The sequence below is a fragment of the Momordica charantia genome (assembly GCF_013281855.1).
Source record: "Momordica charantia cultivar OHB3-1 chromosome 11 unlocalized genomic scaffold, Mcharantia_2.0 BLBB01000011.1, whole genome shotgun sequence".
Classification (NCBI taxonomy): Eukaryota; Viridiplantae; Streptophyta; class Magnoliopsida; order Cucurbitales; family Cucurbitaceae; genus Momordica; species Momordica charantia.
In genome coordinates, this window is record NW_028275159.1 from 8700324 (window position 1) to 8772412 (window position 72089).

The 72089-nt window shown below is 33.3% G+C and overlaps 6 protein-coding genes and 1 pseudogene across 10 annotated transcripts in view; 3 read left to right on the top strand and 4 right to left on the bottom strand.

The window, feature by feature from the left end:
• Positions 1–5471: 5471 nt before the first annotated feature.
• LOC148208076 (acyl-CoA--sterol O-acyltransferase 1 pseudogene) lies at positions 5472–6510 on the bottom strand (annotated as a pseudogene).
• Positions 6511–10960: 4450 nt separating this feature from the next.
• EDM2 (ENHANCED DOWNY MILDEW 2) lies at positions 10961–29877 on the bottom strand. 3 transcript variants are annotated; one of them, XM_022283736.2, is made up of 19 exons: positions 29594–29877; positions 28962–29392; positions 28787–28883; positions 27057–27110; positions 26836–26981; positions 23662–23752; positions 23477–23575; positions 21119–21366; positions 20940–21029; positions 20301–20855; positions 20047–20197; positions 19866–19967; positions 18888–18980; positions 16854–16895; positions 14881–14991; positions 13863–13934; positions 12842–12960; positions 12677–12740; positions 10961–12601 (listed from the first exon to the last, which is right to left on the bottom strand). In XM_022283736.2, the coding sequence occupies exons 2-19, from the start codon at positions 29369–29371 to the stop codon at positions 11219–11221; spliced, it is 3927 nt and encodes a 1308-aa protein (XP_022139428.1). In that variant the 5' UTR covers positions 29372–29392; positions 29594–29877; the 3' UTR covers positions 10961–11218. The 3 variants fall into 3 exon arrangements, with proteins under 3 accessions (XP_022139428.1, XP_022139427.1, XP_087975752.1); XM_022283735.2 differs by having other exon boundaries at positions 28962–29398; XM_088119626.1 differs by having other exon boundaries at positions 28962–29451.
• A 2174-nt stretch (positions 29878–32051) lies between these two features.
• LOC111010586 (SWIB complex BAF60b domain-containing protein) lies at positions 32052–36374 on the top strand. Its single transcript, XM_022284056.2, has 6 exons — positions 32052–32608; positions 33700–33811; positions 33899–34070; positions 34147–34340; positions 34981–35125; positions 35981–36374. The coding sequence occupies exons 1-5, from the start codon at positions 32196–32198 to the stop codon at positions 35104–35106; spliced, it is 1017 nt and encodes a 338-aa protein (XP_022139748.1). The 5' UTR covers positions 32052–32195; the 3' UTR covers positions 35107–35125; positions 35981–36374.
• Positions 36375–38043: 1669 nt separating this feature from the next.
• LOC148208077 (putative lipid-transfer protein DIR1) lies at positions 38044–39464 on the top strand. Its single transcript, XM_088119432.1, has 2 exons — positions 38044–38502; positions 39220–39464. Exon 1 carries the CDS (start codon positions 38187–38189, stop codon positions 38490–38492), a length of 306 nt encoding a protein of 101 aa, XP_087975558.1. The 5' UTR covers positions 38044–38186; the 3' UTR covers positions 38493–38502; positions 39220–39464.
• Positions 39465–40306: 842 nt separating this feature from the next.
• On the bottom strand, positions 40307–48327 carry NHX3 (Na+/H+ (sodium hydrogen) exchanger 3). The gene is made up of 14 exons (XM_022283830.2): positions 48075–48327; positions 47328–47446; positions 47147–47244; positions 46997–47056; positions 46842–46888; positions 46525–46719; positions 45006–45052; positions 44836–44902; positions 43811–43911; positions 43614–43715; positions 41427–41577; positions 41269–41331; positions 41080–41163; positions 40307–40931 (listed from the first exon to the last, which is right to left on the bottom strand). The coding sequence occupies exons 1-14, from the start codon at positions 48228–48230 to the stop codon at positions 40620–40622; spliced, it is 1602 nt and encodes a 533-aa protein (XP_022139522.1). The 5' UTR covers positions 48231–48327; the 3' UTR covers positions 40307–40619.
• Positions 48328–54573: 6246 nt separating this feature from the next.
• On the bottom strand, positions 54574–57295 carry LOC111010439 (uncharacterized). 3 transcript variants are annotated; one of them, XM_022283872.2, is made up of 3 exons: positions 57136–57295; positions 56953–57061; positions 54574–56169 (listed from the first exon to the last, which is right to left on the bottom strand). In XM_022283872.2, exon 3 carries the CDS (start codon positions 56014–56016, stop codon positions 54868–54870), a length of 1149 nt encoding a protein of 382 aa, XP_022139564.1. In that variant the 5' UTR covers positions 56017–56169; positions 56953–57061; positions 57136–57295; the 3' UTR covers positions 54574–54867. The 3 variants fall into 3 exon arrangements, with proteins under 3 accessions (XP_022139564.1, XP_022139566.1, XP_022139565.1); XM_022283874.2 differs by having other exon boundaries at positions 56953–57038; positions 57136–57294; XM_022283873.2 differs by lacking the exon at positions 56953–57061 and having other exon boundaries at positions 57136–57294.
• Positions 57296–69684: 12389 nt separating this feature from the next.
• Positions 69685–72089, top strand: part of SVL1 (SHV3-like 1) — a 7358-nt gene continuing 4953 nt past the window's right edge. Inside the window, exons 1-4 of the mRNA XM_022283725.2 lie at positions 69685–69978; positions 70332–70628; positions 71313–71428; positions 71585–72086. Coding sequence (XP_022139417.1) covers positions 69837–69978; positions 70332–70628; positions 71313–71428; positions 71585–72086 — 1057 coding nt within the window. The 5' untranslated portion in view covers positions 69685–69836. The remainder of the gene's footprint in view (positions 69979–70331; positions 70629–71312; positions 71429–71584; positions 72087–72089) is intronic.

Genomic DNA, 72089 nt, shown 5'->3' on the forward strand with positions numbered 1-72089 from the left:
ATAGCAATTGCCCAAGGATATGAGGGATTTTTTTTTTAATAATTTTTCTTTTTAAAGAACATAAATAATGTAGTTTAAAAAATATTTACAAAAATAAAGTAGGAAAATTACAGCCATCAAGATAAAACGCATCAAATGACTATGATTTAGAATAAAATCAGGATCATTGGTCGCGATTTAAATGACTGCGACTTCCATATAATGTGGCTTCAGTTGTGGGTCAAAGGGGAATCCTGCATCGCATGCATGCGATTTCCCTCCCCATTTCCTAATGTATTTTCAATATTCGTTATTTTTTATTTTTTACTTTTTACTTTTAAGAATTTTTAGTAATGTATTGTTCCAAAGTTACATAATAGTGGTAAAGTTAATTTGGGTTGGTATGCATTTATATTTTTAATGATTATTCTATTTTTATTGTTCTAGAAATTTTAAGTCTTTCTTTTTTTTTTTTTCATTTTGTGTTTCTATTACATATATTGATATTTTTTCTATAAATTAAACCCATATATTTTTACTTATATTTTTCTTTATTTTTTAAAATATATTTTTATTGTTGTTTTAGACCTGGATCTATATTTTTTACTTCCATACTGAAAATAGTCAAAATACTAATAAAATAAATAATATTTTTATTGTAAAATAATAAAAAAACCGACATAGATATAAATATATAAAAAAATATATTTTAAGAATCACATACATTATGCGCATTACATATATATGATTTTTTTTCTATAAATAAACTATTTTTTTCTATAAAATATATTTTTGTTGTTATTAGATGTGTATGTATGCATGTGAATTTTTATTTTAATTATATATTTAAAATGGCTAAAATACCAATAAAATAATATTTAATTTGTAAAACATAAATAAAAATTGCATACGTTAGTACGTAATTTTTGACTTTGACCAATACCTAATCTATTTTTTTCAATAGTTTGGATGCCTAACTTAATTTTGTAATTTTTTTATTTAACCTACATTTATTTTGTTATTACTTTTAAACCTATATTATATTTGTAATTTGTATTATTCTTAAAATTATCCCGAATATGAGTTGTTACGAGTAATATAATAGTGAGGATTCATATCACATGGATGGTGAGTTTTATAATAGTTTATCAAATAAATTAAATTATTAAAACATGTCAATAAAAGGAGCAATCAAATAATTAAAATAAACCAAGTAAAAATTTAGGAATTTAATTTCAACTAAGTAGTTTCTTTTATGATATATATAGAAATTATAATGTGCAAAATTAGTGGCAATATTTACAAATTTGTTACGCCGCAAAATAATTAAAAGTTATTTCTATTGGGTCATATTTCACAAATGTTTATTCTTGTAAATATTTGCTAATAGATTTCGAGGGTTGAAGAATTTTTTTTTTCCCAAATTACTCACAATATCATCTTATTAGTTATTACATTTATTATATATATTTTTAAATATATTATTTCTTAATGATTTAACATGCTAGTTGACATATATTTCGGAGATGGTAGAAATGAATTAATAGTCAATTATCCTCCTCATTATTTGAGATGTTAACTACCAAATAGTAAAAAAAAAAAAAAAAATTCTTATGATTTGTTATTGGAACAGAACCTCCCGCTCTAATACCATGTTAAGATGAATGAACCACCATTCAACTCAAAAGCTTAAGCTAATGAGTTGAGTAAATTTAATTCATTTATATCTGGATTCTAACACAAACAAAGAAATTGAAATCTAAAGTTACTCATATACAACTGATATGATTATATGATTTACTATTGATTGTCTATAACTGCTTTACTTTTAATATAGCTACGATATCTACTGATATAATAACTTATGATATGATTATATGATTTACCATTGATTGCTCTATTGATATAACTTATGATGTGAGATTTATCACTAATATAATACCGATATATGATTTACTACTGATATATACGTGATATATTTCTGATTTATCAGTGATATACTTCTGATATAACTATGATATATGTGTATTGATGTATATTTCGATATTCGATATTATTGTATGATGTAACATTGATTTACTAATTTCAAATATATTACCTCTAATGTGAAAGGCTCTAATATTCGAATAATTAGAGAGTTGACAAGAAATATTCAGTTTCTCTCTAATTTATTCCTATTTCCCGACTAATTTATTCATGGAAAAAATATATATTTAATTCGTCCAGAAATTCTTCAAGGAAATTAATTCAAATTTTATCTTCACCACAGCTTGCAGAGGAATCCTCTTCCCCTTCGGTATCCACCAACCAACAAACTCAAAATCTTCGACAGTTTTGCTTGTGAATATTCAAAAGAATGTCAAAAGAATTTTATTAATAACGTTCTTAATTAATTTTAACCTTATATAATGGGTTACTTGTGAAGAGATAGGGAAAAATAGTTTCACCCATAATTTTTCACAGCAAATATTCTGAATTTCGTTTTTCAATTGCATTCCTTTCTTTGTGGCAGTGCACGTCTGAGTAGGAAATTATATGTTAATTTTGGGGAGTAATAAACTAGCAAACAATTTAGCATCGTGATCATATCGAAATTGTTTTATAAAATTTCTCCTCCAATTCTTATAAATTTGAAAAGAAAGTCTATCAGAGATCTAGACAATTGATTAACGAGCGAATGACTGGAAATTAATTACATACAGATTTCAGTTAATTAGGAAGTTACCAACCATATGAATCTCTCTCTTATACTCCATTTGCTCCGATTCAGGCTGAGGATTCAACTTCGACATTCCAGATAAACCAAAAAGGAAAATCATAAGGAAAATGCCTAAAAATTGGGTGCAACATTATTGCGAGAGATTCGGGAAAAAGATGGTAAAATAGGAATTCGAAAATAACCATTCTAATATTTTACCATATTTGAAATTTTGAAGAGATAATGATATTTTTTGAAATATATAAATTAATTTTGCTATCCAATACAATTATTTATAAGGATAAAATTAAAGTGTGAATAAATAAAGTATGGTATTCTATAGTACTTAAATTTTTTCTGAGAAATAGGTTGCTAACCTATAAACACTTAAGTATTACTCTTTTGTTCGGGTATTCCTTCGAGACTGTCCTAAAATGATAAGGTATTAGTTTGGACACAATTTTAGATGTCAGTGCTCTACTCAGTTGTATGTTTTTAGTCTTCTTTTTTGTTTACAACGTTTTAAATTTTAAATTTGACATTGCCTGAATCGACAAAAGTTTGAAGTAATTTTCCTCTTTTAATTAGATGATGTAATTTATTCTCTAAAATTTTGTCAACTAATTAAATATCAAATCATAAACCATATAAGCTGTGACATTTAACATCTACCAACCAAATCGTATAATTAAAATTTTTTACAATATAACAGATTAAATTGAAAATTTTAAAATAATCAAATTTTAAAATTTAGAAATTAATACTTGTCTTTCTAATAAGGATCAAACAGGAATCTTTTAACAAAATCTTGATCTTATTATTTTTTAATACAACAAATGGAGGTGAGAATTCAAACTTATGACTTATTTGCGAGAAGGTGTCAATTACCACCAAGTTAAGTTCATATTGTTAAATCTTAATCTTATGATCAAGTTGATATCGACGAATTAATATATTAAAAAAAATCATGAAAGTTGTTTATGCAAAGGTTTGCACAACGATGCTTTACGAACCAAGCTTGAACCCGATCCCCGGTTCGACCTGAACTCAAGAGTGGACCTGCACAAGAGGGTAAACACTCCGACGCTCAAGTCAGTATAGGTCGGACTCCGTATTTAGCTCGAGGTGAGATTCGATACCTGAGCGTGAAATGAGACCCTCTATTTATAGGTGGTGGATCCGACAATACTCACGACCGGCGGTTATATGTTTTTTTCCTCATGTCGCATCTGTCGAGTTCCGAGCAGATCGAACCCCAACCAGGTCGAACTTCGGCATGTATACTTAGCTTTTTTCCAATGGGCGGACCCGACCTCCTCGGCGGGTTCGAGGTGGACCTGGGACATTTTAATCCTTGAACACCAATAAGCGTCCTCCACGTGTCCAAGGCATTTTCGCCTCCAAAGAAAAGTTAATACAAGCATTAGCCAAGTTTGACGTGCGTGGGATGAAAGGTGTTTATCTTACCTCACAAACACTTTATCTTAATAGCGTTCAAAGATATGATTTGATTTTCTCATCACATCACGTGGTCTCTTCTCTTGAGTTGTGACTGGGACATCACCTCCCAAAACCGTCGAAAAATTAGCCAATACCAAAATCGACTGAATCGAAGTCGATTAGTGGTTTGAGAGATGCATCGGTCGCAGATTGGATTTGCCAGTTGATTTGTCAATTCTCCTAAATCTAAAAAAGTTGATTCATCAACTAGTTATATTGAAGTATATACATCTATATTATTAATGTTCATGGAATTCATCTCAAGATAAATTGACAATAAAAAGAGTAGCGCACTTATTGTATGATGTCTTTAGTCATGGATACATAAATGATATATGGTTTTCCATTCGATCTCAACTTTTCTCTTTTAGTTATTTTTTTACTTAATCTCTCCTTCTCTCTTGTCTACTCTTATGTAATAATTTTTTCTTCTTTAAACTCTCCCACCCTTTTCTATTTTCATATCTTTTTCCCTATTTTCCTCTTCTCTGTTGGCATGTTCAACCTCCAATCTCTATAAAAAATCGATTGAAAACTGGTGAATGATCGGTTGGTTTGTACAAAATTAAAAAGAAAAATTCTGAAAAACTGAAACTGAATGATCGGTCGTTGTTATCAATTTTAGCAACCGATGGACCCTAATTCCAACTACACAATTTTTTTTTAAACCAAAAAAATTGGCAAAGTTTTTTTCTTCTTTTATTATTAATTTTTTTAGTAGAGATTCCATAAAATCATGTTCGGATGATCTTTAGTTTTCAATCATGGTTGAAGTTCAGTGTCTGAGATAAAGTAATTCGACAATAAGAAATTGAAAAGCACTTCATATATCAAATTGGCATATTTGACTCTTTGCATTATTTATAGATTTAAGTTAGAAACGAGGTGAGAAATGTGGCAGAGGATTACAAACTTTTGGTTGGGAATATTGCTCAATTGTCACTGAACTAGGCTCGCTTTGGTTAGTTGTCGACTTCCTTAATGATATAGATAAACAGTATCTCGCTTAGACAACAATTTTAGTCAGTTTAAGTATCTTTTTGACTTGTTTGATTGTCTAAACAACAATAATATTGTAGTTGTCAGAAGATTGTCAAGATATGCATTATGTTTAAATTAAGGTATTTTGTCACAAAATTAGACATGCATTATGTTTAAATGAAGGTATTTCGAAAATGAAGTTATAATTTTCTCTCTGACCTTGAAAGGTCAAGATGAAAAGATGAAGATGAGTAGTTTCATACAAAAGCTATAAACTTTAAAACTAGCTAACACCATAATTGTACTCAAAAGAGAAAAAAAAAAACTAAAAACATAATTAATCATAACTAAAAACATAATCAAATATTTTTTAAAAGCTAAAAAAGTAATATATATATATATATATATATACACACATGACCTCGTGCATCAACCCGGAGACAGAGAAGGTCGCGACGATGGCCAGAAGATGGGCCCACAACGGCCCAAAAAAGTAGGAAGTTATAGAGCGGGTGGGATCGTATACGGCCGGGCGTAGAATACTTGGTACTATGAGATTCCATCGACGGCTCCAGAAGTCGTGAAGCGAGGTGGAGAGATAAGGCTCGTTGAACTGCGGCTCGATCGGAGCTCCGAAGATGGCCCTCGCCGGAAGATAACACAGAGCGAGGACGATCTCGACGCCGAGGTACAAATGGAGGCAGTACAGAACGAGAACGATCGTCGGATCCATCCGATTCCGGTACTCGTAGAGACGAATCACAGTCGCTAGAAGCAAGATTTTGGAAGCGAAAACGAGCGGCGAGTCTCCGATTCTGCGATTGCGGCGAGGTTTGTTAGGTTTTTGGTTTTGGATCTTGATCGGGAGGCAGAGAGCGGCGGCGAAGTGGAGGAAACTCGGGAGCGCCGAGGCGGAGGAGGAAGCGAGAGGACCGCGATGGAAGGCGAAGAGGAGGAGCTTGAAATTGGCGAGCCAGGCGAGGAGGAAACCGGTGGAACCGCAGAGATGGAAGGAGCGGAGATTGAGCGGGAGGAGGAGGAAGACGGCGAGAACGGGGAGGAGAGCAGCAAGCCTTAGGATTCCGTTACGGATTTTGGAAGCTACAAAGTAAGAGTAAGAAATGAAAGCAATGGCGATGGTCCATACCTTGGTGAAGCTGATGAGTTCGCCGTCCATTTTGGTTGCCGGCGGCGGAGTCCACGGCGGAGGTAGGTGGTGGTTCGTCTCTGCAAATTTAACTGTGGAAATGGGACGTGTGGAGACTGGAGAGGGACCGAGGAAGATTGTAGATCAAATTGAAATCATATTAATATATATATATAGTTTTCAAAATGGCAAGGAGTGTTTATTTTATGGAATTTTTATTTAAAAACATAATAATGTCAAACATAATGATAAGATAATGTAGCCTAAAAATATAGAGGTTAACCGTCTAAATGGTATATAGTATAGGAATATAGGTAAACGTCTTATTCTCGGACACTATGAATACGGTCCACTTTGTAGTTAGTACAAACAATGTGATTGTAATTTGTTCATATGAAGACATGCGAGTGGAGGCGTCCCGTACAAAGAGTTTGCATAAGACCGGACCATGAGATAGTTACTTTTACTTTATAACACCGTTTACTTTTTGAAACTGACTGTCTCGACTTTGATGGCCTAGGTAACTCAATCTTAATCTTCAGCTAACTATGAACTTCTGTTTACTCGGGATTATCCTTAGATCTGCATGGGTGAGAGCAGCTCAACAGCGCTGGCTCAATAAACCTCCCATTTCATAGATAAGAACCGGTAGATAGTTAGGGACATAGGGTACAATAAGGAATTCACTTCTACCTAATTTTGGGATAGTAGAGAGGTTGTTCTCTTAAGCGCTCAATCTAAGTCTTGAACAATTGGCGCCACCTTCATCAAAAGGTTTGAGAGGATTTTTTGATTTAATAGTTGGACTACAAATCATTGTGCATTAGAGGATCAGTGGGACTTAAGGCATAGGAGGTAATTACAGGGGTAAAGCGGTATTTTGACCCAGCTGTAATTACGAACAACCTGTGAAGGATCGACTTACCGATCATGGTTATATCAAATGGACATAATATATCTACAGTGAGGAGAGTGCAGCTACGAGCTTTAGTGGAGTGACCCGATAGTTAACGAATGTTGGTTAACTAGGTTAAAGAGTTTAACCGATTACTCTCGGATGGTTGGAGCTCATGATTTGTAGGTCCATAAGGTCCCCTAACTAGCTCATATAGGAATAAACATGGAATAATTTGAAGGAATAATTCAAATGGTACGAATTAGGTTAATCATATGAGATATGATTAAGTAATTGATATATGATATCAAATTGAGAAATTTGATCAAAATATTTAAATAGAATTTAAATATTAAAATTATTAATGCGGATTCATAATCTGAGGCATGAATTTCGTCAAACAGTCGGATTTCAGAAAAAGTCAAATAGTTGACTTTGACCAGAGAAAGTCAAAGGTTGACTAAGAAGATTAAAATAATGTTTTTAATCAAGTTGGTGGAATGTGTGTTGTAAGCTTTTGGTAAACTTAAACATGCATTTTGACACTTAGCCATGTCATACATGAGTGAAATATGTATCATAAGCTTTTGGTGAACTTTGACATGCAAGAGTTGCATGTAATTTGCCTATTTAAAAGGTCTTTGTTCAAACATTGAAATCTTTTGGAACCTTTGGCCATTTGAGGTTTTTCAAAAAGCTTACCTAACTCATTTTAGCTTCATATTTCTCTCAATTTTTCCTTCTCTAAAAAGAATCCCACCACTCTATTCCAAGCCTTGAGAATAGGAAGATCTCTCGGTGGTCCTGATTAGAGCTATTTGAAAAAATTTGAAAAGCTACATATTTTTCTCTACTTTTCTCTAAGCATTATAATGTATGATCATGCATATTTAATCCTAGGTTGTATTATGCATCTAGATTGTTATTTCGATCTTTGCTCACTTCCGCTGCGCATGTATTTATATTTTCCATCAGAATAAATCTTGCAAAACAAACGTGGCTCTTTAGATATTCTCAGACATCCTTATATATTTTCCTACGAAACAAACGTGGTCATCTGAAGATGTCAGACATCTGAATTTCCAAAAAAACAAACGGCCCCTAATAACTATTAAGTCAACTCACGATGATTTAGTTTGAATATTATAATAACCTAATTTGATAATATTAAGCCAACTCAGGATGATTTAGTTTGAATATTATAATTACCTAATTTGATAAGTGAGAAATTTTAATCTATGTAATTTGTTCAATGTTGTTTCATCTTCGTTTCATATTAATGATACACGTGTTAAGTGCTCTAATTTTTAATTATATTTTAAGAAATGTTTAAACAACTTTTGATTATATATGTATTCTAAATCTAGTGAAAATTTTGAAAAGTCATTACAGACTCACTTTTTTTAGTACAACTTATGGGATGTGGATCGAATTCATAACCTCTTGATTGAAAATATATGTCAATTACTGTTTATGCTTGCTTTTATCATTACAAATTCACTCTTTCTCATTCTAAAAAACTTTATGTAATCTAAGTTAGGTCATATATATATATATATGAGAACTTGAACTTCAAACCTTAACCGGTTAAGTCACTCCTCCTAAGAAGTTAATAGTAATATGAAAAAAAAAATAATGACCATATATTAAGAGGAGTGAATGATAATTAAAAAGAAAAAAAAAAGTGGCCAAACAGGGAAGGATGGAACAAACTAGGGAAGGAACAAAATTATGGATAGGGGAATATTAAAATTATTATTATTTTGCAAAGGAGAATAGGGGAATATTTGCACACTTTTCGATGAATTTCATGAGTCGGATCTTATAACGTTTTAAATGTCAATGTCGATATGAAAGAAAATGCCGATATCTCAATTTTATAAAAATATTGATAAAATATTGGTATTCATAGATATTTTTATAAAAGTTAGAAAAATGAAAATTCATAAAAAATATTTAAATTAATAAAAATAAACATTTTCCTATTTCTAAATTAGTTAAAAATAGTTAATATTAATATTATGTATATATTAATGACATTTTGTTGATATTTTTTTTATTTTGTCGATTTTCTTGTAATATGATGGAAAATCGATTTACTCCTCATATCGATGTCGAACCCATGAAAACATGAATATGTCGACATGTCGACTGATATTTAAAAGTATGCTTACAATTGTTATATAATTTTGTTCATTCCAAGTTACAGTACCAAAATAATAATAACATTAAAATTAGAAGGTTAAAATATTATTTTGACGATCTCCTTTCAACTTTGCTTCATGTACTTTTAAAATATTCATTTTGATTTCTGTAGTTTCAACTTTGATTAATTTTAGACCTTATATCTTTTAAATATTTGTTTTGGTCCCTATATTTTTAAAACGTAACATTTTGGTCCCTTAATTTTATTTTCAATCTCATTTTTTCTATCACAATTTCAGCACGACACTACATTCAATATATTTATTTAAATATAGCCATGACTTTATATTAAATGGTTTCCGTGATGTGTAAAATTTGTGTTAGAAGTTTGAAAATATGGATGAAAATGGTCACTTTTTTAAAAAAAAAATACTAAAATGAATATTTTAAAAATATAGAAACTCAAATAAACCAAAGTTGAAAGTATAGATACAAAAATGAATAAATATTTTGAAAGTGCAGATTCCTAAATGAACCAAAGTTAGAAGAATAAGAACCAAAATAATATTTTAACCAAATTCAAACGATGTATTTCTACAAACCACAAACTAAATTTTCTTTTTCATTTCTCTACATAATTCAAATAAATACAATACAAATTTAGATTCCTAGTTTAATAATAGTGAGGATTCATATCACACGGAATCATGTATGGTGAGTTTTATAATAGTTTATCAAATAAATTAAATTATTAAAATATGTCAATAAAAGAAGCAATCAAATAATTAAAATAAACCAAGTAAAAATTTAGGAATTCAATTTCAACTAACTAGTTTCTTTTATGATATATATATATAGAAATTATAATGTCCAAAATTAGGGGAAATATTGACAAATTTGTTACGCGGTAAAATAATTAAAAATTATTTCTACTGGGTCATATTTCACAAATGTTAATTCTTATAAATATTTACGAATATAGATTTCGAGGTTTGAAGGATTTTTTTTCCCAAATTACTCACAATAAGTATCATTTTATTAGTTATTACATTTATTATATATATTTTTAAATATATTATTTTCTTAATGATTTAATAGCCATTTGCTAAAGAATGAGCATATAGCTCAATTGTAATGTATCTCCGGATGTTGTAAAAAATGAATTAGTAGTCCTTTAATGTAAATATTTACCCCTTTTTTTTAAGCAAGATATCTACCTTTATTATCAAATGATTCACCAAATTTAGAAAGTGTTCAATGCAATTATCCTCATTATTTGACAGGTTAATTACCAAAATACTCAAAAAAAAAATAAATAAAAATTCTTGTGATTTGTGTTTCAAGCGAGTCACGTCATGGATATGATTCCTTAATATTATCGTTTTAATATTAATAATCTATGTAATTTTGATGTTTATGTACCTATAAAATTTCTATAAATTGTTGTCACTTTAAATGATTAGATTTCCTAAAATTTACTATAAATTGTTCTGAAATAGTTGAGTAACGTTATTGTACGAATTCCCAACTCATATATATTTTAATACAGAGTTAAAAATCAGGGATAAATAGCATATTCAGCCTAAGAATTTTGAAATAGAAGATTGGGGTCAGATTTCAAAAGAAACAATCTGTTAGTTTCAGCGATCGTTATTAAAGTTACAATATAGTTATACAGACCAGAGCCAACAATAAGGCTATTTTTCAAACTAAACTGTTCTTAAGGATATTATTCAAAATAGCCAAACAAATAAACTGCCATTTACACGATCGTTCAGTAGTGTATACCCATCCAGTAATGTAGTTTGTTAGCCAAAAAATGCAAAATGCAGTAAGCGTTAAGGCGAACGTTAATAGATTCCGAGTATCGTACCTACTCGTTAAGCCAACCAGCTGAATTATGGTTTGAATACGGGTATTGAGGACCGGAAGCAAACCCCTGTGGCGCACCCCTATAACCGGAGGGTAGGTGTGCTCTCGGATCGATAGCGCTGCTGCCATTCAGCTGATGCGCAGCTCCCATTCCACCCAATCTAGTGTGGTTCAACTCATCGAGTCGAGGTGCATATCGTTGCGTTGCTGAAGTGTTACTCCAGTAGGATGATTCGGGGGGTGCACCCAGATGCCCATAAGTAGCTGGGAACGACCCAATCCTGCTATACCCAGGATCAAGTCCTGCTTGATAATTGCTTCTCAAATTATCAGTACCTGAGTGCCCGTAACGATGAATATGCGATCGTATTTCTGAGTCCCCCATGTACCCTTCAGGCCTGCTAGTGTAGGGTTTATAGTTAAGGCCATCGACATGTCCTCGCATTTGATTGATGATACGTTCTTCAAAGTGTCTAGAACCAATATCAGAAATAGGACTTACATTGTTTGACCATCCACTGGTCCCAATTCGATTGGGCTCTTCAGCATTGAGGTTGTACTTCCGGGCAATGTCATCGGTCGAGCTGCTTCGTGCTGCATCATAAGCAGCTACCAAGTTGGTATTCCTGCTGAGCATCGTCAATCCCATCTGCTGATGACCGATCACTCCCACCTCAGTAAATGGAGGCATCTCAACAGACTTGGACAAGAAACCATCCAAAGAATATTTATGATCACTAACATTTGGAGAAGCATGAGGCCCCTGGTAGATCTCATTTAGAGAAGGCTTTTTAACATCACGTGTGCTCTCTTCTGATGACTCACCCTCTCCTCTTCTAGCTTTTCCTTCAAAACGTTTCCTCTTACTCGGAGCCTCAGGAGACAGATTAGTACGATGCTCTCGACTGTCATGGCTCTCTCTATCGCTATCCCTCTTTGTCGTCTTCGAGGACCCACTTTTATGAACTTCAGAGACAACCGATCCATTCCTTGAACCTTCTGGTTCATCTGCTAGCAATGTATCACTGACATGAATATGATCGTCCGATGTTTTAGACCTTTGGCCCTTTTCCGACTCCAGTTGCTTAGGCCTCAACACTTCAGAACCTTTTCCCTTTCCTGAATCCTCTTGTTGCCAATGCCTTGACAAATCAGAACTCTTACCCTTTTTAGACTCCTCTGGTTGCCTCGCCCTTGAAGTATCAAAAGTCTTCCCTTCTTCCGATTCCAGTTTCCTCGGCCAGAGATGACCATGCTCTTGCGCGATGGCTTTATGTTTGTCAGCCCAGTCACGACGACTCCACAAATATAGCAAGGGTGGCCTGACATTCCACTGATCCATCTGCTTATCTTTCACATCAACGGATCCAGGAAGATAAAACGACTGAAAAGGAAGGAACGGATCAGAGTCGATCTCATGAATAAGTTTAAGAAACTACAACAGGATCTTTCCATATACCTTTCCTGACAAAAATGTATTATCCTCCCAGACCAGGTCATAAGGAGTCTTTTTTTTATCTAATCTGAAAGTAGACAAAAGAGGATGAATCAATAACAAATTCACCACGTGCTTTCTTAAAAAATATGCCACAAAATGGTGGGGGAGAGAGCTAACCACCATTACCTCTCAGTTTCAGGAGGAACAATAAGAATAAGGAGCTTTGGATTAAACTCGAGAGCCTTGTCAATGAATCTGTTGGCCAAGGAAGCTTTAACTCCAAATGGAGGATTCAGCCCCATGATCTACATAAGGAAGGCAGTCGGATACATTTTATAGTAAGCCACAGAGATCCAAACATGTATGTCAATTGCCATCATATATAAATCATTGCTTAATTAATTATATTAACATTGAAAAAAAATTGTCTATTTTTTCTTTATATCCGTATATCCGTGGGTCAACTTGTGCGTACATTGCCAAAGAAACTCGTAGTTTAAATCGGCTGTCAACCTTTTTATTTGATTAATATGATAAAGTATAAGCCAAATAATCTTGTAAAAAAGTAATAGTTTGTACATGTATGGTTTACTAATTAATTGTACTTGAAAAGACAAAAAATTCAAAGCACCTATTTCGAACTAAGAAAATAATCTATTTATACTTTAGTTGAGAATGCATAAGAATGTTATGGGATAAAGAAAATTTTCCACTATATCTAAATATCAGTGTCTCACATACTTCGGGGAAAAATTAAATTCACCAGGCGTATGGAAAGAGATAAAAAGTTAATTTGGATCTAATCCATAATATTTGATTTTGAGCAATGATTATTAATATATAAAAAAAAATTCATGTGATTATTCGTTACCCTAGCAATTTTGATGGAATGAACATTATTGTGTACTGTAATCATTATTAAGTACAAAGAAAATTCATAACTTCCTGTACACTTAAATAAATCAAAAGTAGTTCATATATTTGGCACTCAATCTTATAACCCCGCTTGAATTCTACTAACACTTCACTTCTTAAATTTTAGTAACTAATTAAAATTTTACATGCTCGCTAATGAAAATAAATTAAAATCTTGGTTCATGTGAATTTTTAAAAGTTTTAATTCACCTATTGAGATCTTAAATTACTCGTACGTACTAAAAAGATATCTTAAAAAAAGAAACCAGAAACAGAAAGCAATTGTTCTCACCAATTGAGATCCTTTAGGCAGTTCCTTGGGTTTCACACTCATCCAATCCCTCCTTTCAAAACTAAAATCATTCTGCAAGAAAAAATGGTGTGAAACCGACATCCAGCAATCAAGATGAACAAATAAATACTATAAACGAAAGACAACAAGTCACATGCAACCGAACCGATATGAAGAGAAACACGCAAAAGTCTGATCATAGATGCTAATCTCATTGAGGAAAAGAGTTCAAAAGTCTACAGAAAATAATAACCATGCTAAACAAATAACTAGCTATCATGAGAGAATAATTAAATGCCTTGATCAAATAAGATCGGCGCGTTCTCCATTAAAGCAACACAATGTTCATTTTAATATTTGGTTCTTGCACTTGTAATTGTCTTTTTGGCCTTTTGTATATTTCATACCATCAATGAAATATTGCTTCTCATCAAAAAAAAATTAAAATTTGTAACAATAGTTCTAAATTTGTAACAATTTAATCCTTCAACTTTAGTATGTAGCAATTTACTAATTATAGTATAAAATTTGGTCCTTAGCGTGAAAAATCTTGTCAACTTGAAGTATTTATTTTGGTATATAACAATTCATTACATGTAATTTCAAAATGCACTAAGCAAATCTGCGCACGTAACAAATTTCACTACACCTTAATGAGAATTTTTCATGGCACAGACTACATTATTACAAATTTTAAACTATAAACACTAAATCATTACAATTTTTAAACTACATAGACTAATTCATTACATGTAGAAGTCCATATAAAAGCTTATGGACTAAATTGATACTTCAATGAAAGTACATTTATGTTTTAACTTTATAAAATATTTTTACATCTTTTTTCTTTTCCATGGGGATGGGAAAGTCGGCCCAAAAACACAATCAAAACAGCATTAAAATAATGACAGCTTAAAACACAAAATCGCCATGTTATATCCATACAGATTAACAAAGTTTTGACCCTAACGGGTTGACCTCTATATACTTGAAATGTAAAAGTTTGGGGTAGGTCTACCTTCGGTGGAATCAAGTCAAAGTTTTTGTATGAGCATCGTTTCCCCGTCTCATCAAGTTTTTTCTTCACTAGAACACTAAAATCATTTGCACCACAGCAGAAATCTACAATCTGTTTTCGATGTGCAGACTTGATTGTCATATAAAAATAAAAAGGAAACAGTAACATGATGCGACCATAAAATAGACAGGAACTGGGATGGGCTTTGAATCAAGGGCTACAACTGTACATCTGAATCTAGAGGATGGAATAAGAATCATATATATAGATAATTTTCTATTCAACCTGATGTAATCCTCATCAGCATTAATATTAGTTAGCTGTTTTATTAGTTGGTTAGTTGCTAGCTTGAATAATGAATTAAAAGCCAAACGGCTATTTTACTTCTTTATTCCTGTCCGAGACTCCTCTTCTATAAATAAGAGTCCTCACCTCCATTTGGAGGTTGAATATTCTTAATACAAACATAATTCTGTCATTGGTTACACCACAGCCTCTCACTTTTTTGGGAGATTTGAAGACTCGATGGGTTGGAAAATTGATTCATCGGGTCTCCTCTTAGTTAAGTCCTGATCTAGACTACTCTCTCCTTCTTCTCCTTTACATAAGGAATTGTTTTCAGCTATAAAACACGGACACGGCAAAAAATGAGGAGTGTCTGTGTCGGACACGGATACGTCCGGACACACTCCGGACACGTGTCCGACACGCAATTTAAAGTGTCCGAATATTAAATTTTTTATTTTAATTTCAGACACGTGGGGACACGTTTTGGACATGGGAGGGACACGCCAGATAAAAAAATATTGTTTCCTTAGCCCAATTTTGGAAGTCCAAGAAGTTTGGCTGAAATCTCAAAAACTTAAACTACAAAAAAAAAAACCCTAAAACGCTACCTAGTGACCCACCCTTCTGTTTGTGTGAGTTAAATTAAATAAGCTCTATTCTTACTCCCTTTTTTCCCTAATTTCATATGAATTAAACTGGAGTAGAATATGTTTTACTAAATTAGGATGACAACTTCGACCCAATAATCAAATTCAAATCCTTCTCTAGGATTTTTTTTAGTGGATTACATTTACTATTTTTATACTTTTTAGTGGGTACATCTTCAACCCAATAAATTTACTTGACATTTATGTTTTTTAGCGAAGTATATTTAGCATTTTTATGTTAAATTTACCTATATCCTAAAAAAAATAATAAATAAATAACGTATCCCCAGCGTGTCCGTGTCCTAGTTTTTTAGAAACTGACGTATCGCCGTGTCCTGTCGTGTCCGTGTCCGTGCCCCATGTCCGTGTCCGTGCCCCGTGTCCGTGTCCGTGCTTCTTGGGTTTTCGGCAATTTGGAAGTTTTAAGAGAGTAAATATTCTTATCTGGAATATGTCAAAAACCAGCCTAAACACAGCTGAAGTTTTGCAAAAGAAGCTTCCTCATTCCTTTCCAACGGCATCAGTTTGCTTAATGTGTTGTGGATCCAGAGGTACAGAACCATTTATTTTTTGGTTGCCCCTTGCTATGGCTCGTTGGTTCCATCTATTCTAAATGTTTAATTTAAGTGGGTCTTCTCAAACGATTCAAGAAGCAATTTTCTTCATCTCCTATAAGGTCCTTCTTTACTTTCTGGATCCCATTTGATATAGGTTAATGCAATCAAAGCCATCATCTCCGACATTTGATTTGGGCATAATCTAAGTGTTTTTTAGAATAAGCAGCAATGTTGGTTGGAGCAATTTGATATCTCTAGATTCCAAGTTTCTCAATGGTGTTCTCTTCCTAAATTATTAGTCGATTTCTCTGTCCAAGACATTTGTATTAGGGAGCTGTTATTGGCCCTAGTTAGCTTTTCCTTTGGGAGTTTGTTTGTTTGAATATTTGTTTCTTTTCAGCACATCAACGAAAGGTCTCATTTCTTGTTTTAAAAAAATAACAGCGAATATCAAATAACATACAAATGAACATATACTTACTGTATCGCCTTTCTGTATATACCAATGAAGCCTATCAACAATCTGCATTACAGAAGATATTTTTAGTGTGTACAAGGACTCTCTGAGAGGAAAAATAATGAGTACTAGAAAAAGACATAAAACGAAAAACGGGAAAAACAAAGGAACAAAACTAAAAAGTATTCCATTGGGGGCTGAACAAACAAAATAACTGACTTCTAATTGTCAAATTCCTTCGCACATTGATAGGAAACACAAATTTAAGCCTTCTCTAAGAACTCCTTTAAAGTAAGAGCGGAGAATTTCTTGGACTGCTGAGTTCATTTCTCTTGGTGTTGAAGGTTGTTAGAACTTAGAAGAAAACACCAGGATCCTATGATTGATATCATAATGAACTATGAATGGAAAGACATTTCAAGGATCGTATGATTGATATCCATCTTATGCAGGAATACTGCCGTGAAATGTGGAAAAACATTCAAGGGAACCAAGAATGGATAAATGGTTAACAGGAGACGTGTATTGGGAATGTATGAGAAATGAAATCAAAGAATTTGTATCCAAGTGCCCAGTCAGCCAACACAATAAGTCATTTATGTGCTTATGGAAATATGGACAATTTTCCACTGAACCTAATGCATTATGGAGATAAGTAGGGGCAAGTATTTATGGAACTGGCTGTTTTAATTGATCTGTTAATGACAGAAAATTTGGTCGCGCTCGCTGTCCATGGTTTAATATTAATACATATTGGAAACTGGTGGAAAAGTACTACTCTTTCAAAGTTGGAAATGGGAAACGAGTTCTCTTTTGGCATCATGTATGGTTGGGAGACTCAGCCTTAAAGACTCGATTTCCTTTGCTGTTTCGAGTCTCGTCTACCCCTCTTATTACTGTTTTTGAAGCGTGGGATCAAAATACTGCATCTTGGAAGATTGAAATCAGTTGACAGTTGAAGGATAATGAATCTGAGGAGTTTATGGCCTTGATTTCCAGTCTGAAATTGTTTTCTATCAAGGATGAAGAAGATCAGAAAGGCTGGTTGTTGGATTCTTCTAAAAACATTTCGGTAAAATTGTTGTGCAAGCCAGCTGATTCCTCTTCTCTTTTGCCAAAAGAGTATGTAGCTGCACTTTGGAAATCCAAAAGTCCATAGAAAGGTAATGTTAATACGAGGAGGTTCTTCAGAAAAAAAGCTTCCTTCAATGGTCATCCATCCATCTATTTCCATCTTTTATGCTAATTCTTGTGAAACTCAGCAGCATATCTTCTTTCATTGCCCTTATGCGGCGGCTTGTTGGAAGCTCTTATTCGAGATTTTTAATGTTTTGTGGACTCATGCTAGATGTCATGACAAACGTAAATTCTTTACTGTTTGGTCCAGTTTTAGACCCTAAGCAAATCTTCTTTGGTGCAATGGAGTTAAGGCCTTGTTGTTCAATTTATGGGCTCAAAGGAATCAAAGGATCTTCAAAGGGAAATGTATTTCTTCGGGAGAAAGCTTCACCCTTGCCAAATTCAAGGTCTCACAATGGTGTCCTCTTTCTAATTTGTTTAGGAGAATGGAGTTTGTATATTTTTTAACATTTTTGTTCATTTTCATAAATCAATGAAAACTTCGTTTCTTGTTAAAAAACTAATAATAAAGAAAGAAAGAACCGATTGTAAGAGAGGGCAGTTTTTTCTTTTGTTGGGAAGTTAAAAGAACAGTGTCAGACCTCTTAAGATTGTGATACCCTTTAAATTCAAGTAAATGGTAAATTCTGGTTCTTGTGCTATATGTCGCCGGGAGTTCTAGTTTGTAGTACACATCGTGCTTAAACAATGGATTGCTGATGTTCTGCGGCCAAGACTATCTAATTGGTACCTAACATCTTTCTTTTTTTTAATAGGAAACAATAGGTACCTAACATCTCCTTGAGTAAGAAAAATCATGGCAAGAAAAAACAATATAACAAGTGTCATGACCATGCTTTCACAATCAAAGATGAAACTACCGAAGTAAAATATTTGTCAGACCACAGAACAACTTTGCTGCCAAAATAATAATAATACCTCCTGAAGTTTCTCCACTTTGGTAAAATGGCGGCCAAAGGAGGAGTAGCGCATGCCATTAAGAAATGGTGCAAGATATACTCTCAGTTTGTTCTACAGCAAAGGAATTCATAGAGTCAATAAAGGATAAAAATTAAAAAGTCTCAATACAAGCAAGAATCAGTTGTTCGAAGGAAACAAAGAATTCAACATGTTGGTAACATAACATATGGTGACCCAAACAAATAACATTATGATGAAATAGAAAAGTTCAAAAGAACAACCTCGACAAGCCACAAACATTTAGTATTAAAAATAATAAATAAACTAAATTCCTTTCAAAATAAAAAATGACGTTTATGCCTTACAAAGACAACATCACTTCCAATAATAAGTTGAAAAAGACACAAATATGGTCTCCTTTCTGAAAGGGAAAAAAATCATAGAATTACATAAATCTTTTGATGGTATAAATTCATCTGCTAAAGAAAAATAACAACCAAGAAATATACAATGTGCTACAACAAATAACCAACACAATGACCAACACAATGAAGAGTTAGTTTCTTGTTAAAAAGAAAACAAATAACCAACACAATGACATAGAAGTAAGATTTTTTAGGACTAGGACCTATTCATTTTATGGAGTGGGCATGAATGTTCATTTATTTTTTTATATGAAAATAAATGTTCACTTATTGTTCCTTTTCGCGCTTTGGTGGGCTGTTTCTTATTCTCCTCAAGAGAGGTTCTAGACTTTTACTGGTCACTTTTCACAATTTCAAATGAAAAGTTCTATTTCCTTTTCAAAACATTGTAAGGACCTTAGTAATGCAAGACCTCCGTATCATATATATGCATAAAGTAGTTCAGGATTTCAGGAACACAAAATAACAGTAAGTAAAAGACCGTGCTACCTCAAGTAATTGGTCAAAGCAGTTGACAACTTAGAACCTAAAAGAATTGCTTTGAAACAGTGCAATAAGAAATTGTGAGCACCTTCCACTTAAATATTTGATTAAGAACTTCAGGTTCACAAACAGCTTCTGCATCCTCAATGCTACATCCTTCCTCGAGCTTGCGTAGAGCAGCTCGAACAGCCTAACAAACAACACAGTATACCGGGGATAAGTAAATGCGTGATCTCTTTAAGGGTACATCAAATTAATGATTTTTGCACCTCAACAGAGCCTTCCAACTTCCCCATCGTGATTATCTTGTCCACGGTATGTTTTAAAGAGCATGCATGAGTAGAAGATGGAAGTTTGTGCTTCTGTATTACGTCCTCCAAAGTAATTGAAGATGCAACACTTTTCATCAAGTCCATTAGCCTAGGTCACAAGGAAAAATATCTCAAAAACAAATCAGTTTTACAAAATATATCCCTTTTCTTTAAAATAAAATGCATCATAAACCATAGTAAATGTTGGCCACCTCCTCTCCGTATCAGCATCTAATTGAGGCATCTCACTGCTTAACTTCTTTGTCAGAGATTTAGATGCATCAGACTTGCCCAGTTCAATGTTATCCTCCTTAGAAGACTTATTTTGATCAGACCTCTTGGTTGTCGTGCCATACTTGCCAACTAAGGAGGATTTTCTTACTTTGATAGACTTGTCAACATCCATGAGGACAGATTCTGAATTTTGATTCAACGACTTTCTTGAAACATTACCCAATTTCACTTTTCTAGACTCAGAGCCCACCAATGATTTCTCAGTTTCTTTGCCAAGAACCTTCCCTTGAGACAATGACCTTTCAAATGATTTGGTTACTTTTGCAGCAGATTTTCCCTGAAAATCATTCAACAAATTTCCCTTTTTCGATACAACTTTCTCTCTACTCCCAAGAAAATCTATTGTCTTCCCTTTTCTTGCATCACCTGTAGAAATTTTCTTCTGCTGAGTAGGAATCTTACTCTCTTCAAGACCGGGGAATTTAATATGGTCCCTCGCTGGAGTCCCAACTTCTTCATCAATATCATGGTTTCTGGTGAAATTAAAAGAAAAGAACATTAATAGGCTGGCTAATATTGATTAAATGAATAGCAGTAACAGCTAACACCACTCTTACAAGCAATATATCAATATGCGATTAGGTAATAGCCCTTCCCAAGCCCTGGTTGGGATCTCATCATCCTCTGAACCTTCAAAAGCGATCTTCCTAACAAAAGCCACGCATACCTCAACCAGTTAAGCACCAGAAACTTAAAAATTACCCTCAATTCACTATTACACAGATACAAAGGATACCTCGGTAAGCATTTCCTATGATATGATTTAGGGCAACGACGGCAAACAGCAAACTGCAACTCGTGGATTTTCTTGTTTTCACCAAGTTTACAAACAGAGCACTTATGCACAGGACATGAAAAAGATTCTCCAAAAGCAATCTTCTTCTCAAGTTCCTCAGCAGCAACTTTATTCTCCCGATGAAGCAATTTTGAAACACATTTAGGATGGTAAAAATAACCACAAGTTGCATTTACACATTGAAAGACCTAAAAAGCAATGGTAAATCATATTAGATAATAATCAAAGGCAGAGAGATGTCTAAAATTAATGTGCATCAAAAAAGGAGACATGGGCTATTGGCTTGGCGTAATTGACAATGCCAATAAATAAATAAACATTAAAATAAAGAAGATCCAAATACATGCACGAACAGGAAAGAAAGTCAATCCTAAGAATCAAAGACTTGATTGATCATGAAAGGGTCGGTGAAATAATGAATTAAGAAACATGAAAAACCACTACTGTAGAGTTTGAGGAAAAACCTAGGAGCCATTTAAGCTTATTATGATAAATCCATTTAAGTTTATTATGATAAACAACCCACTGCCTGTATTGTGCATGATGCACATAGCAATCATACAGTACATGACGGATACCCATTTTAGTAGTAAAAGGTAGGAGAGTAATCAATTCTCTACCTCCTGAAATATCAAATTGACAATGAGATACTTTTCAGCTATAAAACACGGACACGGCAAAAAAGGAGGAGTGTTTGTGTCGGACACGGATACGTCCGGACACGCTCCGACACGTGTTCGACACGCAATTTAAAGTGTCCGAATATTAAATTTTTTATTTTAATTTCAGACACGTGGGGACACGTTTTGGACATGGGAGGGACACGCCAGATAAAAAAATATTGTTTCCTTAGCCCAATTTTGGAAGTCCAAGAAGTTTGGCTGAAATCTCAAAAACTTAAACTACAAAAAAAAACCCTAAAACGCTACCTAGTGACCCACCCTTCTGTTTGTGTGAGTTAAATTAAATAAGCTCTATTCTTACTTCCTTTTTTCCCTAATTTCATATGAATTAAACTGGAGTAGAATATGTTTTACTAAATTAGGATGACAACTTCGACCCAATAATCAAATTCAAATCCTTCTCTAGGATTTTTTTTAGTGGATTACATTTACTATTTTTATGCTTTTTAGTGGGTACATCTTCAACCCAATAAATTTACTTGACATTTATGTTTTTTAGCGAAGTATATTTAGCATTTTTATGTTAAATTTACCTATATCCTAAAAAAAATAATAAATAAATAACGTATCCCCAGCGTGTCCGTGTCCTAGTTTTTTAGAAATTGACGTATCGCCGTGTCCTGTCGTGTCCGTGTCCGTGCCCCGTGTCCGTGTCCGTGCTTCTTGGCTTTTCAGAAAAGGAGTTTCATTTGAATCTTTAGCAATATTCTCAAATATAAGCAGTGTATGAATAAACTTGAGGATTAGTGTTGAGCCAGAAAATTTGTTGAGTTTTTCTCACAATGACTTAATGAGATACTTTTTGCCAAAGGACTTTAAATTCTAATCATTAGCAAGCTAGAATTATAATTTATACATTAAGGAGGATTTAGCACAAAAACTAGTTGAGTTTTCTGCAACTATGACAATGGTTACATCTCCTTTCTGTATTTCATTTTTATAATGAAATATTTTATCTCCTAGATTAGGGAAGTTAACTTCTCTCAGTTATCAAATCGCCAGGATTTATAGAATATATCTATCTTATCTAAAGAAGAGTATTTGAAAGCCACATCTAAGTCCGATGTACACAGATTGTAATTTACGTTGTTTATGGCATTTCTTGATGTTTCAGAAACGTGGAGTGTTATGGGATCGTGCTATTAAATCTGCAGTGCGGGAGTAGTTCCAAAGGTTGTAAAGAATAAATCTAGATGATGCCACATAGTTAGGAATATTATTAAATTTGCAACCTCTCTCCAAGTTCTTCTTGATGCATTCTTTCTCTTTTGCAATTACAACTTCTGAACTAGTACCAACTGTCAACTGGGGTTGATATCTGACCTCCCTCTTTCTATATGCACCTTTCCGTCTTCCTTTACTTCTTGAAGGTTATCTCATTTATCATCTTAAAAAATATTGTTATGTGATACAATACAACACTTCATGGATTAATTAAAGTTTGGGAGTCTGAACACGTTACATTGGTTTTTAATATCTGGTTCAAATTGGATTAGCAAAAGATTTTATTCTCTCTTAACCATATCCTCCAATATTAAAATTGGACGTACTCTGCGACAAAATAGAACTCAACAAAATCCAAAACATCAATTCAGTTTACATTATAAAGCCATACCTCAGCAACAGAAGACTTATCAGATGAACCCAAATTCCCGCAAGCAAAACACTGGTGCTGTTTATACTCACAATTCTTGCAAATATAAGTTTCAATTGCCTGCCAAAAAGTTCATATATATTCAAGAAAATTAACAAAGAGAGTAGACAAACGTAGAAAATAAAAATAATAAAATATTGTCATACATCTACTTCATCCCTTGAGAGACCAAGAGACAAACATTCATCACCATTCTCTTCGGTTGCATGAAAGGACCTCATGCACCTCCCATCACAGCTGCATGACAACTCACAATCTCATATCAGATACTTAAATAACAATTCCATCGAACTATGATTTTAAGAAAAATGAAACAACGTAGAGTAATTGGCCAACCCCCCCTTTTTTTTGTTAGAAACAATTTCATTGATTAGTGAAATTATAAAAGGGTGGGGAAGTTTAAACCTCACAAACCAAAGGAGTTACAAGAAACCTCAATCATTAAAAGTAGAAAATAATGATCATATGTGGATTATTAAAAAGAGCAGAAAATATATTATTAAAAAATAACCAGGAGAAGAGATACGGGTAGTTGAGAAATATGAAATATTATTTTCTTCACAAGAAAATAAATTATTACAATGGGACACAAAATACATCAAATAAACTATCAATGAACCACTTTGAAGAGAACAAAAATAAATGCACAACTATTTCGTTAAAATAAAGATATATAAGAGATACGGGTAGTTGAGAAATATGAAATATTATTTTCTTCACAAGAATATAAATTATTACAATGGGACACAAAATACATCAAATAAACTATCAATGAACCACTTTGAACAGAACAAAAATAAATGCACAACAGATAATGGATATTTGAATATTTCGTTAAAATAAAGATATATATGTGTATATATAACCCCCTCAAGCTGAAGGAGATGCAAAAACGCTTTCCAATAATGAATAGAGAATAGTTATAAAGTTTAGAAAGGACACTACAAGATGATGCCACAAAATTATATGCCATAAATTTTGTCTAGAGATCTATCAACATCTTGAAAAATCCTATAATTCCCCTTCAACCAAAGCTCTTATAAGGTAGCGCCCACCACCTCAAGCCATAAAATTCTGGCATTGTACCTAAATGGGTGGCCTCTAAGCAAGAGAGAAGAGGAAGTCCTTTACCCCTACTGGAAATACCATGTGAATTTGAAAGCATGGACTACGAGGCCAGAATCTCTACTTGCAAAATGGATTTTATGAGAAACGAGAACTCATGGAGAAATCAACCACCAATGGCCACCTACCTAGGATATTGATATCCAATAAATATATTTGGCAACAAAATGTTTTAAAGTTAAGCAGTTGTCTTGTGAAAGAAGTTGAGGTGCATGCAAACTAAGTCGAACAATCACGAATATCAATTAAAAAAATGGAGAACTTAACCACCAGAATCCTTCCCATCCTGACAAAAAAAGAAAAAACCACACCAAGGTTTTAACATTGTGATTGTTTTAAGGTAATAAGACAAGTTTACACAAAGAAAGGGCCATAAAAGGGGAGTCTAGAAAAGTAGAAGTAGTCAAAATTTTCTTCGTGGTTGAAGATCCTATTGTTCCTCCCAAGCTAAAGGTTCCAAGAAAAAAAGGCACCTATTCAGTGAAGACAAAGTATATTTTTCACCTTGAAAGGATGACCCACAAATATCACATAAGATGTCCCTAAATAGTACCAAGCACCAGCTGAATGTGGATGAGAAAGAGTTCCAGCCTTTGCCAGCATAAGAACAATTGAAATAGGTGAAGCTTTGTGATTCCATGTCTCTCTTGTAGCGAAGACACCATCCTGGGGATAAGAAGAACCATGGGAGCCGCTTTTGCTATCTGATGTAGGGTTTAAGCTTCTGTGGCTAAGTTATCAAAGGAAGAACTTGATTTTCTTTGGATAATAGCCCTTCCAGACAATTCTGTAAAGCAAGAAGCTAACCTGAGAAGAGGTGTTTACTATATCATTGCAAAGAGATCAAACCAAGAAGAAGCCACTTGGCTTCAACAAACAAGCCATTTGTCTTCTGTATTGGAGGGCCGAAAGGGGGAGAGAAAGTGGAAGAGAGAAGCTCACTTCTGTATCTTGTTTCCTCAAAAAGTTTTCATAAGCCAAGGTCCCAGTCAAAGGTTGTGAAGTTCCAAGAATCTTTAATAGATGATGAGATTTTGCTAGTTAAGAAATGAAGCCTCGGGTAGGCTTTTGCTAATGGGCTGAACCAGTCCAAAAGTCTTGCCAAAATGTTGGTAGTGATCCCATCGCGGACTTTAATCCTGATGCTCTCATAGTGAAGGTCCCCGAGTTTGATGACGAGTCACCTAGGGTCCTTTTGGAGGAATGAAGAGAGTATGTTCCGAGCCAGAGATTGAAATGAGTGGTGCCATACTTAGCCACGATGTCGAGGCTTTTAAACTATTCACAGACATCAAGATCTTCAAATAGGCTTCTGATATTCTAGTGAATTGATGCCTGTTGCTGCTGCCTGCTGTAATTAATTGCTCTATAACACTTATGGTGGCCCATGGAAAAAAAGACTTAGGCTCAGTTTGATTTACACGTTTCCATCTAGTCACTGTATTTATTTCTCTGTTTTTAAGTTTATGGTGAAGGTGGCAAAGAAAAATTACAATTCTATGTAACAGTAATGAAGATAGTGAGTAATAATGGATGATGCTACAACCATCGCGATACATGATGTAGACACCAGTCACCAAGTAAGAACGCAAGGGAAACTCAAAACATTTTTTTTAAGAAACGTGTATTATAAACACAATAAAAATAAATAAAAATAAAAAATAAAAGCAGCCTCAAGGCAGGGGATGGGGAAGCCCCTCCCAAAAAAAGCTAATGAATGAAAGCTTTACAAATCATGGATAAGCTGTAATTACAAATAATTTCATGTGTTTTAAGCCACTACAAGGAAGTAGTAAGCTGCACGCTATTTCTAAAAGAATATAATGAGACTTTAACATGATTTCCACGTCCCAATTCATTGACCACTAACTCAACTTCATGGGCAACTCAAAAAATCGTACAAATTTTTTTAAGTTTTTCACTAGATCCATGAGTGTCAAAACCAATTTACACACACTTCAACTAATCTCGTGGGAGAACTATCTGTCGTACCACATTTTATTGTCAAGAAACTCGTAGGATTTTAATACTTTAGGTAGAAGGCTCCCATGAGGTTTGAACCAATTTTTCTGAATTTGAATTTTTCCACATGTCCCAACTCAATGACCACTAACCCAACTAATGGGGTTAACACATTTCATAATATCAACCCAGAATGTTAATCACACTACGAAGAATAACAGAAAAATACATACCATAGAAGATTACCACCATTGTCACAAAATGCACAGACAGAATCAAAGACATCATCATCACTATCCTCTTCAACAGCATCTTCATCTATGTCTTCATCATCTGAATCATCAACAATAAAACTAGACTTCACTGTGCTTTGAACTTCCTGAAAGTATGAGTAGAAAATGAGCAAACTGAAAAGTCCTCGCGGGCATGCACTTGTGCAGCAAAAATGCATTACCTCATGAAATAACCTTCTCTTACCGGGCCTCTCTTCAAGAAATGCAAGTAGAAACTGTTCGGATCACAAATCAAGGTAAGAAGATTAATCATTAAAAATAAATTCTATTAAAACATTCTTATAAAAATAAAATAAAAAAAGAATAATAAATTCTATTAAAACACAGCTCAGACCATAAAGCAAAACTGACTCAGGCCACTGGAGACTGCTATCACCCTACAATGTCTACCAGCGTAAATCAAATAAATGTATAGATCAAAGGAGAATAGTGAAACTGGCAGAAGAATATAGTTTAAATAAATAACGAAGAAAATCAACTCTCTATGGACCAAGACAGATTCATTTGGAGAATGGAACCATCTGGCCTCTTCTCAACCAGCTCCCTTTTATGTGACATGATGAATGGCCCCAAGAATACAGAAGCCCCACTGCTTTATAAATCAATATGGAAAGATCTTTATCCAAAGAAGGTTAAATTTGTTTTATGGGAGGTGAGTCTCAAAGCTATAAAACACACATGAGAATCTCCAAAGGAGGATGCCGTTCATGAGCATCTCCCCTCATTGGTGCGTCCTTTGCAAGCATAGCAATGAATCCCAAGGCCACATATTTGTCTCTTGCAACTATTCCTCAAGGGTGTGGAGTAAAATTCTTTCACTTTTTGGATGGTCCACTGCCTTTGTCTCGAATACAAGCCACCCCATGGCATACACTCTTACAGGCCATCCTTTTGACCATGAGAAAAATCCTCTGGTTGCATTTTGTTCGTGCACTATTTTGGTCTATATGGAAGGAAAGTAATCATAGAACTTTCCAAGACAAGGTCCAATCGATTCACTTTTTTGAGTCTTTAGGTTTCTTGGTCGTTACATGGTGTAAACTTTCCCCTCTTTCATCACTATAGTTTCTTTACAATGTTATCCAATTGGAAAATTTTTTGTGACTCCCTGGATGGGTTCTTCTCTCTATTTTGTAATTTTAATTTCATTTATATCAATGAAATTGTTCTTCTCAAAAAAAAATAATAATAATAGTAGTGAAGAAAATCACAAACCTAAGATGAGATTACTATTTACTCCTCAAATTATTCTTAATGTATCCGATTATTTATTCCATAAGGTAATCATGAATAAGCAGCAACAGAAAGAAGAAAACATGTCCTAGAAAAAAGAGATCAAACAATCTAGATCAAGACCATCCTACATGCACATAGATCAAATTATCCATTTTTGAAGGGTATATTGTTTTTCTTTTATATTTGTGAGTGTCCATGCTAGCTTGCACACACAACACACCTCCCAACCCTCCACATGAAGTCTTTAAAAAAGATCATGTATCTGGCAAAATCTGGTTACCTAGGACAATGTTGAGCCTGAAGCACTTGATTGAAGATGCCCAAAGTGATAAAAGAAAACCTAGTTCAGATGTCCTCTTTATCAATTCTCCTGCCCCTTTAAAAAAGATATTTTGAGGATGGAAGTGACCATAACCTTCAAATGTAGCGAGTTGGCTGTCTATCACCAACAAATTTGTAATTACCCGAATTTTTCTTCACCTACTTAGAAATTATTTTTGTAAGTTTTTTAGTTGCTGTGCTTTCGGACTAGGGAAGGTATCAAATGCTCCCTCCCCTGCCCTTTTGTTTCTTCTTCACATCAATACAAACTTTTTTATCCAATAAAATAAACAAACAAAATCTAATCATGCTAAGCACAAAAAGCAAACTGAACCTGGGACTTTGCCAATATATCATCCCTTTTAACAGCTTCACTGATTAGAGGCATGTGATCCACCAAATCATTCTGTGAAGGCCTCACCTCATATAAGCTGCAAAAATGAATGGCTTAAAAATGACAAATAAAAATCCATCAAACTGAGATGAAATGGGCTCATGAAGAAGAATACCTGAAAATTTTGGCTAAGTGATCCCACAATGTTTTGCTAGGTGTATCTGGATTTCTCTTCAAAACATGAAGGAATTGTACTGTGATCAATATGGTTCTAATGGTGTCCTCAAAGCTCTTTCTAGGCTTCAGAAGCTTAATCCACGTGTTTTCTTTGGAAAGCACTGATATCTCTGGCTTTATACAGCAAATATCAAACCTCCAGGCAGTTACTTGTTTATAAACCTTTTGAAGTCCATCATCGGCAGTTCCATGCAGGAAAATCGGTTCTTGACTGCCATCCAATGTCTCCACTTCACCCCATTGAATCGGCAAAATGGAGAACGAAACCGGTTCTTCCTTGTGATCCACGAAATGATAATTTGAGACAGTCAGTGGCAAGGCCTCAGCCTCGTCATCTGAAGACGCCATTACTCTATTGAAGTTCCAGTTCTGTCACTTAACAACCAAATTGAAAGAGTGAAATAAAAACCATGCTTCAAATGCACCACCTTCAAGACCAGAGGATACTTATTTTCTAATTTAAACTAGAACAATCACCAGTACATTAAATGAAAACCTCTGACGATTGTTACATTTTCCAAAACAGAATGGCGAATTCAAAAAAGGTAATTGACAGAGACGAAGAAGTACCAATACGGCTTTTCGTTGAGACTCAATCCCGATACAGAGAAACTACGAACAATTCAGAGAAGTTGGCAGCAAAACTAGGAACGAATGAACGGAAATCTAAGGCCGGCGGAACCCACAGCGGAAGCTAACAGTCAGTTTAAGGAGAAGCATCGGATTCCGGCAGCCGTCCGGCAGCCGTTCGGCAGAATCACCGGCGAAAATTAATGCAGGATAAAATCAGTGCGCGACGCAATCGGCAGAGAGAAGAGAGCAACAATGGAAAAAAAAAAAGAGTAGAAACTGAATCAATGGGTAGTTGTAATTTGTAATTCGATTTTCTGCAAAAATAACCTTCAAAAGTGTATAATCCCAAAAAGAAGAATTTTAGTCCTTTTGTGACGTGAATTAACAATTTTACCCTCGTATTTAAAGATACTAGAGAGAAAATTGTAACCTATGTTTTTATATATTTTTTTTTTAAATCTTAGCCAATTTTATAAAAAACAAAGCATGGGTTTTGAGAGAAATTGTAAGTCTTAAGAAATTAAATGTAAGTCTCAGTTAGATTTAATTGATATGCACTCATTTGTAAGTCTCAGTTATGATTCATATCATATTTGACTAATACTTTATGAATCTCGCAAGAATTAAACATAATTTGATTTATTAAGGTGGTATCCAATTTCATATGAATCTTGGTCGGATCAGAATTTTGTATATCTCAAAGTCAATAAAAAGCTAAGCATAGTTAAAGTTTTAAGAAATTAAATCACTAAGCCACGCAAGGCAAGTAAATTGTCACGAGTCTGTGACATCTTCCCCACACGCTCGCCTGACAAGAGTGTGCTCAATTCCATTCGCGCTCCTAAGAACATGACATAATATTCCAATGAAAGAAGATAAAGCCTCCTTTCTGATGTCGTCGTCGATCAAGTAAGTTTTTGTGATTGTGATGTATGAAGTTGTGTCATTGATGATGTTAATAATCTCCAAGTAATATGATTCCTGATCCAACCCCATGATTGATAGCTTGGATTTCACCCAGCATTTTGATTCCTTCCAAAATATCTAGTCCTTCAAGTGTTTTAATTAGACATTCCCTCTATAAGTGTTGACAATCAACTACAATGAATTGTCCGTTCAAGTTCTGCACAGCCAATACCCCTGTCTTCACTGTGTCTATCTAGGTTGTATTCAACACGTTGATATGTTTTTCTTGATATAGTTGTAGAAATTTAATTTCTAAATAGTATAAAAATCTTGGATCAACGTTGAATTAGATTTTGAAAAAAATAATAATAAGAAAAGTATCTTTTGTAAAATCTCAATTGATGGTCCATGAGACTTTTATTGCTACAGCTCAAACTAACCAAGATTGGCTGAAACTCTTCGAATGGGAAGACTTTTCTCTAAGGTTTAGGAAAAAAATGTTGACAGAATTTGTTATACAATGTGTGATTTTAGCTTACTCTAGGATGAGCTTAGGCTAACATCTTTAATTTTTATATTTTTAATATTTCGTATATTAAAAGATTAAAATTATCTGAGTTTCATTAAAATATCGTAAATAAAATAAAGTATTTATCCTTAATGTATCAAATATAATAATTTTTTATACCGTGTCTAATTTAATGTACTATCTAATAAATTAAATATTAATTTTAATTTGGCTTTCAATTTAACTGATCTAGAATTGATATTGTGAGTCAGGAGGGGACTTCATGGAGGTACAGTCTAATGATACAGAACTAATCACTTAACCCACTTAATTAATTAATTTTCACTAGTTTAACATAATAACACAATATTACTCTGACTTTTTTTAATAATATTTTATTTTAAACCTATTCCAAATGTATATCATCCATCAAACTACTTTCAAGAAAACTGAAAATCAACCTATATCATTTCATGCTTTTCCAATTGCATGACGTCATGATCTTTAACAAAAATTATGACATGTTGTCTTTTGAAGAGATGACATATGCCAAAATTACAGATAATTATTAGTCTACTATAGTGGTTGTACGAATATTTTTTAATCTAGAGGTCTTAGGATGAAGTCTCCTCTGAACGATCTCTTCAATTTTTCTAAGCATTATTATGAAAATAATATTGATTCAATTGCAAGTACGTATAAATTGAATTTTTCCAATTCTGGAGAAAAGGTCCCATCTTCATCTTGTCCCGTTTCAATTCCCTTATGAACATTCCCAAACTATTTTCACATCCAAACTCCTAAAACTTTTCAAATTTTGAATGCAAATTTTTTTTTTACTGTATTCCCAAATGCCATGCCACCACGAAGAAGATAAAGTTAATAGAAAAAATAAAAAATAAATAAAAGGAGGTATAGGTAGACGACAACACCACGTGGCGCCACGTGATTGGTCTGTCACAGCTCCCACATACCCGGTTGCCGTTACTCGAATTTCTTCCCTGAATGGACCGCTTTGTCATTTTGTCTTTCTACTCACAGAGAGAGAAAGGAAGAAGAAGAAGAAGAGAGAGAGAGACACAGAGAGACACAGAGAGAGAAGCAGAGAGAGAGTTCTTGAGAGAGAGAGAGAGACCGTTAATTTCCGTTAATATATGAAGGAATTTTGAGAGAGAGTTGGGTAAAATGGTTACAGACCAAGAGCTTTCTCAAGCTATTCAATGTCTTCTCCGCGACTCCGCTTCTGCTGCAAACCCTAGCGCTTTCTCCTCGCTTAACGCCGTCGTTCAGGAGCTGGAGACCAAGCTCGGCCTCGACCTGTCTCACAAGGTCGATTTCATCCATGCCCAGATCCAATTCCTCCTCCGTTCTCACCCTTTACATCCTCAACACCACCACCGCCACCACCAACCACCGCCACCACAGCCGCCGCCGCCGCCGCAGAAAGATCTCTTTACCCTTCATCAAACCCCTAATTTCCAATCTGCCCCTTCCCCCACTTCCTCGGCTTTCCATACTTTCACCGCTCAGCCGCCGCCGCCTAAGCCGGACACTGCCGTCGCTCCCACTCTTGCGCCTTCTGACCCGCCCAAGGAAAGGTGGGTTCTCTTTCTTTTCGTCTCTTTTTGGGGTTTCACCCCTTGATTGTTACTTGTTGTTCCTTTTGGGTGTGCGTGAAATTCTTGCTTCTGCCACTGAATCAGTGAAAGAAAGTTTCAGTCTCTTCATTCTTTCGTTTCTGTTTTTCAATGATTACTTCAGCAGTTCAAGGATTAGGGTCAGAAGGCAGTAAAATTGTTCCTTTACTTGTTGTGAATTTTGATACTCTTGGTTAAGGTAGGGGGATTTTGGAGTATAGTTCACTGATTAGTAGGTTTACTCGAAGGTTCAATGTTGTAAATTTTCGATTGGAAGTTGGCGAGTGAGTCCCTGCTTTGTTTTTCCTCTATGTTCAGAAGTTTACTCAGGGTTTCTGGTCATAAACGTGACTTTCTGCTTTTGTCTTGGCTGTTGGAAAAGTAAATTTCCTGTTATGATGTTACGTCAAATGTGTGTACATAGATATCTAGTACGAGCATGTTGGGTTTTCATTTATTTTCTGTTTGTTTCCTTTAAGTGTATTATATGTATATTCTTGTTGCTAGTTTAGAATAACTAGTTGTTAGTCTGGTCAGCAGAGCCATACAACATATATGGACAAAATGTTCTTAGGAATTTGTGTCTTTGGCATTATGCATCAGCACGGAAGCGGGGAGGTAGGGATTTTATTAGATGAGCAATGGAAGCAGTTTAGGTTTACTGGAAATAGATATTGATACAATGCATCTACATGTGATGAGTCTTTCTACCTTGTTTTATCAATATCATAATGACTTTTGACCTTTCAGCAGCATACCCTTGAAAATGACTTACTAGCCTTTGCTAGTACCTTACCAGATGAGAGCCATAAGTATGGCATTTTTTTGTTGTGTACTCTTCTCTTACCTATCCTTGACGCTATCTTGCCAGTAAATATTCTCTAGAGGCATGGAGGAAGAATCTCTCAGTTGGTTTTCAATTTCATGGAAGGGCCATATGTATTATTTACTGTTTTATTCACATATCAAACTAATATATGTTTCTCTAGTTTTGAGAGCCTGAAGATTCATGTTTTGGCCGATAAAATCTCACCTTTACCACTTGATTGCAGTACCCAAACTAAAACTAAGAGAAGAGGAGGCCCGGGGGGTCTAAACAAGCTCTGTGGTGTTTCTCCTGAACTTCAGGCTATTGTTGGGCAACCAGAATTGCCAAGAACTGAGGTTTTTACCCCTTTCTCAGTTCATAATTGTTTGATTCTCAATTTTATTTTCTATGAGGTTCATACGATGTGTCTGTGTTTGGTTCAGATAGTGAAACAGCTATGGGCATACATCAGGAAAAACAACCTACAGGATCCGAGTAACAAAAGGAAAATAATATGCAATGATGAGTTGCGGTTGGTATTTGAAACAGACTGCACCGACATGTTCAAAATGAATAAGTTGCTAGCCAAACACATCATCCCTCTTGAACCTACAAGTAAGTATCCAGTTTTATGCACCCCCGTACCCCCCAGTTATGGAAGAATTAATTGTTTATTTTATAACCCTGTCAGAACCATCAAGTTCTAAGAAGGCGCGAGTGGAGAATGAATCTGGAATTGGTGTAAAAGGTGCAGAATCTAGTATATGTCCTTCTGTGATTATATCCGAAGCTCTTGCAAAATTTTTTGGTGTTGATGGAAGGGAGATGCTCCAAACAGAGGTTCTGAGAAGAATATGGGAGTACATAAAAGTCAATCATCTTGAGGTTGGCAATAAACTATGGAAACTTTCACTTTGTTGAATGCTAACCATTCACCATGCCTTTAATTCTATCCATCATAATATGAGTGTCAAAAAATACTTTCCATGAATCTCCGTTGTACTTTTTGAACTTTTTACTTCAGAATTTTGACTGTCTGTGGCTACCCAACAACATTACCCCGGCTTCATGGTTCTCTGGTTCGTGCATCTATATTTGCATTAGGGTCCTTGATATTTGACTTTTCATTTTTTAGAATGGCCACTTTGTTTTCTCTCATGAAATAAAATCAGATACTGGAACTATTCCTTTCCGAATTTATGTACCTGAGGATTTAAAGAAAAATGCGCTCTCGTTTTATGTAGAGTACTACTGTTTACTTGACAACCAAATTATTTTCAGAATATACATTTTCATTTAGAGTTCAGCTCTTCAACTTGAGACGTCATTTGCCTTTAAAATGCTGCATAGTAATCTTGGGATGTTTTAACCTCCATCATCATTCATTTGCATGATAGATCTTCAATTAATTGACTGATAAGTCGGGTTTTCTTTATAACTCTTAAGTAGATTCTATATCAAACATTATCTAGAATCAAATTGTAATGACTTTTTCTCTACTCGTGTTTTGGGATCTTAAAAACAGGACCCTCTAAACCCAATGGCGGTGTTGTGTGATGCAAAACTCCAAGAACTGTTTGGTTGCGAAAGCATTTCTGCTCTTGGAATCCCAGAAGTTTTAGGCCGCCACCATATATTTAGGAGATCATGATAGCTAATCTACTAGGATGGTTAGTGGATTCTTACTTTCTTATACCATATTACATCTGATATTTAATTTCATTCATACTCTGGAGGAAATTTTCTGTATCTATGTTGTTATAGTTTAACCTTCTCGTTGGCTTCATCATATTCATATGGATGGTCATTTATTTCTTTTGAAGCATATTATTTGATCGATTGAAGTTTCTAGAGTGTTGGAGGCTGCTGATTGATTAACCCATACCTACTTGTGCTATTTATAGAAAATCTAGCTATCAAAAATCCTTGTTGTCTCTCAGGTTTGGACCTTGGGCAGGCGCGCGCCCTTGCATATAGGGGAGCTTACTCCCACTTATCAAAAAAAGAAAAAGAAAAAGAAAATCTAGCTCAAAATTAGGATTTCTTGACTTCTTATACATATAGATCTCTAGTTTATCTAAAATAGTTCTAAAAATATAACAGAACAAATCTGAAACTCTAAAAATACAATGTAGCAATTAGTATTTACCTCTGGTCTGGATGTAATCCTGTACAAAACTTATCCCTTTTGAGTTTATAGATGCCTTATTTGAATGTCTAGAACTTAAGACAGGAAAACGATTTGGAGCTTAGACATTTGATTTGTGCACTCATAGCTTTCTAACCTTTTAGACATTTAATTTGAATTTCAATTGAAATATTGCTTCCTTTTTCCATTTCAAGAAAAGAACCAAAGGATTAGCTTCTTTCTGACTGCTTTTTCTAGCAGTGCCAGCCGTGTTGCATTTTTTACTTTACCTTTAGCTGAAGGACTTGTTTCTTGTCGTCTTCTTTTTCTTTTTCAAAAAGCACCCAAGAATGGACTGGCCAAGAAAACTAATGAGAATGTTGACTCTTGATTGCAGTTGCAGATTGATGGTGTTAGCGACCTATACATAACAGGGCGATGTTTGGAAAAAGTCGATATGGTTTTTTTTTTTTCTTTTAAATGCTGTAATCAGTGATGATAATATTTTGCTTTTGGATCTTATTATATGTTAAGAAGGTAAGGTGTGAACTTGGGGATGTAACAAGATGATGATGATGATGATGATGGGGGCTTGTGGCAGAATTTATTTTGCAATTGCCTGCCTGCCTGCCAAGTCCTTGGGTTTCCATTTGTCTGACTTGGTTATTTAGGTTAGAGTGACCCTGGGAGTTTCTAACATCCATTACACTGCTGATAATGATGGGTAAAATTATGTTATCTACTACTACTCTCTCACTAGTTTGTTAAATATTATGTTTTCTTGTAGTCAATTTTAGCCTTCTACTTTGCTTTCTTCTTTGCATCTGGATCTGGAATATGGTCTGCTGAGACTCTGTTATTTGAAGATTCCTTTTAGTGATAGTATTAGAATGTTGTGTTTAGTTTTTTCTGACAACCTGGAGTCGGAGCAAACCTATGCGGGGTCATCCACTCCCGAGCTTAGGAGACATGAAAGATTTTTCTTGTTAAGCTCGCTCGAATGTTTGAACATGCGACCTGTGGGTTACAGACTTGCAAATGGAGCCGCACCCTTGGAGACAAACATTGTGTTTAGTTGTTCTTTCCTTATCCTTATCATTCTCCTTCTCGCTCTCCCGGGAGTTTGCTTCGTACACATTTCATTTTCGTATTACCAATGAAGGTTGTTTCTTATTTAAAAAAAAAATTTTCCTCCCTTTTAGTGTTCTGACTGGTTTGTAGAATATGGTTCTGGGATATGATTGATTGGTTTTCAAATTTGATAGTTGTTCATATGGAGATGGAGAATCTGCATTTTTCTAAATCTTGGTAATTTGTTGATGACAATTTTGTTTTGGATTTTTTTATTTGTTTTTAATTCTTTTAGTGGGATACTCAAAAGAATGCTTTTGAAATTGAAGCTAGAGCAAAGTTCCATTTTTTCTGCTTTTGAAATCTAGTTAATACAAGTTGTCAAAATGTTAACACGTGAGTTCACACTATTACTTTTAAAGTTAAAATTTAGTTTTTTAAATTAATAATTAATTTGTCTTATCTTTTAATTTAATCTTTTGATGGAGGCGTAAAACATTGTAGTAGTGAAAAAGAAATATTAAGCATATGAATTTATAAGTTGAAAATAAAAAAAATATTATAATGTTTATTTGAATTAAACTATTCCCCTTTTTGACTTTCACCACCAAACAAAACATAGACAGTGGGCTTGTGTCTCAACAGTTTTTCCTGCAAATTATCATATTCTAAAGTTTTAATTTTATCTTCGTCACTATAATCCCTAATCTTTGATTAAATATCTTGAAACATGTTAATTATATTCTATTATAGTCCCTATACTTTAGTTAAACAATACCCATTATTCCTATAATCATAACAAGGAGAGGAGAGAGAAAGAAGAGATAAAAATGAAAAAAAAAAAAAGAGTCAGATAATCTTAAAATAATATAAAAAAGAATAAATATATAATTCATCAATGCTACGTCAACATTTTGTTAGCAAATAGAAACTTAACAATGGACCAAAAAATTTAAATACTATTTTACCCTCCATACTTTTAACTTTGGTTAATTTTAGTCGTTTTGATCCCTATACTTTTAAAAAAGTGACTATTTTAGTCCATACACAATAGAAATCATGTTAAACTTACAATCTAAAGAAATAAGATAAAAAATGAAAACGAAAGGATAAAAATAATCACTTTTTAAATTGAAAGGAATAAAGTATAATAACTAAACTGAATAGTACAGGATCAAAATATACTATTACTACATTCATGCTACATGCTAGTTTGAACATTTTTTCTTTTAAGTACAATAAATCGGTTGTGTGAAAGTTTGAACCTCCGACCATAAGGAAATGAGTAATGTCAATCACCGCTGATCGGTCCTAGTGAAAATATAATATATAAAGAGATAGAGATTGAAAACCAACCCGTGACTCACAAACAGACTGGTTCTTCACGTGAAACATCTAAAACTTCACAAAACAATCCTCAAAATCCAAACTTTTCCCCACAAAAATCCCTATAAAAGCCCCCCCACCTTCTTCCCAATTCCCATCCATCAAATTTTCAAGCTTCTAACATTCCAATATCATCCATCATATCAATGGCGGCCTGTGGAAAAATGGTGGCTGTTCTGTTCTTGGCTCTGCTTCTGTCCGGCGCCGAGGCGTCCCCCTTGTGCAAGATCGACACCAAGGACCTCGCCGTGTGCCGGCCCGCGGTGACCACGGTCCCGGGCCAACCGCTGCCGCTGCCGACCGAGGCCTGCTGCGGAGTGGTCCATCGGGCCGACCTCAAGTGTCTCTGCAACCTCAAGTCTCTCCTCCCGGCCGTCGGGATCGATACTGCTAATGCTATGGCATTGCCCCCCAAATGTGGCATCCAAGCCCCACCCGAGTGTCATGTTTAGAGTCGGTTTGGTAACGTTTATGTTTGTTTATTATTCCTTTTTATCCTTCCTTGTTAGATGTGTTATAGTTTTTGTGGATGGTTTTTTTTTTTTTTTAAATTTAGTTTTATTGTTTTAAAGGATTTCAGCTTAAAAGATTATCTTGTTTTATGTCAAATTGGTTGATAAAAATTTAAAAGAATCAAGTAGTTTACTTAAAAAGAAGAAAATAAATAGTTCTTATAGACGCTTTTACGTTACTAGTAAATTTATTATCAATCAATTTTAATATTTTCAATATAATTAAAAATGGTTAAAATATTAAGACCTAAATTGAAAATTTTTAAACAATAATAAAACACCTCAAACATTAGAGAGAAATACTTTTATATATATATATAAACCCTAAACCCTAAACCCTATATATATATTTCATCATTTTTATTTATAAAACAAATAAAAAAAATATGAGAAGAAAAACATAACATGATTATTTTGATTATTGAATTAAAAAAGATTAAATCCTATTTGAAACTTAATGTTTAAAATTTGATTGAATAAGAAATTTTACTTAAAAAGATAGTTACAAAACATAATTATATTATAAATTTGTTTGGTTAAACAAGAAACAAAAATATTATCTGAGTATCGTCTTCTTCAAATTTCTCTAGTAACGTCATCATCGTTTATGAGTCTTAAACACGGTGTTGCACTCCGTCTCTCTCATCTTTCTCTCTCTACATGACAGGTGCATGAAAGCTCATCTCATGGAGTTGGAAATGGAAAAACTAGAGTGATCTTTGATATGGCCATGTGTTTTTAGACTTCCATTTTTGTGTGTTTATTTCATATTTGTTGGTTTAGAGAGAGAATATTTTCTCCTTCCCTGGTCTTGCTTTATAGGAGCAAAAGTCTAATTTGTATCGATAAATTATTATTGTGTTAACATATTTGAATATTATGTCACTCAATACTACCAAATTTCCCATCAAATTTGCAAATCCATTTCTTTCAAATGGTAGCATATCCATATGACAAAATAAACAATCTAATAATAGTATCAACTTTATTGAGACTTCTAATAGATTAAGAGTAGAATCTAAAGATTATATTTATGGGTATTTGCCAACATAAATTATGCTAATTATCGATGAACTATGTTCGCTTTGACTTTTTTCAGTATAACATGTGGGAGTGGAGAATTCAAATCACATCATCTTAAAAATATATGTCAATTACCGAAGAGTTATATTCGCTTTGACAAGCAACATAAATAAATTAACTTAGGCATATTCAACCTAAAATATCTATACCCAGTTTTCTTTAATGGACTAGGAGAATTAGTATGTTTTTAATAAAAAACTAGCCAAATAAATAATTATCCATGCTAACATTTTAACAAATAATTCATATATATAAAAATTTCAAAAATAAAGATTGAACCAGCAATTACTTTATCCTGCTCCACTGACTTATCCGTGTCACATAAATAATCAATAAATTTATCCTCAATGATAAATCCAACCTGAAAAGCCGATGGTCATTGGCGATAGGAAAGTCCAGTACTACAAACAAGACAAATGGAACAATGAATCAAGAAGGGCAATTTAAATACACTGCTCCCACCTCCCACTTGCAATAAATCAACATAATGAGTTCCTGTCCCCATCTGACGAGGATAGATTCTCCTCTCAACTTGTGGCTAAGAATTAGAGAGAGGCAGTGAGTCCCAATCAGACCACAAGTCCATTTATGATGCCAACAATCAAAGAACTTAAGAAGAGGCCCTGTTCTGAATCAAGAAAGACAGACTAATAGTTCCAGCTCAATGATCATATATAAACAAGATGATTCTGTATGTGTATATATATGTGTGTATAAAAAGACAAATGGTAGTACATGTTCCTTGATTTCTCAGAAAAACATATGCGCTATTTACATGTGACCCAAAGTTCTGTCTAGAAAGAGCACATTCAGTCAGTTTCCAACCAACATTTCCATGGCAGTTTTCACTGCGCTCCATTTCGACAACCAAAATGACCGCATCTTTTACACTGCCCAACATTCCAAGGTTCTAAATTAGTAATCAACAAGAATTGGAACATTTTAGTGTGTTCGAACAGAGTTGTGCTACTTTGCTCGTGTGTTCTAACATCTGGAATGACTGGGTTGGTTGTTGCGACTGGGTTGGTTGTTGTGAGGCCCTCCGAATAGAGGTCTCATGTAGGTATCATCAAATTTCCTCCAAAAGTAATGTATGGTGTAAACAGGCCTCTCTATTAACATCGACAAACTGTCCTTTGCACGAAGCACGTTGGTTGCAGCAGACTCTTCCATGGAGAGCAAAGGGAGAGTTATATCCTCTTCTGTGAACTTCGGTCCGGAATTGCTTGCACGGTTAGTTTCTTGGTTGTGGGGAAGCAGACATCTTATGAGTGGCTTTGTTAGAAATCCAAATACCTGAATTTGATAACAAAAAATGTATTGAGGGTATAGGCAATTCACGACATTGCTACTCTTCCTAAGTAGGTCTTTGTAAAACAAGTACAAATTATGAACCAAAGAATAATTAGAAAATACACATTAAGAAGATTGAACATGTTCGTACCACCGTAGTGAAGAGTACAACAACCGTAGTGTTGGTAATCATCGCTGCATGTGTCGGATCCAACGTAACCCCAGAATATGTGAACTTCAAAATACATAAGCATTTCCGGTGCCTCATATATCAGAAAATGATATTCCCCAGGTATTATTTGATATCCATGAACAGCTCTAATTAGAAATCAAGGCTCACCTGTTTGAAAGCCAGAGCAATGGAAACAGCACCTCTCATTAGTCCAGCCCACCATATTATGATCTGTACAATTTCACCAGTTCATAGATCAGCAATATTGGTGTAGTTCTCACGATTCCATGCTTAAAAGGTTGTGGCACTCACAAGAAGACACTGACCTGTTGTCTGAACGTGATCGTAGAAGACGATGATCTATCCTCACGCTTATTGCAGTAATTGGATATAGCAGATAGGGGAAATACAAAGGCCACACGACCAAGCAATATCAAGAAGATTATAGTGCTGTACGTACCAAGTAGCTTCCACAAACTGCCAAAATTTTTTAGGGAAAAAGAAAGATATTAGGAACAAGTGACATATTCTAACATTGCCACATAATCAAACAGGTAACACTGTCAAGATAGTTAGATAGGTACCCGTCATTTTTCAAAAATCGGGAATTCTACACACTATGAATATATGAAAGTCCCCTAACGCATTGCGTATGTTAATGGAACAAGAGTGTTAATTTGTCTTTTTTGTACAATTTGCATATATTGGATTACTACCTGTGGCAATTACGGTATATTTAAGATTTAATCTTCAAAAAACAAATCTAACCCTGAACTTGTTCGGCACGTGCCCCCATAGCTGATGTGGATTTTTACCCTACTCCAGGTTTAAGAACAAGAAATACTTTTTAAGCATATCTTTCACAATGTTGTTTTGTGTAATAACAGATGTCCATAAGCATATTGAGTGGTTCTAGGTGGTGATATAGTTTCAGCAAAACTTTTTGTAACCACTCCCTTTGTCTATCCCTCACAATTGGAAGGCTTTCATGTCTTAGCTCCTTTTTGGGGAGGGGTTTTCTCTACCCCTTAGGCTGTTCTCTTTTGTGATTAATACATATTCTCTCTGTTTCTTATATAAAAAAAAAATAATAATAAGCATATTGAGTGGTTAGATAGCAAGGGAAGTTTTCTCCACTTACCATTTGATTTTAGGAAAACACCATCATTATGGTACACGCAGTTGGAGAGTTATTTAACATGGGAATGGGAACATGTGACCCTTGAAGCCTAGAAAGTAGAAACTTGAAGCCTAGGCATGCAAAGTACTTCCATGTGGGAGCCATTGACACTCCAAAACCCAATAAACACGAATTCCAATTGTCCAAAAATGTTACCTTTCTCATTTCATTTTATCCGTCTTTTCATCATAACAAAAGGTTATTTTAAGGGAAAGAAAATAAAGACCCAAGTTCAATTGAATAATATTTTTTACTGTTTATGATCAATAACTATAACTTTTATTATTAGCTTTCCTTTTTGATATCCGTGAGTGTTTGCACACACTTTGATTAATCTCATGAGACAACCGCCCAACCCTACAACATTTTGGCAAAGGTAATTATTAGGATATTAAATCCTAGGTAGGTGGTCATCATTGTTTTGAACTCATTCTCTCTACTATTTTCATTGACCCTTATTGACCACTAGGGCCACACCATAATGGTTCTCAAATCAAACTATTTATTAGGTGTTTTTTAGTTCAAAAAGTGAAGGTAACGAAATCTAACTTTCTAGCCCCAAGTAAGGTAGGTGTGTTAATAAAACAAAAGAAAGCTCAATTATGGTTTTTACTTTTTATCTCTAAATCATATATAAGATTTGAATTTGTCCTCAAGGCGTCATAAGTTTTAAGTATACTTTTAAAGTTTTCAATTATTTTAAGTTCCCAAGCTAGCTCCATTTAAAGTCTCTTTAAAGAGACACGTGGCACTTGCAGATTGTAACAATTTTTCAACAAACAATACATCAATGTAAATTTGATCCTCATTTTAAAAATTTTCAAATATCCCTGATCGTGTTGACTTGGCACTCCAATTTCTACCTTTGTTTTCATAAAGAAAAAAAATTAAGGCTTGATCTTCCAACTGAATCTCATTCTGATCATTCCAAGCATGCACGTTTAAAGGGGGGAAATAAAGATACAAGTAAATAGCTAATAAGAGTGATCAAAGTAAAGTAATCCTTTCTGTCTACTGGTCTCTATAATTTTGCCCATTAACCTCCTTTGTCTTTTTCCTTACATTAGGTCTATTGTCTTATCTCACTAGGGGTGAATTACACAAAAAGCTTAAGAGATGATAAGAAGAGAAGGGTGAGTATCCATTATTCCATTTTTTAATGTTAGGTCATTGGCCAAAAAGAGACCTTAGAAGTTATAACACAGTAAAAAGAAAATGTAAAAATTGAGAGAAATGGCCACCATCATGAGAACATTTGCAATCCAAATTATCCTTTTAAGACTTACAAGACAGCTTCATGGAATATAAATAAGAAAGCACGGTGAATTGGCACCTTAATTTAGTGATCTTCCACTTTTCAATGTCAAGAGCATCCATGCCCACATAAAGAAATATTGCAGTTTCGGCAACAAATGACATCATTGCAAATACATGCCTGGCGTAAAAAAGTCATAAGGATGATTACAAAAACCATTGGAACATAGAAATTGTTACCTTCAGCATGCAGCTTGAGGATCTGTCGATACTTGCCTGGTGGTAATTCTTGAACTATCAGTAACGTTATAATATGCATAGTGCGACATGATAATCCCACAAAAGAAAACTGTGAGAATTCCGCTCAACTCCAGTAGCTGTAAAATGAAACAAAAGCTGAACCACAATAATGATTTTAATTTTTCTAACCAATAATTAAAGCAAATTACATCATTTGCAAAAATGGAAAATCAACTATGACCTTACAGTTGAGTGCTACTTGTGATGACCTATCTCTAACCACTGTTAAAAATTGACCGTTAATTATTTTTTTTAAAAAAATTATCTGTTTTTGCATTTCACTTCCTTAGTTGTCAAACATTTGATAGTAGCGCTCGCCGGTTAGGACCTAAATATTTTCCATCTAATGATTAGATAATAGGATATACAAGAATATTAATTGGAAATATTAAGAAGCGCATATTAGCTAAAAAGTGCTTAGCAAAGCAGTTATAAATGCAATTGGGTGAAAGGGAGGCAGGCAGAATTTTGGAGTAGTTTTAGGAGAGTCCAGACCACTACGAGTTTCGGATATTATAATTTTCCTTTCTTACTTCAATACTACTTTCTGTAAAATTACCTTTCAGTTTCTGGTTCCTATCAATTTTTCATTCATATATCAAGCCATTGCCTAACTAGAGGTTGTTATTTATAACATTCTGTGACTAAGTAGTACATTTTTTAGCATAACACCATAAATCATGTGTTTTTGAAGGAAATATTATGATAAACACATAGATCCAGTGCAGCATGTATCACTATTTCTGAACTGCAACTATCCTCAACCACATGAAGAAAGCAAAGATCAAAGAGAAACTTTGAAAATTATGTTTAATTGTCCATAGATTTGAAAATTTTTATAGAGGAATACTCTGAAGCTGCGAGAAAGAGATTCTTTAAACAGTGATAATGCCAAAACCAAAGGAAGGTAAGCTGGGTTTATCTGCGGATACTAGCTTCAGTAAAATCTGGATCTAAAATAAAAATTCATTTGCCAATTAAAACCATGTAAACATATTTACCTCTGCTAGCATGTACGACAGGTAAGCCATTAAAACCATTATTGCAAGCTCACGCACACTTGAATGTCTGTAAGCATATACGGGTTCGGATTTACACTCAGATTGGGCTGCCTAGTCCTACTTTGACAATGTGTCACAATTGGTATGTTAAGATACAAACCAGTACTAACCTCCCGAAGTATAAGGATTTGAGAATAAATGCTGTAAGAAGCCCAGTCTGCAGAAGAAGTAAACGAAAGCAATGTAATTATTCTACTAGATGAAAATTATTGAATGGAAACATTTTCCAAACATAATTTAATTATAGCCGAACAGAAACTAAAGGGTTAGTGCTAGCCATATGCATCAAAATTTATCTGTCCATTTCTTTTATGTTTTATTATGATAATCAATATCTGAATTCTGGACCACCTTCCACGAACCTTGATTATTCTCATGGGATAGATCAAAGGACCTACAACATCAAGCTATCGAGAAACGCCATCATCTTTATCCTAGGCAGGTGGGGTTTGAACCCTTGTGGTCCCCAAAGTCTAAAATCCCTTCCCCAACCCTTTTTACTACTAGGCTAACCCATAGTGGTTGAGATTTAAAACTATATCATTTGAAAATAACTCTTTTACACTGCATTAGGCAAGGTGCATTTTACATCACCCTTTTTTTTCAATAACAGACGAATTTCCGTTGAACAAGTGTAAAATAGAAGGCTAGAAGAGAGATTGATCCAACTTGCTTTCAGGGTGAGCTTGCAAACAGTAAGATGTGAGGGGTCCGTGCCTTCTTCAGATAGATAGAGCTCTCTTTTAATCCATAAGAAGAAGACGAAATTGGCTATAATTGAATAAGGAACCTGTTCCTTAGAGCTGGCTGGATCAAATATTAAATTGGCCTGGCTTGATCAAGTTTATACTGGTAAGAGGCACAAGAAGAGTAGAGAATTGGTAAAGATCCCTTTATTCCTCTCAAAAAAATCTCTCAAATAATCTATCTGGTAGTGTTTAGTCACGGAATACTTGGTCTACTTTGTAAGGTGGTGGTGACCAGAAAACATAGGAAAGGAAATCCTTAGAGAGATCTAGGGAAAACCGTAGACAAACCAAAGGCACAGAGCAACTTAACTCCAGCAAGGAAGAAGTGGTTAGCGGTTTCTGCACCCAGTTGGAGAGAAAGAAACATTAGGTTTCCTGGCCAAAACCTGTCTTATGCATTGAGACCCCTCAGCAGAAGATTCCACATAAAATCAGGGATTTAATATTCCAAATGAAAGCATAAAGAAGGAAGAGCGGCCTTGCCTAGGGATAAATTGAAGAACAAGAATTTAGATGAGAAAGACCAAGATTTATTGCACGTCCCAGTCCTAGCATCTTTTTCTTTAGCAAGGTGAAAGTTATCAAGCTTGTCTATCAGTAGCAGTTTCATACCGGAACCACGAAACATTAATTCTGAAACTACCAATTTTTCAATCAAAACAAGTTCTTTAATTTGTTAGAAATATCCAAAAATGGAGCATCAAAATAGAAAAAATAAGAGAACACCAAATTAATGCATAAAAAATTAATCCCTCAATCTCCCAAAAATTCAGGAGTTTTTGCAATACAACCAGAAGCATAAGTATACAAATTGCATCTAGACTAGCACATGGACATTAGCTATATCGGTAACACTTTATGAAGTCAAGTTCAAGCTTACCGTCACTCCAAGGACAGTGCTAGTTGAAAATAAGTAACAAAAGTCTCCAAAAAGATGAAGGGCTGTCTTGTTGTTAAGCCTAGTGATATCGATCTTCTGAACTGCATTGAAGAGGACAACTGATGTTGCATCATTCACCACTCCTTCCCCAAAGACTAGGCTGTATAGTAAAGGTGTTTCCTCTTGATGTAGTACCTGAATGAAGTACCATCAGTAATAGAAAATTCCACGGAAATAAAACATGAGAGTGCAACCGTAGGTCATGGAATTTGATACTGGTGATTATGAGAAAGAGAATGGTTGCAGAGAAAGCTAACCTGCAGGGTGCATACTGTATCCGTGGATGAAAAAATAGCACCTACAGCTGAATCAAGAAAAGAAAAATCTTCATTCAACTACCCTGTAACTGCATTGGTCTAATTGGCATCAATTGCATACGGCTATTAATTAGCTTTTCAAAATTCAGTCTCACCAACATAGTCCCGCACCGACAGACCATGAAAGCCAATCCTGGGAAACAGCCACCGACTGCCTAATCAATGCACAAAGGATCATTTCACGTAAATCAAATTTTTTTATAGTGACCCAACATTACACTATTGAATTAAGATTTGGCTCATACCAGCCGTTATGATGAGTGCAGATATAAAAACACCAACAACCCCAAATAGCATAATGGTCAAGAAGTTATGGAAGAACTGCTTCTTTTTCACCTGAAATCTGCAGACATGAAGATAAGCGAGTGAAACATTCGTTAAGCACACATGAAGTATAAAAAGGTACGACCAGAAACCTGTACGAACCCAGCATTGAAAATTATTGGCGGAAGGAGATATATGAAGAACACTTCTTCATTAAAAGTTAGAATATGAGAATTTTTCCCCTCGCTACTGAACAATATGATCAATCCAGTAATACCTCCCTGTTTAAACAGAAAACTTAGAATAAGAAAACAATCACCATCGTTGTATAATCACAACTATGGAAGCAGAAGAGAAATCCCGTCGTCAATATTCCGACAGGAATGCTTGTGAGTAATTAAGGATATTAATAGAATAGTAAAGGTAGGAGGCTATTGTAATATCAACATCCTGATCTCCATTGATAGGAGGCTGAAATGTAAAACCATACGGGCTTAGACCAAAGACAAGATTTAATTATCCCAAGATAGACAATATGGTACTACGATATTATGAAGATATGGAGACGTGACATAGAAGTTCATGCACTATAAAACCTACACAGTGCTATTAAGAGGCATAAAAACATCTATTTCCATATATTAAACTTGTTAGGACAATTCCCACATCACTTTGATATTGGTTTCACTCATAAGGCCCACAACACGCATGTACAAATCACTCAATCATCTATCGTGGCATGTATAACCTTTCAGACAAAGTAAAGATTATGAAGTCATATCCAGCACAATCAAGCAAGTGGGTATACTCTGTTTTCTTCAAGAGTTGGAAAAAAATGAGAGCAAACGACAGAAGAATCGATGATGAAGCCAAATACGAGGAGATATAGAGAAGCAGAAGAGAGTATACAATGATAATGGCGGTGATGGATTCATTGACCCATCGATTTTCTTCGAGCAAGTGGCCAATGACCAAACACAAACAGAGAACAGCGACGAACAGCGTCAAGGGGACAACCTGGGCGTGGTCGCTGCCGATGTTTTGCAGAGTCTGGAGAACTCCCATTTGTCTCCGTCGATTCAAATCTCCGGCGAGGTCCGGAAGGCGTTAACATGGAACGAAGAAGGTGACGATCGGTGAGAGCGAGAGTGAGAGATTTGCCGCGCAGTGGAACAGAGTGGTTAGGGAAAATTGTGACTGACACGTGTGAAGAGATGAAAACAGTTCAGCACACGTGTTTGGTGCTCAACATATCATATGGACACGCCAAACATTCTCTATTTTATTTTAAATATTAAATATATATTTTTCTCGGGTATTTTTTTGTATTTCTTTAGAAAAATAATTAAAATACTATTTCGATATTTAATTGTAATGCTCTAGGTCCAGGTGGAGCCAAACACACTTAACATTTAGAGTTGTTATAACAGAGATAACGAACTATATTTAGTCTTTTAATAATTTTGTTTTTATAGATTAATCTTATTTACCAAGTATTTGTAGGATCGATATGACAACACTACCGTGGTGAATAGGATTGTTTACGAACTTGTAGATTTAAAAAAATTGTTTTAAGAATAATTAAAAATCAAGCGAAATTTAAATGAACAAATTAAAGTGTAGAGAGATGACACCATGGTTCGGAAGTCCCTACTCCACCCTCCAAGATTCCTTCTCGGTATTTTACTGCAACCGCTCTCTTGCGGGTGAGAACCAAACCGATCGACCTTCTCTTTGTCCTAGCTAAAAAGAAACCCACGATCATTTTAACTAGTTTAGAATCTAACCAATGTTTTCTCACGACCAGGTATACTCACACCTTAATACAAAACCCAAAATGTGAAATAGGTAAATACAAATAAAATACCTAGGTAGATTTACAAATTCCACACTGAAACAATAGCTAAAAAGCTACACTCTAATCACACAAAAAAATATGGACTACTTTTTGTGTGAGGAGAATGAAAATGAGAGCACAATAACTTGAAGGGAGAAAGATGTTTGCTTTGATAATTGGTGTGAATAATGATGAAATTTGATGACTTTGAATAGAGTTTTGAAGATGAAATTTGGCCGTTGTATTTAGGGCAACAAAGGATGGATGATGGAGATCAAAAGTCGAGATAAAGAAAAGAATGAAGAGAATTATGGAGATTTGGACAAATTACGTGAAATTGAGACAAGATTGTGGAATTGAGAGAATTGTGGGGTCATCACATGATCTATCCATGTCATCCACCACATCACCAAATTTATTGATGCCACGTTACTGCCACATCATTGCCACAGTGGCATAATTTGACTGTTAGATGTTACGTCACCTGCCACATGTGCTTTTTATTCCCCAACTTGTTTTGACTATAATTTATTCGTTTAAACTCTGATTTCAAAATGCGTTGAATTCGTCTTTCCAAGCCCTGCACTATGAACACTTTGAAATACTAAAATCATCGGTAAATAAAGTTTGTTATCATCAAAACATTTGGTGTGATTGAAGCTCGTAAAGCTAATAGTATTTATGTAATATATTTTTCTCTTTCTAAAACCACTCTCGAAATCTCAAGATTTTCATTTTATACAACTTTTAAAATGTTGATAGTTAACCATTAGGAATGACTCATTGGTCCAAAGGGATTAGGATGAATTGAGAGGGAATGTGTGTAAATTTCATGACGACCAATTTCCTTAGAAATTAATATTTTTATGTGTTTCCCGATACTAAAGGAGTGTTAACATTTGACCACCTTCTCTAAAACTTCTCTCGAAGTGATTTCAAATTCCTAATTATGTTTGGAACCAAATTGATTCAACATCATTGAAATTAAAATTTTTTTTGGATGTTCACTATTATGCTCTTGTAATTTGTATAATATTATATTATTAGTAATAATAATATAGTATTTTAATATGAAATAGTAAGGTTACATATAAAAACGTAGTCACTTAATCAAATTTACTTAATAAATTACAACTTTCAATGAAATAAAAAAAACATTGTATAAATATTTCTATTCAAATATATATTTCTAAATCTAAAATATAACTACCAAAACTTAAACCGCAAACTAAATTTCCCTCATATTTTTCATTTATTTTTTTTCTTTTTTGTGCTCATACTTCCTTATTTAAAAAGAAAATTAATGAACGTAACGAATGTATACTAAAACACAAGAACATGCAATAGACATATATATATATATATATATATATATATATATATATATAAACAAAGATAGTTAGGAAAAACGAAACATAAATTTTAAGTGTATTAACCTATTGATCTCTTTGTAAATCCATCCTATTTAGAACGAAGATTCTTTTGACTCAAATTGATGTTATAAAAACTAACAGAAAAGAAAATTGATCGAAGCCACGAAACAAAATAGGAAACCAACTTGAATTTTGATGGAATGATCCAAAAAGATGTATGTAGAAAGGCTCAAAAGAGAAAATAATTGTAGTATGCTTGACAATTTGTGTAGAAAAAATTTCAGAAAATAACTATATGGGTGTAAGATGAGTGATGTGAATAAATTTTTTTAAAAATGAAATATCTATTTTAAGGTAAATTAGGAACATCTTGCATTTAATTTCAAATCCTTCCAAATTGGACAAATTTGGAAAGGAAAATTTTTGGAAAAAAACGTAATTTCAAATCTCATGTGAATTCATATTCCTTCATTTTCTTTTCCAACCAAACAATATAAATTATTTAAAAATCATTATGAACATAACACATTGCATATAATTTGACTCAGATCATATAGAAGTAGAAGTAGTGCATGCAATTAAAATGGAAGTAATTTGTGTCACATTACATTACCTTGAATCCGACTGAATTGGGAGTTCATTTACCTTCATCGACGATTTAACTCCAATTGTGAATCCGACTTAATTGAGCGTCTATTTACCTTAATTCACCTGCAATTTGACTTAACTGAGAGAGTCCATCGATTCTAACTCTAATTACGAATTCGACTTAATTTAGATTTCATTTACCATAGGCCATGTTTACTTTAGGGGAATAAAAAGATTAATAGATTTCATTTCTTTACGTCACTAACGAAATAGTAAAGAAACGTCACTAATGTATATACTAACCATAACAATTTCTTTCTTTCAAAAAAAAAAATCAACAACCATAACAATTTCTAACTTATTAAAATATTGAAAATATTTATTTATTAATTTGTTTGAATTTTAACATTGAGATTCTATTAATCTTTTTATTTGTATTTCTATAAAATTGAGATGTCCCAACAAGTATTTATTTATTATTCTTTCAACACTATTTTTTATAGTGATTTTGGAAAATTTTTACGTTGGGTTTTGGTAGGAGTGTGAGATGTGAAGAAGAAATATATTTTTCTAGCATAAGCATACAAAAATTGAGAATTTATAGTAGGTGTCCATATTTGTCACCCCGTTTTGAAAAATGGGTAAATAGTTTTTTGTTATTAAAAATGTCCATTTGTATTGTTTCAATTATTTCACAGGTTTGATTTTGGCCGTTTTACCCTTACTATTTTTTTATTATATTTAAAATAAAATATTAATCTACTCTAGATTAATCAAGACAGCTAGTGGCAGGGGGAGATGTCACGAAGGGATTGTCGGCGGGCGACAAGTGAAATTGGCGAAGCGATATCGGCGTTCTGAAGACAAATGTAGGAGGAGACAGAGACTTGAGGAGGGACGGCAAGTAAAACTGGTTTAATTTACCTAATTTTTTTAATGTATTATTAATATGGTTCAATATGGTTCAAAAAGTTAATTTTCTATCTTCTATGTCTTTTTGTTACGCTGAATAGGTATATGCTTTGAATTTCTTCCTCTAAAGTACATAAAAAACACATCGCATTTGTTTATTTTGTATCAACACTATCAAAACAAAAATACATCGTATTTGTTCATAAGTTTAATTATTAGTATTTCTATTTATAATTATATTTTGTATTATATATTCTTTCAAGTTTTTGCTAGATTTCAATAATTATTTTATTGCTTAAATTTTATTTAGATTTTAAATTAACGAATATTGTTTGTCTATTATCTTTTGAGGTCTAAATCTCGTAAAAAATGAGTTGGAAAAATATTATAATTATCCCATATATGGGGTGGAGAAAAATATAGTTGAGATTCTCGTATAAAATAAAAAAAATGGAAGTTCAAAATTGGAAGTTGTCTGGCCATCTATTTGAAATATTCATATTTGTTGCCCTAAAAAGGTTTAAAATAAAAGAAATGTGATCAAGTTTTGTTTGATTGTTGTTATTGGGTTGGGCCGAGGCATGTAATTACTGGACTGTATTATGGGCTTGGATATTACACATTCGGCCCAACCCAATAAATTGGATTCGGTAGCTTCAACTCTAGTGGTGTTTGTGTTTGGTTTGTTCATTCAATTAATTCGTCATTATAAAATCTGAAATCAAAATCTTAGGAGTGATTGATTACTGATTAGTAAGAAAATTGAGTTTACATTCGTCATTTCGAAGTACAAAGCTAGCTTACAAGTGTTCCAACCAAATAATTTAGTTAAAATTGAAAGCAAAAAGCAAAGGCTCGTCTGGTAATGTCCATGGTTCATGTTTCTTATTTACCCAATATTCATGAATTATACGCAAGTTGTTTACAAGAAAAGCAACTAGATTGAAGGTGACGTGTCGGCATAATAAAGACCATACTCTTTTTCATAGCCTTGAGCAAGCAGGCAAGCTTTCTTACTCGTGCGAATTTGATACAGTTTGTAGCTATATATAAAAAACCATCTTACTTGTATTTGATCTTGTAAGTCCACCTTTACCCAACAATGTTTTTGTCTTATTTTTGCTTCTTTTAAAAAAAGTAGAAACTTATTTTTGGTTGTTTTTAAAAATTCTATCCAATTTTAAGAATGTTTCCCAAAAAAAATTTAGTTAAAAAATGCAAACAAACGTTCCCAAACTGAGTCTAGTTAGTTATAAATTTGAGTCTAGTTAGTTATAAATTTGAGAAAAATGAAAGCAACCTTGATAAGTGAGAAAATATTGAACCTTGTCTAGAGAAAATGAGATTTGTTCCTGAGGTCTTTCTTGACTAAAGTAGAAACAAAATTGAGAATTCCATTCAAACAGTACGGAAGACTTCTATTGATTGAATTGAGAATGGTTACTGTACAAAAGTAAATAACCCGACGGAATATGTACAATGCACAAATCCATATATACACACATACATACATATGTATATACACGTATACATACACATATATATACACGTGTGTGTCTATATATATATATATATATAATTTGAATGCTCACAAATATATTTCAAAATCTCAAAATCGCTTACCCAACGCCGTCGTATATGATGTCACAGGTCGGATCTCCTCGTCGCTGGAGAATGGAAGGAAAATTTTCTTCCTTTTTCACTCTCTTTGTTTGGGTGTGAACCCCTCTGTAGATATACATAGAACTAGAAAGTCTAAATTCGAAAATTTTTGTTAAGATTTTATAAAATTCTTACAATTGTAGATAGATAAAACTATTGCGTGAATAAATGTGCTTATAAATAAAAAGACTGAACCGTTATAGGAAAAAATTGACATTTAATTTTGATAAGATTTTTCCTAGTAAAAACTAAATCATCGATGGTACGAGCACCTTTTTCAAAGGAGTTTGAAAAGGTCTAAGATATTATGAGCACAGACTCCTACTCGAGCTTAATCGAAAGCGAAGAGAGGAGAGTACCCAACATGTTCTATTTTGTTGGAACAGAGAACTCCTCAAGAAGGTTGATTACTAATCTGTACTCCCTCTGACTGCACATGTTATGCGAGTTCCAAAGGGAAATGCATTTTGTTGAAGATCAAATAGGCTGTGAAGTAATGCAGATTGACAATATGGCAGTAAGGTCTATAGCTCCTTATATGACAAAGTTCATGAATAGGAGCCCAGGTAGCAATAAGAATGGGGCACACAATCCCGAATTTGAGTCGGGAGGTCACACATCTAGCTGAGTCGTCTCTTTTTCATGGGGCTGCAGCAGCTATGAGACGCGTAGAAGCAAGCAGGGGAAGAAGCAGAGTGGAACCTTCACCAAGATCTCAGAATAGCACAACACTGGGTTGTGGATTACTCGAGGGAACTGAGATGTTCAATCGAAAAAGACATTAATGAGAAGTTCGAGCTGTGGAGAGTGACAAACCGAGATGACGGTCACGTTGCATGAACCTGCAGAAGACACATAACCTTCAGAGTACATGAAATCTATTTTAGGTTGCAGAACAACTGATACAGTATATATGGTACAAAGCATATAAATAACCTGAAACTTCTCAGACCACGTGATCTAAATCGACCGATAATCAAGTCATCAGTACACTAGTCTATCCAAATCATTCCTCCAAGCAAACATAATTTAAATGTGGGACCAACACATGACTGATGATTTTGATTTCACATAATTAGAAGTTGCATTCTAAAGTTAATTGTTGTTACAAAGAGGGATAATAATTCATTCATGCTTACACCAACTGTGATTGAACAAAGTTTGTATGGTGTAAGAAGCCATGATTTACCTCCGTACCAAACAAACCAACATACAAAGGAAAACACCACTCTACAGACATACATTATTACATTTCACTACTGATAGTAGTATTCATCCTATAGTTCTAAAGTTATCGGTGTGTCGTCGTTGAAAATGCAGAAACAATAGTTTAAAAGAAAGCGCTGCTTCCATAGAACACTCGTGAATTACCATTCTTTGACGTCGGTGTTTTCTGATCAGAGCTTGAATTTCCTGAACTGGTTGGTCCGTTATCGATGTCCAGAGGAAGTTTCATTTTCGCCAACGACTCGGTAAATTGCTGCATGCTTTTCATATACATGTCAACAATGTCCTGCTGCACTACATTCTGTTCTGGCTCTATGTTCACACTGATTACAGGCTTTGAGATTGAATCACTTGGTACCTCAATGGAGGAATCAGTCTCGCCATTCTTAACATCCACACGCTTCTCCTTTCCAGTCGGAACATGTGTTAGAGGCTTTGAAGCTTCTGAAGCATCGGACGACTCTGAGCTTGCTGGAGCAGAAGGTGAGGATACTCCATTAGTTGATACGCTGCTGGGTGGAGAATCAATCTTCGGAAGCTGGACGGATTCGACAGAAGCAGTTGAGAAGCTTTCTGCATTATGTGCACCAATTTCCGAACTTGGACAATCCTCATTACCAGAAGTGGCTAGGCTCTCCGAGTCTTCGGACTCTGGATTAGAGCACGGGATGCTGAAATACTCAGAAACCATCATCTGGTCTTCATTTACAATCTTAGGATCTGGAAACTCAATCTTATCCAAATCACTAGCTAGTGACTCGGATATTTCAGAATCCTTCAAAGTTGCATCTGATGATTCCAAGGCAGTTCTAGGAACAGCCATCACATCGGGCGAGGTTCCGTTGTATGCCAGAGATAATTGAACAAACCCTGCTGGGGAATGGAACAAATCCGTAGAAGATAGAGAAAACTCTTTCTCCAGTTTTCCATTGCTAACGAGAACTTCAGACAATGGCACCAAGGCAAACCCCAGTAACTGGTCTTCCAGATAATTCCTCACTCTGCTCAACATCCATATCTCACATTTAAGCGAGGCATCGACACTCCGAACATTGAAATGAAGATTCTCGTTGAAGACTGGGTTCCTCCCACCTCCATTAATGATTTTGGTGGAGAGAGAATCTTCAGGATCAGTAGTTAGACAAAGCTTGGCATAAACATCCTGCTTATGGTAAATGCAGATATTGTGAATATCTCTAGCCTGATGAATGCATACATCAAGTGCACCAATGGTTTCCTCTGAGTTATACATGGCAACTTCTTTTCGGTTCACCTCAACTCCCTTCGGACCAGAGCTCGGAGCAAAGAAATTGGATTTCTGCTTCTCAGGCTCAGAAATTGGAGAGTTCTTCAATGGGGAAACAACAGATCGAGGAGAGTCCACGATACGATTGAGAGTACAAACCTGAGAACATTACAAAGTTGACCGAAAATCTCATAAAATCAGATAAAGACATTAAACGAGCTGTTTCAGTTTTCACACTGATTCATATATCAAGTTCAACCAAAGATGGTTCCGTATCTGGAAACCAAAAAATTGCAACAGTATGATCTAAGTCATAATTATAACATCAAATTTACAAACTCCGAAATAAAAAACAAGCTCTGGGGAAAGAAAATGAAGCTTCTATAAGAGCGTCTCAAGGACTAAATCTCAAATGTGCCAAGCAGTAAACCAAAACTGAAAATTATACCAACCTAATTGGACAACAAAGCAATTTGATCTAAAGCAAATTTTCAATTACAAAAAGCAGAATAAACAAAAACAATGAAATAGAACCTTCAAATCAGAACCCTAGTTCAGGATAAAGATATAGATACTGTCAAGAAAGTTACATGAAGAAAATGAACAAAGCGACTAAAACAGGAACTCACAGAACCACACTGATGAAGACCCCGAGTCACAATCTATGCATACAGAAAGATCCTCAAAATACAGAAGCTAAACCACTTAGAAACTATGAGCGAATTGCAAAAATTCTGTGTCAAAAATAAGAAGCACAGCAATATACAGTCAAATAAAGCAACCCATTTTTCAACACTGGAACTAGTACAACCGGAATCCAAGAAAGTGTAAGCAGCGAAAGCAGGAAAAAGAAAAACACAAAAGTCCCAGATCGGGTCCACGAAGTTCACCATCAAGATCAAAATTGAGAACCCAAAGAAGATAACCAAGTAACAGAATTACCAAAAGAAAAAAGAGGTGAAATCAAAGAAAAAGCTCGAACTGGGTTCGTTTCTTTTGGCTTGCTTCTAAACCCCACGAAGTTTTCCCTAAAATCAGATTTTACAAAAAGCTATGGAAAATGTTAGAATTCAATTCACAACATCTAAGAAAATTGGAAACGAAAAGGGAGATTTAAAGAGCAACCTGGAACCAGTTTGTTCCTTTCAAGCTTCCAGAGTTGCAGAGGCGATTGATGGCCCATCAAGCTCCTGCATTCTCTCTTCAAAGCTTCTAATTGAGATCGAGGGCTAAAGGTTTGGGAAGACACTGAAAGTGGGACGTTTTTTCTTTTGAATAGAAAAAAAGGTTCAAGTGCGGGTCTCAATGTAGGCCCGGTGATTGGAATTTGGGGGAAGATTTTTAAAACCCCCTCCATTAATGGATTGAGTTCACATTGTGGAAGTTTCTGGCGCGTGGATTAGACGGCGGCCGTCGCGGTTGAGCATGCTACGTGGAGGATTCGAACTCACCGCCTCTTAATCAATAAGGAGGGGTTGTGCTGAAAGTTGGATGTCCGAGTATTCAACTTGTCAAATTGCCACTCATACGTCATAAGTCGAATAATAGATCCGAACGGTCCCACTATTTGTGCAACTCACCACCTCTTAATCGAAAATAAGTAAGTTATGCTAAGCTAAGCTTTCCTATATCCAAGGACATCTACACCCATCCCAAGGCTCCAACCCCGGAGACATAATAGATTTTGGTTTTAAACTTGTTAGAACGTTCAAATTTGAGATTTCTGAGTCAATATAATCTGTAAACTCCAACTAAGAGACTCCAAGTCTTTGCCAATCCTACTGCCTGGTGAGACAATTTAGTTGTAGTTTCTAGAGAGTAACTAAAATTGTAATATAATTTTATTAGTAAAACAACTTTTTTAATTATCTTTTTAAAAAAAGAAAGAACTTTTAATTATTAGTACTGCTACTCCAACTTCTAGGTCAACTCTTCAGAATTATAATTCAATTTTAAAAATTTTCTTTATTATTTTATACCAATAAGTTCATTAAGATTTGAGCGAGCTATTCTACAAATCAATTTATTTTTTAGCAATATGATTATAGAAATGAAAAATAATTATTGCATATAAAATAGTTTAAAAGTTAGTGACTTGATAATTATTTTGTTCCTATTATTTTTCAAATAACATTTAAATAATCTATTTTTTAAAGGAAATATTTAAAATATTGATCAAAGTTTAAAAACACAATGATTTTCAAAACTTCGTTTTTTGTTTTCAATATTTCAGTAGAATATTGTAATTGGTGGAAAATAAACAAAAAAAATGGTAATAATTAACATGTGTATTGTTCGACCACTTTTAAAATACTATTTAACTTGTATTATTAAGATATTATTAACTTTTCTTGGGATTGTTAGCTGCAAAATATCAATCGAGCATATGACTATATATAAATTTAACAAGACCAAACTATACGTCAACATGACCTTAGTTCAATGATAATCAACATCTATATTCGATCAAGAAGTCGTGAATTCGAATCTTCCACTCTCAGCTGTTGTATTAAAAAAAAGATCCAACTATATATTGGAGAATATTTAATGTAATAATACGTTTAAGTTTTTATTAATTGAAATATCATATGTCTTTATGTAATTTAAGGATTAATTTGTTAAAAATAAGTTTAGTTAACCTAGCCCGAGACAATAATCAATACTAACCTATTATCTTACTATATCGAAAGGTCATTCTTGAAAACCTTGTACTGATTTATTATCATTTTATTAACATTAAATTTATGGTCTCTCTTATATAACTTTCTATTAACAAATTCTAATAATATATATATATATATATACACCAAATGATCGGAGAATTTTCAATACATTAATCTAAAATGTATATATACATACCAAATGATCCATGATCCATATGAGAATTTTCAATGTTTTTTTTTTTGGATTTTTCAGAATCATTTATCCATAGTTGCCATAAAAATAACAAAATTACTCCTAAATTACCAATTTAATTAATTAAATCTACATCTCCAAGAAAAAAGAACCTAAAAATTTATTTAAACAAAATTATTTTTACTCTTCACAAGTTTTTTGTGTGTTGCCCTTGTAGACACGTAAGTTGAAAAAAATGGATCAATAATTTGAAAGTTGACTTCTCAACTTTTTATTTGTTTTTATATTTATATAAGAAAAAGAAAACAAAACAAAAACAAGAAGGAATGCAAAAAGGGGTGTTTGCTTGAAGAAATTTCTCTCTCGTCTATAATTTGCTTTAATTAATTGGTGGATAAAATTAAGTTTAAAAAATAGTGTAATTATTTATATAATTGAATAAATAATTAAAGTTGCATTTCATCATGATTTTGTTTTTAGATTCTCATTTTTAAAATAATTATGCTTCTTTACCGACATTTCTTTGCATAGTTTTTCTAACTTTTTAAAATACTTAAAAAAGATTAGCAAAGTTTTAAAAATTAAATGTCCATATATTTTTAGAAGCTATCTTGTAGGGCATGAAATTGTGAAGTCTTAATAATTTTAATATTTTAAAATGACTTTTTATTTTACCCAATCATTATTCTCCATAATATTAACATTTGATTCTAGTGATTAGAAATTCCTATGATTTTTTGTGGGTTCTAAATAGCTATTTCCTCATACAAACTCTAAATTAATATTAATAACTATGTGATTTGCTAACTCAGAGTATATCACAATGGTAAAGACATCTTCAATGTAATTTTTGAATTTTTACTGCTATAAATTTTATAATGTAATCTTCTTAAAAAACGAATATGACTCATTAACCCAAATGGGTGGGAAAATAATGAATGAGTACAAATAAGTTAAAATAAATGGGCACCAAACAAAGCCCTTTTTCATCAACAATCCCATTAACTCAAATTAGACTTTTGAAGAGAGATTGCCTCCTAGATCCCCTTCTCAATCAATTGTGTCCTTTTCCCCATTTCTTAAGAAGATGTTTGCCAAACCCAAAAGGGCCCTCCCATGGGACCATCATTTATAAGCTGATATTGATACATGATCACTATTTGGGTTCAATTTTTTTCAATGAGACAAGTTTTTCTTACTTTCTCTTTTTGGCATCTTTAATCTAACCTTTTTTTTTTTTTTGTCTTGCCATTGCATATATGTATAAGTTTTATTATTCCTTTAATTACATAAAATATTCCTCAACTCCCTCATTTGTTTTTAAAATAACTCCTATCATTTCAAAAGTTTCAATACTACCTTTGACTTTTCATAAACGTCTCAAAAATACCTTTTGAGCACACATCCGTTAATATTTTGAATGGAAAGTTAATGTGATAGAATCTGAAATAACGTGACGATAAACATGAAAGTTTGTTTAGATTAAGTCTGAAAAGTGAGAAAATGGACGTGTTGCTATCCTTTTTTAAGAGGGGATTAAAACAAAATTGTTTTGACAGTGGGAAGAAGCAAACTTTGTTGAAGACTTTTAGGACAAAATTGGGATGTTAATTGTCTCATCATTGCCACATCAACTTTTTGTTCAAAATATTAGCAGAACTTTTTGTCATGTTCTGACAGTGTAGTGGAGTATTCTAACTTCGGACCTTTAGAAAGATAAGTAATGTCTTGATCAATTAAGCTACACTCATTCACCACCTGAATGAACTTCAATATATATTTATATCAGCACGTCAATACACATATTCAAAGTCATATGGTCTATCTATTAAATAATTAATGATAATATAATGGTGAGAAATAAAATAGTTATTTTTAAAAAAATTAGAGATTAAAATAGACTGCTTAAAAGTTGAAACCCAAAATGAAATAAATGTAAAAGGTTAAAAGATCAATTTTGTAGGTTTTTTTTTTTTTTTTTTGTAGTTTTGCCAAAATTATTAGTCTAAACATTGATTTGCTTCACACAAAATGTACATTTTAACCTTTTTTTTATCCAATTTGGTTAATTGTGGGAATTTGGTATCTATATTTTAATTTAAGCACCTAGTAAATCAGGTTAATAATTCCAAATATTAGTTAGATGTTCATTTTTTTTTCTTTTTTCTTATAACGAAAAATTGAACGTCCTAACGAATTTATAGGATTTCTTACCGATACCACTCGCAAATTGTCATGTTGTTAATTGGGACAAAATTACAACTAATGACATAAGCTAGTTATATTGGTAAATTTTTTAACGGATTACAAAATTACAAGAAAGGGTGTCAATCACCATTGAATTGGGTTATGTGTTCTTGTCAACCCTTAATATTTGTACTTTGAAAAGTTTGTATAAACTTTTAGTTTTGGTTTATTTTGATTCATGTATTTTGTAAGTTGTTTTCGTAATTTTGAGTTTTCTTTTTTAAAGAAAAATAAAAGAAAATAAAAGAGAAGAGAAGTGGGAAAGTGAGATGTGTGTGTTGTGGAGGAAGCCATGAAGATGAAAAACAAAAGAAAAAAAAAAGGAACTGAGAAGAAAACGAAAGAAAAAGAAGAGAAGGAAAAAAAAAGAAACAAAAGAAACGTAAACGAAATAGAGGAAGGAGGATGAAATTGAAGTTGATTCTGAAATCGGTTTGAGGTTGGGAACTTGACTTTGGTAAGTTTTGGAATTTTAAACCCTGAATTTCTAGGATATGGACTCCCTTGCTTCGTGGGTTTGTGAATCACAAGTTTATTTGAGATTGGAATGAAATGGTCTATGGGTTTGTTGCTTTGCCTAAGAGATTTCTTGAAATAGATGTTGAACTTTGATTTCTATGTATTTTGATCCCAGATTTGGGTGTAGTATTTGCAAAGAAGAAGAAAATAAAAAAAGGAAATGGGAGGGGAAGAAGCCACGGTCTGGGAAGAAAAAGATGAATAGTGTAGAGGAGAGAGAAAGACTACTGAAAATGATTGGAAATTGAAGCAAAGGAAATGGTGAAGTGAGTTTTGGTTGGAAATAAATTGGGGTATAACCAATGGTTAATAACCAAGTTGGAATTTGTGTATTGTGGGTCCCATTAGAAAATAAGAGAGAAAGAAGTGTAATTGGATTGTAGGGATAGAATTGGATTATTGATTAAATTTATGGTTTGATTTGAAGAATTGTAGAGTTTAATTGGGAATTGAGCGTGAATTGAAATTTGATTGGTTATTATTTCAGGACCATCGGAAATTGGAGCAGCGTACCAACCCAATTCACCTCATTCATAGGATTTGTGAGTGGTTATTTTACTAAATATTTTAAGATATCTATTATAGAACTTCAAGAAAATATTTATTACGTATGTTTGATTATTTCTGTTGATGAATTGAGTTTGCTGAGAATTTATGAATGATTTTGTGAACATAAAAATGTTTTATGATTTTCTGAGAAACTGTTGTGTCTATTGAATATGATTAGAAAGAAATATGTTTAGAAGTGATTTGAGAAAAAAATGTTCTAGAAAGAATAAAAAGAAGAATTTTAGAACTGTTTATAAGATTGAGAATTTTATGCAGAAATAGTTTTCAAACCACTATATTATTGTATCCAGGTGATTACCCGTATGCTATGTGAATGTGTTTCTATAGTATACCCAGAAAGTATATGTTGTTACAAGTTATGCTCAAAAAATTACTGAATTTTAGTTGCTCAAGTTATTTGAAGTTTTAACGAGAATGTTTATTATTTCAACTTTATGAAGCTCGTCTTAAGAATTGAAATTTCAGTTGCTTTTATGGAATAAGTTTTACGAAATTATTTTCTTAATAAAATGCCACTTATTGAGCTTCCAAGTTCACTGTTTATCATTGTTTTTCTCCACCAGGCTGTACCTGAGTTTCATAGAGATAGCTGACCAGTTTCTGCCACTCACCGTCTCAGAATTTGCATATCATTTTGTATATACATCTAGAATGACTCATGCTGGAATAATTGTACCTTTTGTGGTTGTACAACATGTTTAGAAGTTGTGGTCGAGTAGTTATTTTTTTGATGAATTATGTTACACTTTATGTTTTATATGTTGAAGAATAATCTAAATTAGTTTTAGAAATTTAGAAAGAAGTTGACTATAGACTTGGTAGATGGTTGGAGGTCTGTGGTCGGCACGATTTGTCCTAGTAGGTGTTTAGGGCGGGTCGTGTCAATTTTTAAAATATTTATTTTGGTCCCTGTGTTTTTAATCTTGATTCATTTTAGTCTGTACTTTTAAAATTTTTGTTTTGGTCTCTATACTTTTAAAAAGTGACTATTGTAATACCTTAATTATATTTTTAATATCTTTTTTTTCTATCACAATTTCAACGCGACACTACATGAAATGTAACCATGAATTTATATTAAATTATTACGGTTACGTATAAAATTTATGTAAAAATGTTGAAAATAAGGACAAAAATGATCATTTTTTAAACATATAGGGACCAAAACAAACCTTTTGAAAATATAGAGACTAAAATGTATATGGATCAAAATAAACCAAAGCGAATCAAAGTAGAAAATAAACTTAATTATTATTATTTATTTTTTAGTACAACCTATAGAAGCGAGGATCAAATTTACAACCTCTTAATCGAAGATATATGTGAATTACCCTTCTCGTTTCGACTTAATAATTAGTGGTTGAATGGTTATTATTTTCAATTACAAAAAAAAAAAGGAAAATTGTGACTTTCTTTTGAACCGTTCTTTCATCTTATCCTTCTTCTCTTCGGAGCATCGGTGGTCCCACCCAACCCATCCATCGTTTAAAACTCCAGCTAAGCAAAAACAAACTGCTGACGTGGACCAATCGTAACCGTCTAATTTCCATTTTTTTTTTAGGAAAACGCCACATGGGTCTGATCCAATCCAACACCCCAAATCCAGCTTTCAACCCCACGTTAATTAATGAATTAATGAATTTTATAATTTTTTAAATGAATTTTTCTTGAAAAGTTGTCTTCTTTAGTTGACCTTGACCATTGCTTTCACTTCCAAAAATCTTCTTACAAAAATATTTATTCCATTTAATATTCCCTCAGTAATTTAATATTGTAATGCCACGTGGGCTCAGATTGAAGACAGTGGCAGCCTGTACACTGGTAAATTAAGGGGGTATTTTGGGTATTTCTTATCTTTTCACATTTTAATTTCTTTTGTATCTCATCTAGTAGTTGAGATTTAATAACTTTAAACCAATTAATAATGGTTTAATCAAAAGTTTTGGTTTCATCATTCTATGTGTTATACTCTCGTACTCCTCAAACATTAAGATTCATTAATAAAACAATAATGCAAAAAATATTTTATAATTTAATGTATTGGATATATTTATGTAAAAATTGGAAAAAAAATCTACATACTTCAAATAATGAGTACTATAATAATTTATCCAACATAAAATATGTTGTTTTCTTTTTAAAAAAAATTGACCTAAGGAATTCTGGTTCGATAACAATTGGCCACTCATTCCGAAGCATTTTTAAATTCTCACGTCTCCATTTAATGGTTGTTAACAATAAAAAATTTATTGCAAAAATTTATGCTAAATTATAAATTGGTGTATAAAATACTTTGGGCATGATATCTATTTAGACTATGAACTTAAAAAGATTTAGTTATGTGTCCTAAATTTTGTTCTCTTCTTTCTAATTGTAGTTTAAAAGTTAATGTGTATTTAATGATATGGACCTTAGGGGCATAAATGTATGCCCATTAAAGAAGTGTGACAATAGATTTAAAAATGTTTAAAAACGCTTTTTGTCGTTTCTGTACTTTTATTGAAGTATCATTTAGTTTTTGAACTTATTTGATTTCATAATAATTTAGTCATTGTATCTTTCAAATTGGTAACAATTCAGTCATTAAACCTTAATATGTAATAATTTAGTATTTTTTGTTTGATATCGTGAAAATATTGTTGAGATTTAGTAGGGCTTATTGGATACATTGATTAGTGAACTTATGAGTGAACTCATGAGAAAGCAAATGTAATGGTAAATTAAACAAACCAAACCCATTATATAATAAAATTTGACATTAAATTTGATGAGATTGTTCATGGTATAGACTAAATTATTATAAATTTTTAAATTGTAGAGACTATAGTGATACATACTAAAATTCATGAATTAAATTATCATAAATTTAAAAATATACTTAAGTACTGCAAACTAAAGTTCATGATCTAAATCGTTAATTGAACTAACGTACAGACATGAATTATGAACAACAAATTTAACATCATCAACCAAAAAAAAACATGGGAATAAGTGAATACTTATTTTTATATTTTATTCATTCCAAACCATTCACATTTCATGCTTTCAACATATAAAACTATTTACAAATTCTATATTTTTAATATTTTGTTTTAGAAACATTATAAAAAGTACCTTCACCATCTGGAACTTTAATATATTCTAAGAATTAGGCTGTTTAATATATATATATGCATATATTTATATAATATAGTATTTTAAAGATAGAAAAGCGTCCTAACTCTTAAACAACTCATAAATAATAATAATAATAACACAACTTTGTTTTTCTTTTAGAGCATAAAGCAAAAGTAAAAATAAATAAATAAAAATGTAGATGATGCTTCCTCAATATTTAAAAGCAAAAGTTTTAAGAGTTGACACTTATTATTCACAAAATGGAGAAGTTTGCCTTTTTTTTTTTCTTTTTTTTAATCTCTTGGGTCACTTATGAGATCACTGTGACTCCAAAAAGTTTTTTTCTTCTTTTTTCTTCTTTTTTAAGTTCAAAAGTCGCTTTCTATTTACTCCTTACAATAACATCTCTTTCTCTTCATGGAAAAATAAGGTAAAAAAGTAAATGCAGTTTAATACTTTTTCTTTTCTCCCCACCCACCCTCTTATCCAAAATAATAATAATAATAATAATAATAATAATAATAATAAAAAATAATCTTTCCATTCAAAACAGCTATTTGAAGGAGTCCTTCCAAAATGATATATATTGTATTTATCCAATATATATTGGATTGAATATGTAATTTTATTTGAATGTCAAGTCAATAAAAAGGCACAAAATTAAGTCATATAATATTTATTTGGTAATGTTTTTATTTTTTAGGGAGGATCGAATACTGGACCTCGTGGTTGGAAATATATGTCAATTACGTTTTAGCACGTGTTATCTTTTTAAAATTAAGAAAAGTTTCATAAGATGAATAAATAAAAAAATTATTATGTTTTATATTTATTATTTTATTAGTTCTTTTTTTTATTTTATAAGTAAAAATGATATATAATAATATTTTTATTTAAATTTTGAAAATTTTGGACATGCAAGACTATAATAGATACACAATATAGGAACAGTTACCACACGTATATTTCTCAGCAATTAAAATAGAAACAAAATAAAAAATTCCAAATTACCCAAAATGAAATGTTTATATTGAACTTTAAAAAAATACTGAATTCTAACCTCAAAATCAAATAATAAAAAATTACAAAATGATCTAAATTCTAAGGCTAAATTGATGGATTTATTTTAGTTCACATCATGGAAAAATTAATGTTGCATGCAATCACGTAAACATTTTGAACAATTCAAAATTTTGAACAATTCAAATTTGGAAAAACAGTGACAACCTATTTTAAAATGTCAATTTTACAACTTGGCTGCATTGTTTTTAATTAATTTCCAATTTTGACTGTTGACAGAAGATTTCCAAAAACTAATTAAGAATTCCTATTATGAATATCTAAAATAGAATTTCAAATATTTTAAATTTTTAGCTTCTAAAATATTTGATGGTGAGCCTAATTTCCTATTATCAACGCCCATCTTGTTTGGACCTCCAAATTCTTTTTACCTGTATTTTCGTTTTAGACAAAATTATTTTTACCTATATATTTAGTAAGATAAGTAAATTTTAGCTCTTTTAAATTAAACACCAAATTGAATAAACAATCAAAAGAATTCCCAAAAAAACTTAAAATTTTAAATTTACCTCAAAATTAATCTATACTTCTCTTAAAATATAAGAAGTAAATTATTCAAAATCTAACCGACAAAAACTAACCTCAACTTTGTTTTGAAAGGCTCACGCTTGAAAACAAATTCAAGGAGTAAAAAGTTTATTTATATTTAGCCTTAAAACATCAGAAGAAAAAGTTTTCGGTAACTATTATTATTTTTCATCTCTTTTTTCAAAGAATGTTTTCAACAAAATCAAGTTTATTATTTCTCGTCCTCATCTATACTTTTTTTTCATAACATAAATAAAAGTATCATTTTATTACGTTTGCTTCTAAAAATGCAGTTTTTTAAATTTATTTTATGCATTTTACTAGTATTTTACTTGTAAAATATATTTTAAACAAATATAGCATAAAAATTTACTATTTAATAAAATAAATAAATTTTATATAAAAATTTATTTTTTTAATTTAAAATTTTAGATAACGAAAAACAATAAATAATTACAAAACATATTTTTGACTTATGCTTTTAAGTATTTAAAGGTGAAGCCACAATTTTTCTTTTTTTCAAGAAAATATAAATTTTTACCTTTAACTTTATATGCATGTATATAACCTCTCTCCAAGTTAGAGAAAACAAATTTAAATCTTGTTTTTTTTTTTAATGTTTTACTGTATTGCTGGTTTCATTTTCATGAAAACATAGTATTATAGAAAAAAAAGAGGCCATTGAAATTAATTTCATAATCTAATTAACCAAAGGGTAAGTCGGTGAAAACTGAAAACTAGAGGTTTAAAAAGTAAATTTGACGCATTCAAGTACTGTAAAAACCATAATTTTCAAAATAAATCCACTGTCATTTTTTTTCCCGTCAAAAACTAAACTAAATGGAAGAAATTAGAAATTTTTTTTCTTGTATTTCTGGTTTAATTTTTAGGAAAATTACGATGAGTGACAAAACTTTTTATGTATTTCAAAATATGTTACTTGTTTTTTTAAATTTATAAATATTGCATATGAATAATAGATAAGATACATATTAATACTATAAGAGATATTCATATAAGTAGTATATCAGATGTATATCATATACATATTACAAATATATCAAACACTCATATAAGATATATATTATATATATCAGTAGTAAGATATATTACAGATATATATTATTTTAGTAAAGTTGTTATTTTAAAATTGGACCTCCGCTTTTTTATAAGAAAAATGTTATATTTTAAAAAATTAAATGTGGTTGCGATTTTATTAATTTTACTGAACATTTTTGCAATATTGCATCTGTCCTAATTTTTTATGCAGAAATAGAATTAGCAAGAAAAAGAAAAAGAGGCCATTGAAATTAACTTCACAATCTAATTAACCAAAGGGTAAGTTGGTGAAAACTGAAAACCAGAGGTTTAAAAAGTAAATTTGACCCATTCAAGACGGTAAAAGACATCATTTTCAAAATAAATCATTATTATCTGTATCACTATCAAATTTTTCCTGTCAAAAACTAAAGTAAAGGGAAGAGATTAGAAAGTTGAGTTGCACCGGTCGGGACCCACCACGAAGGCAATCCAATTGCGCGTTTTTCCGCTGACTCCTTGTAAGACAACAAGCCAATCGCAGCTCGCCACGTAATCATATGCCAGTTTGTTGATGCTCATGACGTGGACCCCACTCTTTAGCTGTCTCCCACGTCCAATCGATTTATGAGTCCCACTCCAAATTTTGGCGGCTACGGCTCGTCTTTCTCCTCCCAAGCCCACACGGTTAAATATAGTTATTAATATCTTAACTAGTTGAATTATATTTCACTAAATTTGTATATTTATAAATATGAAAGTAGATAGGTACTAATGGAATGTTTAATCATCTATCCTGCATTTGCTGTACTAAAAAAACCGTAAAAAATTAACCATACCATTATACCATAAAAGGTGACAAAATATCAACGATCCGAATAATACAAGATTAATGAAAATCTTATTTATCAATTTAAGTACTTTTATAAAATTTCAAGAAATATCAACTCACCACTGTATCTTAATAAAATGTTAGATTATAAATTTGGTCTCTACGATTTGAACATTGTTTTAATTTTGTCATCTCATAAGTAATAGTGCTTATTACGCTTTGTAATCGATTTACAAAAGTTAACCTTAGTAGTTAGAGATGAGGTATTGGAAGTCGGTGTTAATTCTAAGATTTAAAAATTAATCCCCATGGTATGTATATAGTTTTAATTTGATCCCTATAATTTCAAAAGTTTCAATTTGGGATTAATTTCAAATTGGTTCTACCTTTAAAACTTTTAATTTGATCTCTATAATTTTGTTAAACTTTACAAATCATCCGTGAAAAAAATTGTACGCCCGTGAAAATCTCAAATACTTTCTTTTATTTCCTTTCAATGCTAGTTACAATTAGAAAATATGTTGATTTCCACATTAAAAAAATGTCAACATAATAACGACATACATAATTTACCACGTTTGGCCAAATTATAAAAATTAAATTGAAGATAAATCTAAACAGACCAAATTATAAAGAGAAAATAAAAATCTTGATATTTCTTACAATTAAGACAGATATTTGGCTTGGTTACGTCCCGTGCGAGCGGCTTATTCGGAGCTGAGCCGGCTAAAATTAAGCCGAGTTGAATAATCTTTCGAGGTTCAACGTGGGAACTATCAATCAAAAAACAAGCACCGGCTTCCATTAATTAAATTAAAAATTAAAAATCAATGATAATATTTTTTAAAATTAAACCATTACCAAAAATATAAAAAGCTGGCCTGTAAAGCTTCTCTGCTCAAACTCCTCTCTCTCTCTCTCCCTCCTCCATTTGTCTCTCTAACTTTGTGCTCGGCTAATCCACTGATCTCACCATTTTCTTCCAATCAACCGCCGTGGATTTGCCGGCGGAGCTGTCCCGTAGTTCACCTGAGCTCCGATGAGTAGCTGGAGGAAGTTTCCGGCAATGTGTGCTGCTTCTCGCACTCTGGTTCTGCTGTTTCCCCTGCTTCTTCACTCGTTCGTGGTGCTGGTCTCTGGTCAGGGATCTAACAATACCTCCCCATGGCAGACTCTCACTGGTGAGTGTAGCGCTCGTCTCTATCTCCCGAGGTTTGCACGGTTTTGGTTATCTCGTCGTCTTTTTCGTTTTTGGTTTTTTTTCTCTGTGAATTTGTTTGGAGGAGGAAGCTTAATTTTCTTGTTGCGTTGAAAGAAGTTAGAAACGGAGTCGGAAGTGTTTTGGTGAAGTGGCTGTTAACTCAATTAGTATTTCGTTAATAACTTCGGGTTTGAACCAGAAGATTTTGAGTTTGGAAAATCTTCCAGTGCATTTCAGATGGTCATTGACTCATTTGCCTGCTGTTAGGTTTGAATTTGTTCTCTTAGGCGCTGCTGGTGCTGTGAGCTTAATGCTTGGGTTTTGGTTTTGCAGGAGATCCTCCTTTTGTTGTGGCTCGTGGTGGATTTTCAGGGCTGTTTCCTGATTCAAGCTCAAATGCCTACAATCTGGCATTGATGGTTAGTGTCCCTGATGTGATCTTATGGTGTGATGTGCAATTAACTAAAGATGGAGTTGGAATTTGTCTCCCTGATCTGTTGCTTGACAATTGTACTAACGCTGCAAGCATTCTGGGGGCGAACCTCTCCAATGTCTATCTTGTTAATGGAGTTCGTACTGAGGGATTGTTTACGGTCGATTTCAATGCCCAAGATCTAGGGAATGTTTCTGGTAAGTTCAATTTGTCAACACTTTCCCCACTTTTCTTCTTTCTCTGTTTTTATATTTATCTTATCATTTATTATGTTTTATGCTTCTGGCTGTTGGAACTGAAAAACTCAGAATTTGTAAGAGTCAAATACGGTTCTCTATTTTTCTGATCCTCCTTGTATATTTGCTTCCTCTTTTAAGCATTGCATGTAGCTGTTCGACATAATTAACAAAATCTAGTGGATTACTACATTTCAATTTAAGCACTTCAGAGTTTTAAAACGAGGGTTCTATTTTGGAAAATTTGGAACCCAACCCATGTTTATACGACTCACGCTTTTGCTTGTCTATCTCGGTGACTGAGGGAGCTGCATTTGAAAATGGTTTTTGTGTTTTTTTAAACAAAAGAAAATTACTTTGTCTGATTCAGAAAACATGTTCTACAAATTAAAATTTATTTGTAACCTTTAAATACTGTATAGTTACTTTTATTTCAGTGAACATATATCAATCCTCAAGAAACCAACTCTCTAGCCAATCATCACATGTAAGACAACGCATCCGGGGTCAATTTCAACATTGAACTTAATGTTGACGATAAAGAAAAAATTTCTAATTTTCTACAACCATTGTCAAGTTGACCCATTGTTAACTGTGATATAAGATTTCTGTAAAATTTCCTGACAAGTGGATTTAACTGGGCAGTTACTCAAGCTATCTATTCTCGAAGTAATAAGTTTGATGGCAATGGGTTTCCAATTCTCGCTCCCGAAGACGTAGCTATGGATTTCAAGCCAACAGGACTTTGGCTGAATGTTCAGGTAATTGTATTGTGCAATCTACTTTAATTATATACTCACTTTTTTTGCACCGCAAAAATTATGTGCACATACACTAGTGTTCTTCCTTCTTCTCTGCCTAAGTTGTTAGGTTTTACTTTTTATAGTCTTTACTGATCCCTCGTACTCTTTTTGCAGCATGATGCATTCTTCACCCAACAAAAGCTGAACATGAGGAACTTTGTCATTTCTCTATCCAAACGCATCATTATTAATTATATATCATCACCAGAGGTGGGATTTCTTAGAAGTATAGCTGCAAGGTTTAATCCTCGCACAACAAAGTTGATCTTTCGGGCTTTAGGGCCAAACGATGTTGAGATTACAACCAATCAGACATATGGTTCTCTCTTAAACAATCTCACCTTTATCAAGACATTTGCTTCTGGAATTATTGTTCCTAAGTTTTATATATGGCCCATTGGTAACGATAATTACTTACAGCCACAAACCTCTCTTGTTTCGGATGCTCATAAAGAACAGTTGGAAGTTTTTGCATCAGAGTTCTATAGTGACCTTCCAATAAGCTACAACTACAGTTATGATCCAATTACCGAGTACCTGTCTTACTTTGACAATGGCCAATTTTCAGTTGATGGTGTGCTGACTGATTTCCCTATTACTCCATCGGAAGCTATCGGTA

Coding starts and splice junctions, on each gene's coding strand:
- LOC148208077 (XM_088119432.1), top strand. CDS start 38,187: ATGGCGGCCTGTGGAAAAATGGTGGCTGTTCTGTTCTTGGCTCTGCTT.
- NHX3 (XM_022283830.2), bottom strand. CDS start 48,230: ATGGGAGTTCTCCAGACTCTGCAAAACATCGGCAGCGACCACGCCCAG. Junction 47,447..48,074: donor CCATCACCGCCATTATCATT/GTATACTCTCTT, acceptor CTGTTTAAACAG/GGAGGTATTACTGGATTGAT. Junction 47,057..47,146: donor TGCACTCATCATAACGGCTG/GTATGAGCCAAA, acceptor TGCATTGATTAG/GCAGTCGGTGGCTGTTTCCC.
- LOC111010586 (XM_022284056.2), top strand. CDS start 32,196: ATGGTTACAGACCAAGAGCTTTCTCAAGCTATTCAATGTCTTCTCCGC. Junction 32,609..33,699: donor TCTGACCCGCCCAAGGAAAG/GTGGGTTCTCTT, acceptor ACTTGATTGCAG/TACCCAAACTAAAACTAAGA. Junction 34,341..34,980: donor TAAAAGTCAATCATCTTGAG/GTTGGCAATAAA, acceptor TCTTAAAAACAG/GACCCTCTAAACCCAATGGC.
- LOC111010439 (XM_022283872.2), bottom strand. CDS start 56,016: ATGTATAACTCAGAGGAAACCATTGGTGCACTTGATGTATGCATTCAT.
- EDM2 (XM_022283736.2), bottom strand. CDS start 29,371: ATGGCGTCTTCAGATGACGAGGCTGAGGCCTTGCCACTGACTGTCTCA. Junction 21,367..23,476: donor ATAAGTCTTCTGTTGCTGAG/GTATGGCTTTAT, acceptor ATTGCTTTTTAG/GTCTTTCAATGTGTAAATGC. Junction 18,981..19,865: donor ATCAAATATTTAAGTGGAAG/GTGCTCACAATT, acceptor CCTTTGCTGTAG/AACAAACTGAGAGTATATCT.